The sequence below is a fragment of the Gymnoscopelus braueri genome, assembly GCF_963280865.1.
Source record: "Gymnoscopelus braueri genome assembly, chromosome: 13".
NCBI classification, from domain to species: domain Eukaryota; kingdom Metazoa; phylum Chordata; class Actinopteri; order Myctophiformes; family Myctophidae; genus Gymnoscopelus; species Gymnoscopelus braueri.
The window spans coordinates 46,403,740-46,475,828 of NC_137615.1; the positions used below are offsets into that span (position 1 = coordinate 46,403,740).

At 41.8% G+C, this 72,089-nt stretch overlaps 2 protein-coding genes across 3 annotated transcripts; both read right to left on the reverse strand.

Annotated features, from left to right (window-relative positions):
- Positions 1-2,437: 2,437 nt before the first annotated feature.
- Positions 2,438-36,513, reverse strand: LOC308098282 (calpain-15-like). 2 transcript variants are annotated; one of them, XM_080446579.1, is made up of 15 exons: positions 36,459-36,513; positions 33,842-34,049; positions 23,836-24,195; positions 22,975-23,390; positions 21,127-21,623; positions 19,960-20,168; positions 17,888-18,071; positions 16,611-16,834; positions 14,437-14,562; positions 12,825-12,977; positions 8,857-9,018; positions 7,864-8,087; positions 6,879-7,024; positions 6,036-6,214; positions 2,438-5,157 (listed from the first exon to the last, which is right to left on the reverse strand). In XM_080446579.1, exons 2-15 carry the CDS (start codon positions 34,006-34,008, stop codon positions 4,980-4,982), a joined length of 3,225 nt encoding a protein of 1,074 aa, XP_080302705.1. In that variant the 5' UTR covers positions 34,009-34,049; positions 36,459-36,513; the 3' UTR covers positions 2,438-4,979. The 2 variants fall into 2 exon arrangements, with proteins under 2 accessions (XP_080302705.1, XP_080302706.1); XM_080446580.1 differs by lacking the exon at positions 2,438-5,157 and having other exon boundaries at positions 6,123-6,214; positions 6,852-7,024.
- A 2,174-nt stretch (positions 36,514-38,687) lies between these two features.
- On the reverse strand, positions 38,688-53,845 carry amdhd2 (amidohydrolase domain containing 2). Its single transcript, XM_080446581.1, has 12 exons — positions 53,810-53,845; positions 52,227-52,404; positions 50,423-50,559; positions 48,927-49,066; positions 48,583-48,637; positions 47,266-47,478; positions 46,157-46,245; positions 43,849-43,993; positions 43,019-43,126; positions 42,432-42,500; positions 40,595-40,696; positions 38,688-39,575 (listed from the first exon to the last, which is right to left on the reverse strand). Exons 2-12 carry the CDS (start codon positions 52,307-52,309, stop codon positions 39,502-39,504), a joined length of 1,215 nt encoding a protein of 404 aa, XP_080302707.1. The 5' UTR covers positions 52,310-52,404; positions 53,810-53,845; the 3' UTR covers positions 38,688-39,501.
- Between the last annotated feature and the right edge of the window lie 18,244 nt (positions 53,846-72,089).

Genomic DNA, 72,089 nt, shown 5'->3' on the forward strand with positions numbered 1-72,089 from the left:
AATAGCCGATCTACACAACATGTCGCATCGCAACACATTGTGAGCTTGTCGATCAGCTATTTTCAGGGGAAAATAAATCTTTAAATATTGTGAAACATTTTAAATGATTTTGCAAATGTTTAACAACACAAACCTTCTCTTGTAAGATGGGGGTCCGTGGCCAAATACATCAATTCGAGGGTCCTTGACATGAAAATGCTCGAGAGCCACTTAATTAAACAAAGTACACGCCCTTCAGTATGGTGTATTATAAGTGTAGCCTACAGCAACAGACCATTCCGAATCAATCCAAATGTTTTATTTGACTTTTCAGAGGTTTCTTTTTTATAACAAAACATACTGTTGTGTATCCACGTGCATGATTGTTGACTGTGGCATGACTCATAGACAAGACAAAACATTCTTAAAATAGTGAACCAGTTAAACTGGGGCTTCTGCTGGTGAACAGACTGTGTGAAAGACCTCTTTTAAGAGGCAAGCTTTTTCAATATGACAACTATGCCCTAAACAGACTGATTGAAACATTAAACGTGGTGAAATATTATCCACTTAAGCCGTATGTACTTAGAATAGACAATATACAAGCTCACAGCATGTTGTGATGCACAGTGACCTTGTAGGTCTGCTATTTTAGCTATTTTCGAACATTTGATATTATTTTGAATTGTTTTTTAAAGTTTGCCTGTAATGCCATGCCTAAAACAGGGGACACGGCAGGTTGAAGTGGTTTGTTAACCACTTCAACTTGGTGTGTCCTAGCTAAACACAAGATCACTTAAGCTTAATTTAATATTTGTAGCAACTCAACGCATTGTTAACTTGAAGATTTTTCGCTTAACCCTAAGTTTTTTGTCCAGTTAACAGAGAGGAGTGTGTACTTTATAGTGGTTCTCAAAGTGGGGTCTGGGGACCCCCTGGAACCCCCCCAAGGACCTCTGGCTCAGCTAAATTGCTAGATAAATAGTTATGAACCAAATGGACCCTTACAGGTCTGTAACTTAGAGAGTGTACAAATGGAACCAAATGGACCGTTAGGGTCCATTTGGTTCCATTTGCAGCGTAATGCATAACAAACTGAGGGTCCTTGAAATTAAAAAGTTTGAGAACCACTAATTTATGGCTTAATTGGGACATAGGTCAATTACTTGCAGCTTGGCGTGATAACTTGAAACATACTGTACGTGATTTGGACTGAGGTATTTGTGACACGGGTGACATGACGCCAACCCTGTCAATTTGCTTTGTTAATACATTTTCTGGAATAGTGAACCACTCGAACCCAGCGTCCGTATTTTGGTGAAAATAGATCTTTAAGCTCACAACGCGTCTGTAAATCGGCTATTTTTGTGTAGAGAGATTTGTGTAGATATTTAGTGTAGAGTGAAAACAGGTGGGGGCCTAGTACAGAGCCCTGGGGGACTCCGGTCAACTACGTTCAGGATAAGTGGTGAAAACAATTTGAATCCTGTTAACAGCGCAGATTTTGGCAATCACTGCAGTGGTGAAGACACCGACAGTAAAATGGAAAGATTTATGGCAAATATGAATATGACAAAAAAGATGTAAACAAGAATAAATTATACAAAGAAAATCACAACTCATGATACAAACAGTGGTTGAGATTGTAAAACAAAACAGAGGAAGAGAGGGAATACACATTAACAAATTGTCTCTGTCGGGTGGAAACCTCATACTGTATGTCCAAAACTGTTACTTTTCAGGATTAACATTCAAAAGTATCAAAAGTAGCAGATCTACAAGCTCAAAACGCTTGCAGATCTGCTACTTTTTATGCTTTTGTGTGATGCTGTAATGTGATCAAGTACGGCATTAATTCACATAGGTTTCATTTACATGATTGCATAGTTTTGTCCTCTCCAAGAGTGTGGCTGTGTTCATTCAGACTGCAAGTCTGACTTGTTTCTCAAATACGAATGCGACAGTCTATTATGGGCGAGTGACACCGCTGTACCATGCAGTATAAATCAGGCTTCAGTGTCCCAGTGTCCAGACCGAGACAACTTTAGAAAGCTGTTTGAATCACATTGAATCTCATTTCTTTTTTTTTCTGTGTTTTTTGTGTTTTGACTTCTGAATAGGCCAAAAAAAAAGGGATTTGGGGCTGCCAGTCTGAACATACTGCCTATGGTAAAAGACAAAGTGGGGTCCGGGGACCCCCAGGGGTCCTTGAGGTGGTTCTAGGGGGTCCCGAGTCAAATGAGCAAATATAGAATCAAATCGTTTGACAATAGCCGATCTACAAGCTCACAATTTTCGACATTTTGTTAAGATCGCCTTGAAAATAACAGATCTACAAGCTCACAACACATCACATCGCAACGCATTGTGAGCTTGTAGATCTTTTATTTTCAAAACTATCTTTACAAAATGCCGAACATTTTGAATACTTTTGAAACATTTTAAAAGTACCGCTGGCACAAAATCCTTTCAGATGGGGGTCGGTGGCCAAATACATATTAATTTGGGGGCCCTTGTGTTTGAGAATGAGAACCACTGGTACCGTATCAGAAGCATGAACCTCTTTGCCCAGTTGTACAATCACACGACCATTCACTTCAAATAGAAACTCCACAGGAATGTAACAAACACTGATGTTTATAAAGTGCTATTTGCAGTGCACAATGGATTTCTGTAGTCAATAACAGCATTTATAACATTACTAAAATATTTTAGTTTGAAACCTCCTCTTCCAGGCAACGTCCATAATAAAAGAAACACTTCACTAAATGAGAAACATAAAGGTATAGTTAAACCTGTTCTGGTTGTGATGTGTGTTTTCCTGGCATGGTTTAGCTCCCCTAAGGCTGTATTCAGAGTTGAAAATGAACACACAACGGTTAACCGCTTAACCACTTGAACCCTATAGTTGCCCGAGGTCCCCCAGGGGTATGCGTTTGGTCCCCTCCCTTTGTCCCTCGACACCAAATCTCTTGTCGGGCTTTTTAAGACTATAAGGGGCAACTGTGTCAACTTAGCTGACTGTTTTTCACTTAAGGGGAACAGTTAAAATGTCAATTTTTGCTGTAAATGTGACCTGCCATTTGAATATACCTGAGACTCCCTCCCTCCTTGCACCAGAGATAAGCACCTGCACAGAGCTGGGACAGAATAGCAGCTTTTGTATTTTGGATAGAGGCAGTGGTATTTTTATAGGGGGGGACGGGGGGCATTTGCCACCCCTAACTGGTCTACCCAGCTCTGGTCTCATAGCCCTTGTTTTTGTTTTATTATTAACTTTTTAATTAGATGAATTAGCTAAATGATTGAATGAATGTAATTGTGTTTTTTCATCAGTTTGCGTTTTGCCATCATTATAAAAGTTTATGGTGCTCTGTCAGTCCTGAAATAAATAACTAAATCATATACTGCAGACATGCTCCTGGTGTTTGGAAGAACATGATGCATCGTGCATATTTGTTTACATACTGTACATCGTATAACTTGACCATATTGATTTGTCATTGGCATACAGTTCACAACTGGCATTACTGTAAATCAAAAAAATAAAAATAAAATAAATCTCCCTCTTATATCAAAATGTTGTAGAGGCTACAACCGCCTATGGATACAGGTGAGATCCAACTCTGAATCCAGCCCCCCAACCGAGGTAAATCCACACCAAACCAACCATTCCCGAGTGAGGGGGACCCCAGGGGGTCCCCAGCTAAATGTGTTAATATACCATCAAAATCCAATCAAAATATTTAGCCACTTTAAACCTATATACATCGGAAATGTGAAAATAGCCAATCTACAAGCTCACAACCGGACAATCTTTAAAAAAAAAACTAATTATTAATTGGGGGGCCTTGACATGAAAATGTTTGAGAACCACTGCTGTGATGAATAAGTTCTAATAAGGTTTTTTTAATACTTCAGTGCTGAGAACTATATACCCTGTAATCCTAATATGGCATTTTGTGTGAGTACTACAGACAGTCTAAACACAGCACATCTAAACTGACAACTGCTACTTAATGATCTGACCAGTGCTATAAAGTCCTATCATTTATAACATCTTTGGAAAAATGTAAAGTGAGTTAGTGATAAGGTCTGCTCTTTAAAGGGAAACGTTGCCGATCCTGAACGGAAATCCTGTTGTTTTGATGTGAGGAGATCCTCATTTAATAAAGGGGAAACAAACTATACCTATTACTGTATGTAATTTGTGTACGTCTCTGTGAAATGCGCTTGACGTCATTGGGCATACGACACGTCTCTTCCGCATTACGCAGAGAAATACACAGAAGACATAAGGTATTTTTGCCCACATATATATATAGCCTATATAGCCTCTGTCGGGTGGAAACCTCATATCTCCAAAACAGTTACTTTTCAGGATTCAAATTCCAAAATAGCAAAAGTAGCAGATCTACAAGCTCGAACGCGTCGTGACGCTTTTGTGTGATGCTTTAGTGTGATCAAGTAGGGCGTTCATTTACGAAAAAAAACAAAAGGTTAAGACTATGGAGATAAGAAGGTTTCTGCACGACAGCAGCGATATACTATGTATGACGTCAGTACCCGCTGTCAGAGTACTCGGAGGCCAGTCTATGATGTCAGTACTATGACGTCATATTGATGATAAGACCACCAACTTGGAGAGTTGGGAGATCTCCATATCAAAGCAAAATGTCCCTTTAATGTCCTGGTCAAGGGATGTGCAAAACATTCTCCACGTCCGTCAACACCCCAATCTGATGGTCCCTTCTTCAAAACATAACCCCCCCCCCCCTGGTCAAAGGCTGGTAGTGGTCATAGCATCTCAAAGTGGGAGTCTGAGGACCCCCAGGGGTCCTTGGGGGCGGGTTCGAGAGGGTCCCTAGCTTGACAGTTAGGCACCAAATGGACCCTTACTGGTCTATAACTCTGAGAGTTATGGGGGGGTTCCGTGGCCTAGAAATGCATACCAGACTTGGGGGTCCCGTGAAAAGAAAAGGTTTGAGAAGCGGTGGGTGTCATAGCGGGCGAGGCTGGTGGAGGCCCGCGGTCTCTGGGCTGAGGGCAGGACAGTGTGTGGCCTTGGTGGGGCTCCAGTTCCCCAGGGAGGCCTGCAGGGCCTTACGGTGGGCCAGCCGGTGGGTGATGGAGAAGCCGGCGTTGCCCTCCAGCTGGGACAGCACCACAAGCACCTGCCTGGAGGAACAACACAGACTGGGTTAGAAAGGTGACCGGTACAGTGAGCCCCTGGGAGCCTTTATTTTTTATTATTTTTTATTTATTTAGTATAGTATAGTATATACTGTATTATATTGTTGTTGTCAGGCAGAAACCCTTTATCTCCATATTAAACTTTTGAGTTTTTGGGTAAATCAACGTCCTATTTGATCTTACTACAGCATCACACAAAAGCATCAAAAGTTGCAGATCTGCAAGCTCGAAACGAGGTGCGAAACGAGGTGCGAAGCGACGTGTTTTGAGCTTGTGGATCTGCTACTTTTGCTGTTTTTGAATTTGAATCCTGAAAAGTAACATTTTGAGGTTTCCATTGAGGTTCCCACCCGACAGAGACAATATACAGTATATATATTTATTAAATGGGGGCCAAATACATAATCGTTGTTTAATGACATTTAAAGCCTAATATTTCAACAATTGCTAATGCTACAAAGCCTGTGGATAGTTATTTTGGGTATAAACAAACAAGAAGTTGAAGGAAAATGTAGGTCTGATGGTGATGTACCGTGCATGTTCAAATTGTGTATACTTTACATTATTTTTGACAATAAAATATAATAATATTCCTAAAATGGGAATTCCAGTTCGAAAGTGGATGACAGCAAGTTATGATTTTGTCGCCTGGAATCCAGACTGAGGCGCTACACTCAGCTCTTGGCGAGTCAGTCTGCATTCCAGGCTAATGGTTTTGAGCAACATCTATACTACCTATACAAACTTTACTACCTTAACTGATGCTTAGCATCCATGAACTCTTTCTAAATCCATGTGTCAGCTCAGGCTGAAGATTTTAATAAGCAGAAACATGGCAACAAATGCAAACGGTCGTACTGTACCTGTGAAGAGGAGGGATGCTGTCGATGGTCTTGAGGCTGCAGCGGGTGGACACCACGTTGAAGCTGTCACTGCAGTCACATGACACGTGCAGGTGGTGCCTGGGGTGGCGGTTCTCCACCATGACGATGAGCCCCGCCCAGCCGTGCGTCAGGTAATAGCAGGTCATCCCCTCCCGGCCCTGCAGAGGACAGCAGAGCAGCACGTATTTAGTTATCCATCAGAACGAGTGGTTCTCAAAAGTGGGGTCCTGGGGCCCCCAGTGGTCCTTGAGGGGGTTACAGGGTAACCACTTTAACTATAATTAAACTTTGTCTATTCGAAAATAGGCACGTTTGTTTTTTGTTCGTTTTTTACTTTCAGGCAGTACCACTTGTCACCCAGTAGTGGTCAAACCAGACCACAGGAAATGTCTCAATAGAAGAGCAGAGAGACAAAATACCACTATCCAAATTGTGTAAGTTAACATACTCTATCATACAGATTGGTAAAAAAAAAAAGGATTTCATTTGCTAAAAACAAAGTTACATGGTGTAGCTTTAAAGGAGTAGTTCACCCAAACAATTACTTATTTTCTATCAATTACACACCCCCTGAAGCATTGAATTCATGGAATTGGAGTTTTTGTCGCATTCCTAAGCCAATAAGTTGATGCCTTAGCGGAAAGATGCTTATGTATCTGGTAGGAGACGCAATGAGTTTCCTTTGAGTCTCCTACCGGAGACTCAACTACTCCTTTAACTATGCTAATACAGGCCAAGGATCTCAAACGAAGGACACGGCCAGTGACACTTTGGCTACAGGATGCATGCACTCACTCAGTGGCCCTGCAGTGTACTTCTCACCTCGTGTCTCTCCCCCTTGGTCTCGGTCAGCTGGATGATGGCATCAGCGATGGTGGTGGTGGAGGCTGTTATCTGCTCCTCCATCACCAGGCGAGAGCTGTAGACAGCCAGCGTGTAGCCTAGCGGCTCCACTTTGCACCCGCCTGCTGCACAAATACACATCACTGACTTTGAGCCCGTTTCAATTAGGTCAAAGAACCTTGTCCACTCTTACATGTGACAAATACAAATCTCTAATCTGTGTGTAGGTTCTTATTCGTTTCAGTCGTGTCACAGTGTGTGTTAGAGTGATTCTGACATTTACTTATGAGAACTCTTGCCGGTCTGTAAACACCATTCCACTTCACTGACAGAGCTGTGTGTACTCATTAACCACTTGAAACCTGGCGTCCCTATTTAATGTCATTATTCCCTCCCCCGAACCAATTGTGTTCGTATAGACGCCCGACACAGCCGGATGCACCGCAGTGAATTCGAACCCACAACCTCCGCAGTGGTGGGTTCGAATTTGGGTTTGTGGCTTTCAGAAGGCGTAGTTACTATGTAGCATTCTAAGATTGTGGAATAGTTGATTGGCTTGAGGGACCAGTGCACATATCGTCGCTTGAGGATGTAAACCTCATATGTCCAAAACTATTACTTTTCAGGATTCAAATTCAAAAACAGCAAAAGTAGCAGATCTACAAGCTCAAAAAGTCTCAACCTTGCAGGTCTGCTACTCGCGATGCTTTTGTGTGACGCTGTAGTATGATCAAGTAGGGCGTTAATTTACAAAAAAATACAAAATGTTAGAATATGGAGATGGAGGAGGTTTCTGCCCGACAGCAATGATATATTTCTGTGAATGGAAATGACGGACAAAAGACAGCTTCCATTTGCGGCTTTCAAAAGGCGTAGTTACAGACTCTATGCAGCGTTCTAAGATTGTGGAATAGTAGATTGGCTTGAGGGACCAGTGCACATGAAGTGACGGTGCTGTCCTTGCCTGCGCTGTCAGCCTGGATGTTGCTGTGCCAGTGGTTGAAGGCGCAGCAGAGCACGGCGTACTCCCCCGGCTCCAGCATGACATCGCAGCCCACAAACCTCCTGACCGAGCGCCTGCTGTGGGCCATGAGGCGGCCCAGCGTCACGCTGCCGCCCCGGTCATACCCCGCCCGGAACACCAGCACGCACAGGTCCAACAGGTGGGACTCTGCCGTGTCCCATCGCCTGAGGAGGTCACAGGGGGGAGGAGGAGGAGGAGGAGGAGGAGGAAGTGAACACGAGAAGGATGTTATGTTACATTGTTATCTTAAAGTATATAGTATATTACCGTATGTCACAGCGTGTTATTATGTGTTACATTATGTTATGTCATGTTACAGTACTTATGGTATGCTATGTTCTGTTCTGGTTAGGGCTGCCAAAGTGCTGCATTATCTGGCACTCATTTGTTTAATCGCAATTAATTGCAAAAGAAAAAAATATATTTAAGAGACAGAGAGAAATAGAGGGTGACACACAGTGTGTGATACCTGAAAGGTAATACATAGTAATACTTTTGCTGCTTGTATTTTCCATTCATATGACATATCAACATACAGTAATACAATGTTTTCAGTTCACCATTCAAGTTTGAGGTAATTTTTTTTTCGCGATTAACTACACAACATCTGTGTCAACATCATTTTGTTTTCCTATATTGTTTGACAGCATTAGTGTTATGTTATGTCTCGTTATATTACAGTATGCTATGTTATGTTATGTTATGGTATTATATGTTTCGTTGACAACTCTGACAATTAAAGGAGTGGCTGTTCCGTGGTCCTGCTTAGAGCTTAAGGCCATAGAGTGGTATGCCTTCAAAGTCATCTTGCTTGACTAGTGACCTATATACCAAAGCAGTAATGACAGAAAGTAAAGACTGTTCAGAATGCGGTCGCTTCATTTACATTCTGGTCCCACAGGTTAGACTGGAGCTGCTGGCCTCATTGTGTACCTGCTGCCTTCCTGGAACAGTGCCAGCTCCACCGTGGTCCTCTCCAGCACGGTGAGTGACACCACCGTCACAGGAACGTTGGCTCCTCTGGGAAACAGGCCCGGCACCCGAACCTCCTGCCAGTCACAATGGATCTTACAGATATCTACCGAGTCAAAGTACCTAGAAGAGTCAAAGAGGGAAAAAAACACATGTATGGACACCCTGCACATGCATGAGATATTATTTTCCTGTTTGTTTTTGCTTTATTCAGGAAGTCCCTTAAAGGACAACTTAGTTTTTTTGCAACCAAGGTTTATATTTTAGCTTGTAATTAAAGTAAATAAAAGATGAGTGTTATTTTGTTTTCATTTACTGCTTTCTATAGTTTTAGCAATTTTCGCGATATTTTTTACAGTGGGCGGGGGCATTCTGTCCGGTGGCTAAATATGCCTTTTTTACACAATAAAAAAGGTCCTGTGGTCTTTGATGGCCAGATGTGAGTTATTGGGGGCTAGAAGAGCTACTGTAAATAATAATAAAGAAAACACCGGGTTATTGTGTAAAAAAAAACATAATTTAGCCACCGGACAGAATGCCCCCGCCCACTGTAAAAAAGATCGCGAAAATTGCTAAAACTATAGAAAGCAGTAAATTTAAAAATGTTAACGATCATCTTTTATTTACTTTAATTACAATCTAAAACATAAACCTTGGTTGTAAAAAAACAAAGCTGTCCTTTAAGATCTGAAGCCGATTCTACAAATGTCATTTTTCTGAAAAAACATATGTTTCTATATCAGTGGTGCTCAAACTTTTTCATCTCAAGGACCCCCAAAATGATATGTATTTGGCCGCCGACCCCCATCTCAAAATATTCTTTTCCACGGACCCCCAGAAGCAAAGATTTGAGTTAAAACTGTTCGCTTTAAAACAATATATTTAAAAGATTTGCACATATTTTCACGATTTTTCAAAAATAGCAGATCTACAAGCTCGTAGCGCGGCACTCGGTGCCACGCTATGAGCTTGTATATCTGCTATTTTTGAATAGCCAAAGCGTAAAATAATGCTTTTTAGCTCAAATCCCAAAAAGTGACACAGATGCGTTCCAGGTCTTAATGGGTTAAGATCAGACATCTCTTTTACAAGAGAGACCTGGCCAAGGTAGCAGCAGCCATATAAAAGCACAGCACAAATCACAACACATTAAAATACAGCATAGTGTTTGAATATGGATGGTGGCAGTGTGAGAGTGGCCAACATTATGTGTTTGTCCTGACTGGCTACAGTAGTAAGAGTAAGAGCTTCTGAATCAGGGGCCGACACAAGTGAAGTGTCACTTCTGTGTTCTATTGCAGACCTAGATGTATCCCATTTCAGTTCGTTTCCAAGTTTTCAGCTAAACACTTTTCTAAAGTGGCAATGTCCAATCTGAATGGTACAGTATGTTAATACAATATAACGTATACAATTGCGATGCTTGCTATTTAGTCTCCCTGCTCTTCTATTGAGACATTTAGGTCGTGTCAAAGGTCATGTCTCACCTAGACACAGGATCTGACACGAATTTTGACCTAAGGTTCAAGATTCAATTCATCCCCTGAGCAAGCAGGCAGGCTCTATTAGCTCAAGAGTAAAAATGTCAGGACTTTAACTACTTCAACTCTATACTTCATTGAACAGTGTCCCCCAGGGTTCTAGACTATTCTTTTTTCCCTCTAAACCAAAACACGACACGTTGTGCGCTTGTAGATCAGCTATTTTTGCTGAATGTTTGCCCCAGAATAGGGACGCTATTAATACTAATATGGAACCCAGGTGCAGACACAGACATGGGGACAGGAATAGAGTGCAGAAGTGACAGTAATATTAGTATTAGTGTTGGTCTAAAAAAATTGTTGAAAACCTGTAAACCACAAGGATATTTTCACAGTCATCCCCAACTTTAGCTGAAAACCAAACATGGAGATAAAGGTAGACCAACATGCTTCTCAAGGAGTGAAGATGAGAAAATAACTAATTGTTTCATCATGCAGCACAACTTAAAAAATGTGCATTTAATGAAGTAGGCAGTTACGTATGTTTTGCATAGTTTGGGTAGTTTAGTGACCCCCTTTTATTTAGAAGGGAAACTTAGGCAACGCACATCGACTGGTGGGAGCTGGGCTAAAGAGGCTTCAGTTCAAAAAGGGTAGAGCCCCGCACACCAAAGTATGTACAAAAACGTCTTTATTTGGCTGACCAAATATTTGGCTTCTTTATTTTGTCAGCCAAATAAAGACGTTTTTGTACCTACTTTGGTGTGCGGGCTCTACCCTATTTGAACTGAAGCCTCTTTTATTTAGAGATAGATTGAAAAATAATAATAGTAATGTCGCAATCACACTGCAGTGTGTTTTCCCCGTCAAAATAAAACAAGAAGCAGCATAAACACTGCTACAATGAAAGGCAACCATAGATGAATGGGTAGAGGCCGTCTAGGAAACTGAAGTTCCCCGGTTCGTCTCCCTTCCCTGGTCTATGTGTTGAAGTGTCCCTGTGCCTGTGCAAGACACATAACCCTATCTGCTGGCTCTGTAGCATCTACTGCTCCTACTAGCTAGGGGGCTTAGCCAAATTGTCCAGGAAATGTGCCAAATATTCGTGGTGGTGGAACACAAAGTCCAGTGTGATTATCTTCTGTTTATTGTTTCATTTGGGTTCTCACTCCACGGCCACCCTTGAAAGGTTTTGTATGTGGAAAGGTGACCTCGTTTTCCTCCCTGCCGCGGCTGTGGTGCTATGGTGTACGGTTAAATTTAGCCAAGGGGTTGGTTGTGGGTGAATTACTTTTAGTCATGGCTCGATACTATTGGGTTTGAGGTGCTTTAATTAAAGGTAGTGTAAATGTAATTTTTTGGTTAACCCTTTAAGACCTGAAGCCGATTCTACAAACATCTTTAAAAATCTATTCTGAGTATTCTGAAAAACATATGTTTCCTTATCAGTGGTGCTAAAACTTTTTCATGTCAAGGACCCCCAAAATGATATGTATTTGGCCGTGGACCACCATCTCAAAATATGTTGTTCCAGGGACCCCCAAAAATGTTCGCTTTAAAATAATATATATATATTGAAAGATTTGCACACATTTTCATGATTTTTAAAAAATAGCTCATAGCGTGGCACTCGGTACCGCGCTATGAGCTTGTATATCTGCTATTTTTGAATAGCCAAAGTGTAAAATAATGCTTTTTAGCTCAAATAAAAAAAATTACACATATGCGTTCCAGGTCTTAATGGGTTTAAAGAGAGGACGGAGCTGGAGATCAGCCAGAGAATCGGAGCAGCAGGAGCGGTATTACAGTCGCTGTACCACACTTCGTTGTGACGAAAAGAGAGCTGAGCCAGAAGGCAAAGCTCTCGATATACCGAGTAATCTTCGTTCCTACTCTGCACCTATGGTCATGAAATGTGGGTCATGACCAAAAGAATGAGGTCGTGAATACAATCAGCTGAATTTAGTTTTCTCAGAGGGATGGCTGGCGTCTCCCTTAGAGATAAGGTGAGAAGTTCAGTTACCCGCGAGAGACTCGGAGTAGAGCCGCTGCTTCTTCACTTGGAAAGGAGCCACCTTAGGTAGTTCGGGCATCTAGTACGGATGCCTCCCGAGCGTCTCCCTATAGGGGAGGTCCTCGCTGCACGTCTCACTGGGAGGAGACCCCCTGGCAGACCAAGGACCAGATGGGGGGATTACATCTCCACACTGGCCTGGGAACGCCTCGGGATTCCCCAGGGGGAAGTGGCTAATGTTGCTCAGGAAAGGGAAGTCTGCAGCGCTCTGCTTAAACTGTTGTCCCCGCGACCCGACTCCGGATAAGTGGTTGAAGATTTATGGTTGGATGGAAGCTCTATATCGTCGCTGTTGGGCTCAAACCTCCTATGTCAGTTTTTCTAGTTTTTCTCTTTAATACATCAGTGCTATTGAACTAACTGACATACTGTACCTTATGAAGTCCCAGAAGTCCATCCAGAACAGGCCCTCCTCTCCACTCTGCGCACACAGCTCCCTCTTAAGGTGGAGAGGCCAGTGTGACCAGCTGTCTGACCAGGGCCCCGTCCAAGAGAACCGGCCCCACGGGTTCCTCAGCTGCACCAACCTGAAAGAAATGATAAGCCTGAGTAATTATTGAATTGTACTTTTATAGAAAATAAATAAATAAGTAAAATTTGTTTATACAGCGTCACAAAAATAGCAGATATACAAGCTCACAGTGCGTCACTTAGTGCCACATTTTTACACATGATCTTCTCTTCTGGGGGTCCCTGAACATTTTCAGATGGGTCTCCACGGCCAAATACATATCAGTTTGGGGGTCCTTGACATGAAATAGTTTGAGAACCACTGCTCTAGGTCAACACAGGTGCTGAGGATCAGGGTCATCAGGGAAACTAATCACGGTCACCGTGTCAGGCCCCCCCCCCCCCCCCATACACAGTGGTGCCTGGTGCTACGACCCGTTTCGGTACCCCCCCCCGGGACCGTTTTGTCAGCGGAGGGGGGGAATTGACACTTCACCGGCGCGTTTCACCGTTTTAGCACTCCTTCAGCAGCCGCTGCTTCTAAATTTCGGCGCTTTTCTTTTTTTTCTCTTAAATTTTTATCCCACAATTTTGTAACCCTATTTTTTACACCCAGTGCCAATTGTCTATGTAATCCTGGGCACTACCTTCCCTCTGCCAACCTAGGGAGGCCAGGGCCGAGCTCATGCCTCCTTCAATGCATGAGAGCCAACTGACCTTCTTGTCACCTGACAGGGGAGAGTTTCCCTGGTTGGACGTAGCGCGTGGAAGGAACACGTTATTCCAACCAGTTCCCTTCCCCTCCATCAGGCGCCCCGACTGGCCAGGGGGAGGCAGTATAGTGACCAGGATTACTGCATGTTTTTGTGAGGGTACCTACCCTAGGAGACACGGGGAGAACATGCAAACTCCACACAGAAAGGCCCTTTCGCCAACCCCAATTTCGGCGCTTTTCGGCGACAGTTGAGTGTTCTTTCACTTTCTCCCCGCCGTTTGGTGCTCACCCCAAGGTTGGTGCCCTGTGCTTCAGCACCTAAAGCTCTTCCGTTAATCCTGCGCTGCCCATACATCCATATCCCCAAGCAGTGGTGGGAAAAGTACTACATGTTTTACTCAAGTAAAAGTCCGGAATTCAATTTACTTGAGTAAAGTAAAGTTGTCAAGTTTTCAAATGTATAAAATGTATCAAAATCTTTTGAAAATAGCAGATCTGTAAGCTCACAATGTGTCGCGATGCAAGGCATTGTGAGATTGGCTATTTTCAAACGGCCGAATGTATTTAGGGCTGAAGTGGGTAATGTATGTTTTGTAACAATAATCAAAATCTACAAAGTAACTAGTAACAAAAGTAATTGTAGTGCAGTAAAAGTACAATATTTGCCTCTGAGATGTTGTGGAGTAAGTACTGAAAATGGGAAATACTCCAGTAAAGTAAAAATACCTCAAAATCTTACTTAAGTACAGTACTTGAGTAAATGTACTTGGTAACATTCCACCACTGCCCCCAAGACAGCGACAAAAGCAGTTCCCGCTCACCTGTGGCTGTCCATGTCTCTCACATCAAGAATAGAGTAGGCATGCCGCGGACGCAGGCCCAGTGACTCATACTCCCCATCATCGACCTTCATGTTCCCGCCTCCGCATGACGCCCCCATCAGGAAACTAGAGCAGCAAGAAAGGGCAACTACAAGGTTAGAGGAGTCTTTAGTGAGACACGCACTGTAATGACACAGATGGCTCTCAAACATTTACATGTCAAGGACCCCCCAAATGAAAATGTATTTGGCTGCGGACCCCCATATGAAAACAGTTTGTGCCAGAGACAAGATTTGTGTTGTTAAAATGTTTCCAAAAAAATATTCAAAAATGTTCCCTTTTCCTTTTAAAAGTAGCTGATGTATAGGGGTTAAAGTGGTTAAAGGACGACTTCACCCATTCTCAACATATCTTCATATAATTGGTCCTCACTAATGTATAATATGGTACCATTTATTTCTACTCGGTCTGTGTCTCATAGGAGGGCTGTGGACAGACTAAGTATTAAAGGTAGGGTAAGTGATTAACTTTGGTTAAACTAAGTGTTAAATAGCTCTATATTCTGATTGTACTCATTGCTATAGAGTGTTTGTTCAGTAAAAGGAGTCTCCTTGTCTCTCCAGCTCTTAACTAAACAGAAAATGCGTTTTCAATTATCTCTCCTGATTGGCTTAAATGTTGTCACCTACCTGAAAATGTACTATATTCTGTTTACTAAAGAGCTGGAGAGACCCCTGTGACCAAACAAACGCTCTGTAGCAATGATTACTATCAGAATATAGCACTTCCTTTTAACAAAAAAAAACAAGCAAAACAAATAAATCACTTACCCTACCTTTAAGGTAACTGATGTTGATGGTATATTACCTAATTTAGCTGGGGACCCCCTGGAACCCCCTCAAGGACCCCTGAGGGTCCCCAGACCCAACTTTGAGAACCACTAGGTGGTAATAATTCAAAGTCCCTCAGGCATTATGCAGGTATGAGAGAATGCTTCTCTCATACCAGTAGTGATGTAACCCAACTTTACATCAACATGTCATGATGCAAAGTGGAACCACAGTGCCGCACATCAAAGGAACACGTTGTATTATTCATGAAACGGGTTAAAAACATAAAAGAGGGTGCATTTTGTCACACAGTGTAAACCGCATGAACCCTAGCGTTCCTATTCTGGGCACACAGTGTTCTATGAGCTATTTTCGGTGAATAGATTTGGTGTAGAGGGAAAAACAGAAGTACAGACCCCCGTGGGACCCCAGTCGATGAATTATATATGGTCTAAGTGGTTAATTTAAAGCTCCATTCTGGAACTTATTTTTAATACAAAACTTTTACTATTATTGCAAAACATACAATAACCACTTCAGCCCTACTTCGGCTATTTGAAAATAGCCGATCTACAAGCTCACAATGAGCCGCGATGCGACACATTGTGAGCTTGTAGATCGGCTATTTTCAAAAGTTGTTACATTTTGAAAACACGAAATGGAAGATTTCTGCATAATTAGTACTTTTACTTTTGGTACTTTAAGTACATTTTGATGCCAACACTTTTGCACTTTTACTCAAGTAAATTCTGAATACCAGAGTATGTATGCATTGTGGTATTGATACTTTTACTTAAAGGGATATTTCACTTTCAAAAAGAGTTATACTCATTTTATCGTCTACTCAGGCTTTTGTGAGCCCCACAGACAGTTTTTAAGTTGCTTGATTCAGTATTTAGATATTTGATATTCATTTTATCAGACACGCCCCCTTCCTATTAATACAAACCCATTGTAACTTCAAACTCCATTTTAATGTTAGATTCATCAAAAACACCCGTCCTTGGTTCTGGTGACTCATCCTGCCCGCCTAATACGTGAGGGGGCTGTGTTTTTTCGATAAATTTTTTCATTTATTTTATTTAATTTCTTTATTGTATTTATTTATTTTCATTTTCACAAAAAAATACAAAAAATGTATGAAAAAAGCAATTAAAAAAACACGGTCTCCTCACGTATTAGAAGGACATTATCAGTCACCAGAACCAAGGACGTGTGTTTTAGATTAATCTAAAATGGAGTTTGAAGTTACAATGGGTTTGTATAGGAAGGGGGCATCCGATAAAAGTAATATAATACCACTGGTTGTAATGCGTTAGTCCCAGCACGGCTTTTAACACGCACCCTGCTTCTTTGGAGCTGAGCATCTTGGCCCAGATGAGGTCGGTGTCGATGGGCTCCTCGCGGGGGTTGGTGGCGCTGACCTGCAGGGCCAGGGACTCACACGGGGCCCCGGTCAGCGTGGCCAGGCCCTCGATAGCGCGGCCGGCCTGCAGGGCAAAGTAGGAGCCGTGCAGCTTGGCCAGAGCCTTCTCTATCAACGCCACCCACAGCTGTCTCCTCTGGGCCTACAGAGTACAGACACAACGTATTGAATCAATCTTTGAATATATATATATTTTTAAGAAAACATGTTTAACTCAAATCTTTGCTTCTAGCATGTTTGCTTAAAACAAGGGAACCAGGTGACCTGGTACTGCCAGACCCCTAGTAGTTGAAAGATCAGAGCACTACGTCACGCTAAGCTTGGCCAATCAAAAAGAGGACAGAAGACAGACCTCTTTTATGCCCATGTATGGACGAAAACGTTTGGAGAGGGGGACCGAACAGAAGACAGACCTCTTTTATGCCCATGTATGGACGAAAACGTTTGGAGAGGGGAACCGAACAGAAGACAGACCTATTTTATGCCCATGTATGGACGAAAACGTTTGGAGAGGGGGACCGACAAAGCCTCATGTAGGCCCGACCCCCTGGGTCTGGCAAAAATATATATATATATTCAAAGATTTGCACAAATTTTCACGATCTTTTTCAAAAATAGCAGATCTACAAGCTGGGGACCCCACTGGAACCCCCCCAAGGACCCCTGGGGGTCCCCGGACTCACTCATTTTAACCCCCTTTATCCATATTTTATATGTTGAATATTCCAAAATAGCAGATATAAATTTTTTATTTTTGTAAACACCAGTGGTGGAAAAAGTACTCAGATATTTTACTTAAGTAAAAGTATCAATACTGCAATGTAGAAGTACTCTGTTACAAGTAAAAGTGCGGAATAAAAAAAATTAGTAACCAGTTCCCTGAGTAATTGTATTCAATTCAAACTTTATTCCAGACACTCAGGGGGTCCATATTGCATACAGATAAGACATACAAATATAAGAAAGTAAAAAAAAATTAAATAGATAAAAACACATCATACAAACAAGAACATACTATACAAGAATATACTAAAAGTACAATATTTGCCTCTAAAATGTAGTGGAGTAGAAGTAAAAGTACTGAAAATTGGAAATACTCCAGTAAAGTAAAAATACCTCAAAACTGTACTTAAGTACAGTACTTGAGTAAATGTACATAGTTACTTTACACCACTGATAAACCCCAAATGGTCACCTGAGAGAAGAGCAGATGGCCGTTGTGGTCACAGGGCAGCATGTCGTCCACCAGCACCGTGGTCCAGGAGCCGTCCTTACACAGGCGCACCTGGTACGCCCCCTCTGGACACAGCTGGCGCGTCACCATCACCCTCTCCACCAGCTCAGGCCGCTCGGCCAGAACCGCCAACGCACTCAGGAACCTGCTCTCCATCCAACACATTCAAAATAATTATACTTCGTCTCTGTCGGGCAGAAACCTCATATGTCCAAAACTGTTACTTTTCAGGATTCAAATTCAAAAGGACCAAAAGTAGCAGATCTACAAGCTCACTTCGCAACACGTTTCGAGCTTGCGGATCTGCTACTTTTGATACTTTTGTGTGACGCTGTAGTCTGATCAAGAAGGGTTTTCTCTTGCAGTTTTCAAAGCAAAATGTTGTAGTCAGGTTAAAGGGGGTAGCTTGGATTCTGAAATCAGGGAAAAGGAAGTGCTGAAGACAAACAAGTATGCCAGTGTTTATTTTGACAGCAAAATGTTGTTTTTTGAATATAATTCCATTTAGTTTTAGTCATCTGAAATGTTATAGTTTTGGTCTAGTTTTAATCGACTACATCTACAGTTGATTTAGTCGACTAAAATGTATTTCGGCAGGCCTTGACGATTTATACTTAGCTGTATGCCGAAAATAGCCGAACTATAAATAGCCGAAGTAGACTGGCTATTTTCGGACACAAACCAAGCATAAAATAACTTGTCTTAGTTCTACTGGATCTCTTGTCCACTAGTCCCTCCCTTACATTTTCGTCTAGTGTTTTTTTGTTGACAAAATTGTCAGTATATTTAGTCATAGTTTTAGTCATCATAGTTTTTAATTAGTTTTCGTCAGTGAAAAAACTAGTTAATGACATCACGTCATAGTTTTAGTCGCCAAAATGACCACTGCTATAGGTGTTTCACTACGGGACACACAGTATGTTAGAAACGATTAACTAACAAACCTAATCTACCTGGAAATGAGACGACCGCATCCTGCTCTAGTCTATGGAGTGGAGCCTTGCCTTTTTCAAAGAAACACCGTCCAGCGAAGAGTTGCTGAGCTTGCAGGTTGTTTTTTCATTCACTTGACACATGCGGTTACACACAGTTCCATCTGGGACGGTGTACTACTGTTGGAGTGGGCAGCTTTTGCTCAAGGTCATTAAGCCTCACACTATTGAGCATTAATAATGCATGCATAGCATTCATTCACTTTGTCACACTTCTGAGGTATTGGGACTTAAAGGGATAGTTCACCCATAAAATTACTTTTTTTCTATCGATTAGTCAACCCATGGAGATTTGAATTCATGGATATTATTCATTTTTTTTGTCGCATTCCTAAGCCAATAATTTGATGACCAGCGGACCGGTAGGCAGCGGTTCCGGTAGCAGACACAAAGGAGACTCTTTGTGTCTCATACGGGAACCGCCACTGGTCATCAAATTATTGGCTTAGGAACGCGAAAAAAACTAAGAAATATCCATGAATTCAAGTCTCCATGGGGTGAGAAAAAAAAGTCATTTTGGGGGTGAACTATCCCTTTAACATGACCTTCTGGTGGTCTCAGACCTATTTGAAGGTAGCTTACTCTACCAGTCATACTCAACCGTTGTCATTTAAAACCCACAGGCCACACAGGCCCCCATTTGATATGAGTTTTATGACCGGGACCCCAAAGTACAGTGTAAAAAGTTGTGTATGTCCATTGAGCTGGACATACGGGTAACCCCACCCAGGACACCCACATTGAGAACAAGTGCCCTCAGCGGATTCAATCTTTAAGGTTAATCTTTAACTTCTAAAGTGTCAGCCAGCTCATCTACCAAACATTCCTAAAATAAATACTGTATTCTCCAATGAAAAGATATTAACGGCAAAGTTAACATAAAAATGTCTTGATGATCACAGTATAACACTGCATACTGTTCTGTATCGTACAGTATAGTTAATAGTTATAATCAGTGAATGCAACCAAACCAGATAGTTCCCATTTGTTATGATGAATTTTTGATTTGAAGTTATTTCTTGGGGGGGAATATGGGCTCACCAGCAATTACCCAGAAGTCCCTGCAAGATGTCAGACGGGCGGAGTGTGCGGAACACGGACCACCTCACGCCACGGTCTCTCAAGTTGCAGTTGTTTATCTCTTGGGGGCGGAGCCACTTTTTGACGCGCTGCTGTACTCCGTCATCGTCAGGGAAGCCCACTGACTTAGGGTCCGGAGGAAAGCTGTCATCCACGAATGTCACAGTGTTCTGGGGGAATCCATTTAAAAATAAATAAAGTGGATTTGTTATTTACGCAGGAGGACAGTCACAGCGCACACACACACACACACACACACACACACACACACACACACACACACACACACACACACACACACACACACACACACACACACACACACACACACACACACACACACACACACACACACACACACACACACACACACACACACACACACGAGAGATAGAAAGAAACAACATTGAAATTAAAGGCATATTAGTATGTAATTTTGCCCAGTACAACAAAACAATAAATACATATAGTAGATCAACTACACCAGTTCAACTGGCCCCTGTACAAAGCCTACCCCCCCCCCCCCAAACTGTTTACTGTATATATTTTTATTTCCGTTTTTACTATGTTTTTGCATAGTAGTGTTCATTTGTCTGTCATTAAATGTTTCGATGAATTGAGTACAAAGGACCCCAATGGAAACAAGCCATAGTGCTTTCTTGGGCCTTAACAGACCTTGTATTGAACTGTACTTCCCTGTGCTTGTCTTTGCAAACTGTTAATTCAATTCAATCAATCAATCAATGCACTAGGCCTACGGCAGTGGTTCTCAACCAGTGGTCCGGGGACCACCAGTGGTCTTTTGGGGGGGTACCAGAGGGTCCCCAGCTAAATTAGTTCAACATAATTTTAACCACTTATGTATACAAGCTCATAGCACTGCACCGAGGCTATGAGCTTGTAAATCTGCTATTTTAAAAAAATCATGAAAATGTGTGCATATCTTTGAATATATACATTTTTGAAAGCGAAAAGCATTTTTATCTCAAATCTTTGCTTCTGGGGGTCCCTGGCACAAAACATTTTCAGATGGGGGTTCCGCGGGCAAATGTATATCAATTTAGGGATCCTTGGCATGAAAAAGGTTGAAAACCACTCAGCCTACAGTCTCTCGTCTATAGTACCAACCTCGCGGCAGAAGCTGACGATGTTCTCCCACAGTTCCTTGGCCTCTCCCTCGTCGTTCTGCCGCCGCGCCTCCACCAGCATGCTCTCCTTCCTCCTGAGCCCCACGCCGGCGCCAGCCGGCCGCACGCGGTACCGCTGCGGCGTGTGGCAGGCCACGCAGTGCTTGGCCCTGGCGCCGTTGATGAGGGTGCACGCCGGGCACGCCCACTGCTGCTCCGCCCTCTGGCGATGGGCGGCCGTGGCCACCACGCCGGTACCGTGGGTACCGGCGCAGGGCGGGAACGACCTCGGCGCCTCTGATAGCGGCGTCGAAGGCGACATTTCTTCTTTGAGCACGCTGAGCCTCCTGCCGCCCGGCAGAACGTCCTGGGGGGTGTCGAGATCTGAGTCGGCGGCGGGTGGTGGCGATGGGGGCGGGTTGGAATTATGCGATTGGTTGAGACAAGCCGGCGGAGGCGGGACCTCTCTGCGGCTGCAAGGGACCGGGTTATTCTGTCCTATGAGAATCAGAATCAGAATCAACTTTAGGTGTAAAGAAGCAGTGGATATTCTTTGTGCAAGTTCAATCGTTCGTAGTTTTCAGGGGGAAAAAGGGGGACAGAGAGAGGGAGAGCAAGGAGAAACCATAGGGAAGAAACAGGTCAAAAGAAAAATCTAAGACTTGTAAATGCATATACATATGCAGTGGTGGAAAAAGTACTAAAAGTTTTTACTTAAGTAAAAGTATCAATTCTGCAATATAGAAATACTCTGTTACAAGTAAAAGTCTGGAATTCAAAATGTACTTGAGTTTTGGCACAGACGTTTTGGCATAAAAATGTACTTAAAGTACCAGAAGTAAAAGTAATCATTATGCAGAATGTCCCATTTCAGCTTTCAAATGTATAACAATCTTTTGAAAATAGCAGATCTACAAGCTCACAATCGCGACGCATTGTGAGCTTGTAGATCGGCTATTTTCAAATGGCCGATATGTATATAGGGCTGAAGTGGTTAATGTATGTTTTGTAATAATAATCTAAATCTACGAAGTAACTAGTAACTAAAGTTTTCAAATAATTGCAGTGGAGTAAAAGTATAACATTTGCCTCTGAGAGGTAGTGGAGTGGAAGTAAAAGTACACTCAAGTAAAGTACAATACCCAAAATTTTTACTTAAGTACAGTACTTAAGTAAATGTACTTAGTCACTTTACACCACTGTATATATGTAGCATAAAAACGTTGAGGTTAGACATCAGGTGCAAAAAGCTAGCCTGATTATCAACCTGAAGCTGCAGGGGGGGGAAGGGACAACTCAATGCATTTTTCCCATTGACATTTCCAAAAATATTTTTATCTATTAATTTAAGCCTCGAATCAAGCCATCATGACATGACATGAATCATGACCATAAAACGTTTGATTCTGTGATAAAAAAAATTTGAAAACGGCAAAACAAAGGGTATTTATTAAATATACTTAATATAGTATATCATATAATTAAATATAAAATAAAATAAATCACAGAAAAAAACGTTTTATGGTCATGATTCATGTCATGTCATGATGGCTTGATTCGAGGCTTAAATTAATAGATATAAATATTTTTGGAAATGTCAATGGGAAAAATGCATTGAGTTGTTCCTTCCGGCACCACGAAAAACCAGGAAGTGGGCGGGAACTGCGATGCTCTATATCGTTAGACCCACCCCCACCTCCGACTCTCATTGGACGGTAATTTTTGTATCGAAGAAAGTCCTAGGCTCACATTTCAACACCAGACCAAGAAGGGCAGTCCACTCAGAGAGTGGGCGGGGTCTATGGTCTGGAACCAGGCTAGCAAAAAGCAGCAGGTACTGTATATGTACCTGATATGGAGGGCATGCTAAGGGCCGACGGGGCGGGTTGGGCGGACGGGGGGTCCGTCGGTAAGGTCTCCCCTACGGCGGTGACGGACAGGGACAGCGCCCCCGCCGGAGAGTCCTTCTGGTGCATCATCGTCACTTGACCCTTGACCTCCGGCACGAGCAGGGCCTCGGCGGGGATCTGGGGGAGGGAGAGCTTGCGGGGGCCGCCGCACGCCGAGCAGGACATGGAGGTGGGCGTGTTCCGCAAGGTGCACCTGGGACAGTCCCACGCCAGGGTCTTGCTGTCGACGGCCCCGCCCTCCGATTTCCGTCTCTCCTGATGGCTCTGCGGCGCCCCTCCTGCCTCCTCCGCTGGCGGGAGGTGGGACTGCAGCTTCAGGGGGCTGGAGCAGCTGATGGAGCGCCGGGGACTAGGGCTGTCACCGTTTACAAAATGGAAGTTGACGATTAGTTGTCATACCGATAATTGCGATTAACGATTCTAATTGTGTTTCTGGCGTGAAACATTATGAATAAAAATGACATTTCTGTTTGCATGTTAGGCTTCATAATCAAAGATTGCACAGGGCAGATATGACAAACCACTTAAATATAAAAAGAAATTACCTATTTAATAATTTTATACTTTAAAAAAAAGTGAAAATAGCGGAAATAGCTGATCTACAAGCTTACAACGTGTCACTTCTTGACGCGTTGTAAACTCGATCTGCTATTTCTTCTTTTTTTCATATTTGAAAATGGTTGAAAAGTTTTCTACATGGAAACGATTATGCAAAGAACAATCGCGATTATCTCAAATAATCGCGATTATCTCAAATAATCGCGATTATGGCGATTGCGTAATAATTGTCACAGGCCTACCGGGCACGCGGCTGGTCGCCCTGTGGCGGGGTCTCCCCCCATCTGGGAGGCGTGCCGGCCTCCCCGGCCCCACCGGCCCCGGCGAAGCCGCAGACGGAGCAGGCCAGGCTGCCAGGGGAGTTGGCCAGCGTGCAGCGCGGGCACGGCCAGCGGCGCCGCCCCTCGTCCTCCTCCCTGCCGCCGACGCCGCCGCTGGCGCTGCGGGGGCGGAGCCACGTCCACCGGGCCTCGGCGGGGGGCGGCCTCTGCCGCGGCGTCTCGCAGATGGAGCAGCGGGGGGCGCCGGCGGCGTTCAGGAACGTGCAGCAGACACACGCCCACTGGGTGGCGCTCCGCATCGGCACGGACCCCGAGGAGAAGCTGTGGAGAGAGAGAGAGAGAGAGAGAGAGAGAGAGAGAGAGAGAGAGAGAGAGAGAGAGATTTTATTTAGTTTAATTTCATTCTTTTGTATTTCTTTTTCCAACTTCTACAACTAAAAATACACAAATAAATAAAATAACAAATAAATAATATCACAGCTACAATTCATGTGTAACACAAGAAAGAAAAGGTGGAGGTTGAGAAGCCTTAGCTTATTATACATACGCTTTTTACATTCATAATGTCCCTTTAGCTTTAAAGCACAGCTCAAGACCTATTTATTGACTCTTGCTTTTAGTTCATTTTTAAATCTCTGTGTTGTTATTCACGTCCTCACTGTTTTGCCTGATTCACCGCCTGTTTTGCTTTTATTTTAATGTTGTTTTATGCTTTTGCTTTGCTTTTTTGATTTATTGTTAAATTAGTTGTACTTTTTCTGTAATTGTATTCTTGCTCTGTAAAGCACTTTGAGCTGCATTTCACGTCATGAAAGGTGCTACACAAATAAAGTTTATTTTTATTATTATTATTTATGTTTACACAGTCAAAGAAAACACACACACACACACACACACACACACGAGCACGCACGCACAGACAGACAGACAGACAGACAGACAGACAGACAGACAGACAGACAGACAGACAGACAGACAGACAAAGGAGAGAGAGGTGACGACATCTCACATTCATGGTTTCAACCGGTGAGAACATTGCTGAAAGACGCTATTGTCATATGATGAAAATAAACTATTTTAAACTTTGTTTTAACATTTCTGAAATCTCACTTTTGATGACATTCGCAAAATAGGGAGGCCAGGTAAAAAAAAAAGAAAGGAAGCCAGGGAAATATAAGTGAAAATGAAAAGTGGGACACATCAGCATGTCACAGACTAGTGCTTATTACCGTAGCCGGTGGCAGCTCAAAGACCTTAACCCTTTAAGACCTGAGGCTGAGGCCCATTCTACAAAATGCCTTCTAAATCAGTAGTTTTCAAACTTTTTCGTGCCAAGGACCCCCAGAAGGATATGTATTTGGCCACGGACCCGCCAGAAGAGAAGATTTGTGTTAAAATATTTCAAAATTAATCTTTCAAGATTAAAAATAAATAAAAAATAAATAGCAGATGTACAAGCTCGCAGCGCGGCATGAAGTGACACGCTGTGAGCTTGTATATCTGCTATTGTATATCTGTATTTTTATATCTTGTATATCTGCTATTTTTTTCAAACACTTTCAAGATTTTTCAAAAACAAATTCCAAAATAGCAGATGTGCAAGCTCGCAGCGCGGCACGAAGTGACGCCCTGCGAGCTTGTACATCTGCTATTTTAGAAATATCCAACTATAAAATGACACGGATGCTTTACCCGGTTTTAATGGATTAATGAAACTGCTGAATGTGCCGAGGCTGCACAAAGCTGCATAGCATAAAGTGCGCTTTTGACTGGCCGGCCTCACAGACGCCGAAACGCTGCCCCACACAACAATGGATTATTTACCTCTTTCATGCACTATGCTGGATGTTACCTTCACACTAAATATAGCCTGTAGGCTACTGTATGTAGTGTATTGTTATCTGAGGGGGGGGGGCACTTTATAAATCAGTAAGTAACACAGTAATCCACATCAGATTGCTTTCCTGCATTGTGCATATAAGAACTACGTATATAATGTGTCCAGACCAAATGACCTGAGTGTGTGTGTGCGTGCGTGTGTATGTACATGTGCATGCGTGCATATGCGTGTGTGTGTGTGTGTGTGTGTGTGTGTGTGCGTGTGCGCGCGTGTGTGTACCACCAGGTATTACTATACTCATGGAGGTCAGATGACCTCACAAGGTCAAATTCTCAAGTTCTACTCATTTTCCTGGACGAGAAATGTTGTCATGACGAACAAAGATTTTTAGAGCCAGGTTTACAATTAGGAAAAGAGTTTAGGTAGGCGTCGGGGTTAGGTAACGGTTGTGGTTGCCGTTAGCGTTAGGGGTAAAGGTTTTTATTAGGTACAGGTAAAAATGGCATTTATTGCAGAAAACGCTGTCGTCACAAGTATTACTGTGTGTGTGTGTGTGTGTGTGTGTGTGTGTGTGTGTGTGTGTGTGTGTGTGTGTGTGTGTGTGTGTGTGTGTGTGTGTGTGCACACGCGTGAGTGTGTGTGTGTGTGTGTGTGTGTGTGTGTGTGTGTGTGTGTGTGCGTGCGTGCGTGCGTGCGTGCGTGCGTGCGTGCGTGCGTGCGTGCGTGCGTGCGTGCGTGCGTGCGTGCGTGCGTGCGTGCGTGCGTGCGTGCGTGCGTGCGTGCGTGCGTGCGTGCGTGCGTGCGTGCGTGCGCGTGTGTGTCGTGTGTGTCGGTGAGTTGCAGTTGGCAACTCAGACAGTCTCTAGCTGGGCTGGAAGGGCTGGCATGAAGCCGTACTCATCAGCACCTTCTTAGCTAGTTTACTGCAGTCGGTGCAAACCTTCCCAACCTGGCCAGGTGTTCCTTTGATGCAGGGCTGAGCTATTTTCTTTCCAGAGCTATCTTGGAACAACCTGCCTGTATGCTGCCGCTTGCATTGCCACACTTGAGGTATGGCACTTTTTGACTGTTGCTATGGAGACATTTTATGTTCAGGCTTTCTTCCAAGAACCAGTCAAGAAATCAATACCATTTTAATTAACGAAGCATGCTTGCAAAGTGCGTCTGTCACATCAATGACATCATTCACTCATTTCAAATGAGTGAATCACTTAAGCCCTACTTTGTATGCTACTACGTCGTACGACAAATAGTGGAATGAGCAGATCTACAATCTCATGTGAGCTTGTAGATCTGTTGACACATTTTTGTTACCAAAAGGAGTGTTACCATAATTCAGTTCTGAGTATAGACATGGACCAATGAGGTTCCATTTTACAGTTTGCTTCAATAAATTGATGAAAGGCATTGCTGCTTGCACTTGCAAAGTGTTGCGAGGTGTCTGTGTGTGTGTGTGTGTGTGCGCGTGCGCGCGTGCGTGCGTGCGTGCGTGCGTGCGTGCGTGCGTGCGTGCGTGCGTGCGTGCGTGCGTGTGTGTGTGTGTGTGTGTGTGTGGGGGGGGGGTGTGTGTGGGTGTGTGTGTGGGTGGGGGGAGTGTGCATACAAGCATGTGCTTCATCCTGTAGTTAACCGAGGGCACTACAGTATTTGTGTCTGTGTGTTGTCTGTTGTGTTGGTCACTGTGTGTGTATTTGTCTATGTCTCTCTGAGGAATTGTAAAAATGCTGTAAAAAAAAAAAAAAAACAAGCACAGAGCTTGTAACTCCTTTTGATTGGTCACTGGAGAGAAACCGGAAAGGTGAGACAGAGAGTAGGGCAGTGAAATGATGCAGCAAATGGTCTGGCCGGCCCAGGAATCAAACCGGGGACTCGCCGTCAGACATTAGAGAGCCTATGTGGTATGTGCCCTAACCACTCGGTTATCAGGTCGCCCAGGAGCTTGTAACTCTAAACTAAAGGTAGAGGTCATGACGTCACCACCCACGTACACAGACCTGCATGTGTAGCTAATAGAAGCACTTCCGTATAAGAGGGCACATCACGGGCCTCTCCTAACAATTGTAGTCTGGAGGAACGGAAATATTCAAGAAATGTTAAACGTTAACATATTACATAGTTGTTGGAGTGCCTTGGCCTACTGGCAGTGTGCGCAAAAGGTTTGGTCTTTGAGATTAGCGCCGAATACAGGCAGACAGGCAGACAGACGGAAAAGACAGACAGGCACACAGGGGTGAAAACATAATCTCTCGGCCCACCTTCGGCTGGCAGAGACGCAGTAATGATTAGAGAACTGAGTCCTCTCTGACAATCTCCCCTTTTTGCTGACACAGGACGGATTGCTTGTACCAGACTATAAAGAATACACTTAAAGGCAGTGAGGCAATGATCAGGGATTCCCCAGTGGTTTTAGGTTTCCTGTCAGTGAGTAACCTGACTCCTGCATGGCACCAGAGCAGTTACAGTTGCAGAAAAGGGCAGAGGCAGCGGAAAAGACCCAGAGTATATTACAGGATGCAGGATAGAGTTTATCAGAGAGAGACGCTGTTGTGCGTTAGACACTAGTGATATCGGAACCAGCGCAAGTAATTAAATTTCAATACCGGCGTTGAACCAAACAACGATAATGATCTTACATTTTGGTATGTGTAAAGAGCCGCTCACAGTACACCAAGAACGTTAAGTATAATAATAACTATAAATATGCCATTTAATAAATCACTGTAACTCAAGTGCATGGCAGCTAGTCCACACCACATCAACGTCAGTGGTGAACAATATTGCTGGGATCACTTTCAGAGTGATTTGATGAACGATAGAAAGACTGACAGACAAATTTACAGGGCGTCTTGTTCAACACGTTTACCGAACGTTATGGTTCAATCAGTGAGGATGCTCACATCATTGTTGTTATAGTTATCTATATAGTTATCGTTCTTGGTGTAGATGGGTGCTGGATGCTTTTGTGTGACGCTGTTGTATAATCAAGTAGGGTCTTCATTTACGAAAAAACACAAAAAGGTTATGGAAATCCTCATATGTGCAGCTAATGTCGAAAACGATTGATCTCCTCCATTCAGACTCAGACGCCACATTACCGCCTCAATGCACCTGTAGAGAATGCTCTCTCTATCTCTCTCTCTCTCTGTCTCTCTCTCTCTCTGAATGAGCTATGAAAGGCAGCAGATGTTTGTCAAAACACAGCTGGCCCTGCTTCTTCTTCAAACAGGAGTCAAACTGAGAGATGCCTACACTGTGAAAATCCTGTGCTAATTGCCGTCCCTATTTTTGGCATGTCATTATAGGCAGAAGTTCTCAAAACTAGCCTCGGCCTATATTATGCTATCATTTATACTCCACCGTACACCGGTGTCATGCTGCAACGGAGTCACGATGCGACTCACTGTGAGCTTGCACATCGGCTATTTTCGCCGTGCAACACCCTTGTACGGCAGAGTATAGATTGGACTTCGTGTTTAACCCATTAAAACCGGGAAAGCATCTGTGTCAGACTCATTTTAGATTTTAGCTATATATAAAGCAACATACGTTTTTCAGAAAACACTTAGTAAAATGTGAAATAGTGAAAATGTGTGCAAATCTTTGAATACATATTTTTAAAGCAAACATTTGTAACTCAAATCTTTGCTTCTGAGGATTCTACACATGTTTTCTAAATCCTTTTTTGATCAGTGGTTCTTAAACTTTTTCATGTCAACTTTTTTGTTCCAGGGACCCCCAGAAGCAAAGATTTGAGTTACAAATGTTCGCTTTAAGAACATATATAATATATATTCAAAGATTTTCACAATTTTTCAAAAACAGCAGATCTATAAGCTCAGAGTGCCGCGCTCGGTGCCACGTGCCGCGCTATGAGCTTGTAGATCTGCTATTTTTGAATAGCCAAAGTATAAAATAATGGTTAAAGTGGTTAAAATCTAAAATGGCAGATGCTTTCCCGGTCTTAATGGGTTAAACTGACTGGGTGTGCGGAAGTCCTTTTTCAACCAGAATTTGAATCCTAAAAAGTAACAGTTTTGGACATAATGGAGTTTCCACCCGACAGAGACGATATTATGCTGAGGTGGCACGTTCGAGGACATAGATGAATGGGACAAATATATTGCTGGGGGACACTCTGGGAGACGGGGATGTCCCTACTAGGAACACATGTTGTGCCAGAAATAGATTGCTATACACGGAAATGAATTACAAAATCTTTAATCCATTCCTGCTACTTTGCAATGATTGTAATCACACAGACAGAAACTCAGACACTTTTGGGGCGCTCTCCTATCAGGGTTATTATTTTAGTTAACTGAACCTAAGACTAAATCTAAAACTAACAGAAGAAACATTATGTGAAAATGTATAGAACATTTTTGTGATCAACTTGATTTTTTTTTTACATTTTAGATTTTTTAGGGAATATTTTGGATTTTCTTTGGAAAATGTTAGAATGTTGTTGGGAAATGTTTGAAAATGTTTTTGAACATTTTTGAACATCTTTGCCTATAATAGCAATATAGGGACGTCAGGTTGAAAGTGGTTGATCTATGTATCATGTACATGTATACACAGCATATGCAGACATAGAGAGTACTGCACATGTGCTCTTCCTTGTTTATCAAGAGGTCCAAGTGTACAAGATGTCACTACAGAAGTACAACTACAGTACTCTCAACTCACAGCTTGTTAGAACATCATGTCCTCATCTATTCCTATATTCATATCCTATATTGATCACTTCTGTATCAATTATTACTCACATATCTTCCAGTCACAGTGATATGGCTTGTGCAAAGAGGTATTATATTCTTTCTGTGTGTTTAGCAATCTTCAGATCATGTCATGTGATACTGTCTTGGTGTCATCTCGTTCTCAGATGCTTGCTTATAGCAGTGGTTCTCAAAGTGGGGTCTGAGGACCCCCAGGGGTCCTTGGGAGCAAATAACTTTATATAGCATCAAAATCAGTTTAATCACTGTAACCCTATATACAGCTATTGTAGGTATAAGCTATTTTCAAAACATCTTCCTTGACACGAAAATGTTTGAGAACCACTGGCTTAGAGAGAACAAAAGCTAGATTTATATTTAGTTGTGCACCGAGGTCGCCCACCAAAGATCGCAGATCTACAACTCACAACGCATTGCAGCACAAACGCAATGCACTTCACTTTCAAATACAACAGTGGTAGCAAAATGCACCAAAGTAGCAAAAATATAGTGACCTAACCTCCCACCTAACCTCCCACACATACACAGTGGTGGAAAAAGTACTCAAATTTAGTAAAAGTATCAATACTGCAATGTAGAAATACTCTGTTACAAGTAAAAGTCCTGAATTAAAAATGTACTTGAGTAAAAGTACAAAGGCATTGGTATCAAAATGTACCAAAAGTAGAAAGTACTCAAGTTTTCAAATGTATAAAAATCTTTTGAAAATAGCAGATCTACAATTAAGCTCACAATGTGTCACATTGCGACGCATTGTGAGCTTGTAGATCGTCTATTTGGCCGAAATGTATATAGGGTTGAAGTGGTTAATGTATCTACAAAGTAACTAGTAACTAAAGTTTTCAAATAATTGTAGTGGAGTAAAAGTATAATATTTGCCTCTGAATAGTGGAGTAGAAGTAAAAGTACTCCAGTAAAGTAAAAATACCTCAAAGTTGTAGTTAAGTGCAGTACTTGAGTAAATGTACTTTGTTACTTTATACCACTGCACATACAGTACGCATTTAAAAACCCCACTCATCCACATAACCCCCCCCCCCCCGCGCGCCCACACGCATGTTGCAACTAACACATGCCTACATAGTGTCTGCTAACTGCACACACGCACACCCACACGCACACAGTAGTACCATAGAATTGATTGTGATATTCCTCCCAATGTGGCTTGTCACACACACATGCACACACATGCATGCACACATGCACACACTCAGGCGCACACAGGAGTGCAGCGGTGGCAGCGGTTAGAGAGGCGTGTTAGTGACTGAAAAGTTCCCGGTTCGATCCCCTCCCCCCAACACCGCGGAAGTGCCCTTGAGCAAGGCATTGAACCCCAAACTGCTCCAGTGGAGCTGGTCAATGGTCAACAGAGTACAAGACTGTGGTTGCACTGGGCAGTTCCAAGGTGTTAATGTGTGCGTGCGTGCGTGCGTGCGTGCGTGCGTGCGTGCGTGCGTGCGTGCGTGCGTGCGTGCGTGCGTGAGTGAGTGCAGGGCGTTGCTGGAAAAAGTGCACTCGTGCTCTCAGTATACCATTACCTGTCCTGGGTAAATAAAGGTTAGGAAAAACAACAACACGCAGACACATACACACAAGCACACACTCTAAACATCAAAGGCCTGGGAGAACAGAAAGGTCTTAAGCGTTTAAAGGTAGGGTACGTGATATTTTTTGGTTAAAACAAAAGTTTTTTTGTTGAAGGGTTAAAGCACTATATTCTGATAGTACTCATGACTATAGAGTGTTTGTTCAGGAGTCTCCCTGTCTCTCCAGCTCTTTAATAAACAGTAAATACATTTTCATGTAGGTGACAAAATCTCAGCCAATCAGGAGAGAGTACCCTTTTATAGTGTTCCAGTTCCAATTGTGTCTGCTCATTTCTAGGTGCCATCACTTCTAATTCCACTTGTTTAATCTGTTCCCTGACTGAGTTCTCTATCCTGATTGGATAAAAGTGCTATGCTGACCTGAAAATGCATTTTCTGTTGAATATAGAGCTTGAGAGACATGGAGACTCATGTTACTGAACAAACACTCTATAGCAATGAGTACTATCAGAATGTAGAGCTATTTAACACTTGTTTTTACCAAAGAAAATCACTTACCCTACCTTTAATTTTAAACGAGGACACAGTTAACACAGATGTCAGGTCATTATGTCATTTGTTCCAAAGAGTACAGTAGGTTCACAGAGACCAAAAGCACCCTCACCAGACCTAGATTTGACTTTAGGTTATGCTAGGAGGCCTCTATAGGCCTCATGTGATGGAGCTAGACCGGTGATTCCTAGCCTTTTATTTAATTCAAGGACCCCCAGTTTGTTTGGCTTCAGTGTCCCTTCCCGCACAGGAGAACCGTGTTCAAATCCCAGGAGCTACATTGGTGCCGCAACCAGAGGTGGAAAACGTAGTGCATTTATTTTACTTAGGTAAAAGTATCAATACCACAGTGTAGAAGTACTCTGTTACAAGTAAAAGACCTGTGTTCAAAATGTTACCTGAGTAAAAGTACAAAAGTATTGGCATCAAACTATACTTAAAGTACCAAAAGGAAAAGTACTCAAATGTTTGAAAATAGCAGATCTACAAGCTCACAACGCGTCGTGATGCGACGCGTTGTGAGCTTGTAGATCGTCTATTTTCAAATAGCCTATGTATAAAATAGGGCTGAAGTGGTTAATGTGTGTTTTATAATATAATAATTTATATCTGCAAAGTAACTTTTTTTTTCAAATAATTGTAGTGGAGTAAAAGAATGGAGAATAATATTTGCCTCTGAGATGTAGTGGAGTAAAAGTATTGAAAATGGGAAATACTCCCAGTAAAGTAAAAATCACACCCAGTGTGAAGTGGGCGGTGTGGTCACAGTGGTCATCACAGTGATGGAAGAAGTGATGGAAGAAGTGATGGAAGAAACCATAACTTTAAAAAAACAAAATTATGTTTTTTTTAAAGTTATGGTCCTATTTATAGGGCTATGCACATGTGTCATGTTTCCCTAGCCAATCACAGTCCTGAATAGACTGTGATTGGCCAATCACGGTGCAGGGTTAGGGGGGTACATTTGTGGCCAATCACAGCGCAGGATTTGGTGTGCAAATATCCAAACCTCACATATAGGGGCGGTTTCACCGCCCAAAAATTCCTCAAAAGTGTACTTAAGTGCAGTACTTGAGTAAATGTACTTGGATACACCACTTTACGTCAAAGAGGGGTGAGTGAAGCAGAGTGACTCAGAGCCTCTGCCTGAAGACCAAAAAGGCCTAATATCTCCCCTGGCCAAGGGGGATTCCCTCTTAGGCTAGTGGTTAATATGTTCGGCTTTAGCATCCCTCTCTGTGGGTTCAAATTGTGGGCCGTTACACGAGCACACATGCATGCTTTAACTGTACCTTCGCTCTCTGTGTCTGACGGGGGGTCGGGCCAGCTGTCGGGGTATGAAGGTGCTCTGGCTGCTCCTCAGACAGCCCATGACGGGCGAGGGCGGGTGCGAGGGGCCGCGGGGCGCCGCCGGTTCGAACTCCGCCTCATCCACCAGGGAGGAAGTGGAGCTTCCCATGGTGCCGATGGCACGGCGTGATCGAGCGGGGCCTGAAAAGGCTGCGAAAGAGAGAGGGAGAGTTACATTGAGGTGAGGTAGTACTGACACCGGTACAGGGATCGGATTCTGAAACATATATCCGTACACGGTAAAATCATCAGTGTTCATTTTACCAAATGTTTTACCATTTATTTTTTTAAAGGTAGGGTAAGTGATTTACTTTGGTTAAAATATGAGTTAAATAGCTCTATATTCTGATAGTACTCATTGCTATAGAGTGTTTGTTCAGTATAAGGAGTCTCCCATATGTCTCTCCAGCGCTTTAATAAACAGAAAATGCATTTTCAGTGCTCTCTCCTGATTGGCTTAAATGTTGTCACCTTCCTGAAAATGTACTATATTCTGTTTACTAAAGAGCTGGAGAAACCCCTGTGACTGAACAAACGCTCTTTAGTAATGATTACTATCAGAATATATAGTAGTACCTTTTTAACAAAAACAAAAACAGTACCAAAAAATATCACTTACCCTACCTTTAAATTTGACTGTGTAGTGAAATTACATTCCAAGAGCCATGTCAGAAATCAAATGCTAATGTATGATTCTCCATACTTTCACCACATCTCTCAATTAGTAATTAAGTAAGTAAGTAAGTAAGTAAGTAAGTAGCCTTGGGAACTGACTCATGATGTGGCCCAAAGGTCAGGTGCCTATCTCCTGTTTCTGTAGCATGAGGCGGCTTGATGTACAAGTTCATCCCCTGGACATGACGATAGTATGTCACAGGGACCTGACCCATCCATTGATGCTGAGTGCCAAGCAGGGAGGCAATGGGTTTTATATTTTTTATAGTCTTTGGTACGACTTGGACCGGGGATTGAACCCCGACCTCCCAATCTCAGGGCACAACACTCTAAAACCACAAGACCACTGAGCCGGTCTCTCAATTAAGGAAATTAATCCATATCACAATCAATGTGTCCGGTGACCCCAAACTAATGTTATTCCGTAAAATGCTTCTGATGTGTAATCTGCATTGGAGGATCAATTATACCGTAACATTTTTTATCTTGGTAAACATCCTCAGTGAAAAAGATAAAGCGGTTTATGGAAATGTGAGAGGCACATATTTGCACGTGACATTGCCACCAAGGTTGCCGTTTCAATGATCAAGTGCTGCATCTGTATTGGTGGGAGGGGAGGGGGCTCTCACTGCAGTTTTGACCTTGAGTAAGGAAAGGACCCAAATTCACTCTATTAATGCAAGGTAGCCTACACACACCAGCTTTGAGATGTCACTCCCACTGTAAAAACCATGTGTTCCTTTAACTCGGAGAGAGGGTACAAAAGGAACCAAATGGACCCCTTCGTACACTCTCGGTCAGTTAAAGTGACACTGAGGATTTGGCTGTGCAATAAGCCCCAGATCAGACCGCTCACAACACAAACCTAATGTGAATTATAGCCTATCACTTCAACAATTATGCATCACTTGCTTTAGTGAGTGTTTAAGCAAGTTTAATACAGAATAATATGTATAAAATAGGCTGGATATTTCCATGTGGCAGCGTGTCTTTAGTGTACCATCATCATCCGCCTGTAACTAACCGACATCAATGCAGATGCAGCCGGCGGTGCTGATGATACAATAAGTTTCAAATACACACTTCAGTAAAGTACAGTAAAGCCTGCATGTGTGATTACATTACACCAGTGTTGTAAAGTAACTGAGTACATTTACTCAAGTACTACTTAAGTACAATGTTGAGGTATTTTTTACTTTACTGGAGTATTTCCAATTTCCAGTACCTTTACCTCTACTCCACTACATCTCAAAGGAAACATATTGTACTTTTACTCCACTACAATTATTTGAAAACTTGAGTTACTTTGTAGATTTTGATTATTATTACAAAAGACACAAACCAACACTTCAGCCATATATTCGGCCATTTGAAAATAGCAGATCTACAAGCTCACAATTGAAAATAGCAGATCTACAAGCTCACAATGCATCACAGCAGATCTACTATTTTCAAAAGATTTTGTATACAATTTGAACCTGTGAAAAGGCAAGGGACATTCTGCACAATGAGTACTTTTACTTTTAGTACTTCAAGTACATTTTGATGCCAATACTTTTGTACTTTTACTCAAGTAACATTTTGAACACAGGCCTTTTACTAGGTATTTCATATTATGGTATTGCTACTTTTACTTAAGTAAAATCTCTGAGTACTTCTTCCACCCCTGCCTTCATGTGCGATTACATTACACCGATGGTCGCTCACATGGCTGCACTACAGTCAAGGACTATATAAAACAGTGTCTCAGATGGTTCACTTACCCCCCGATCGCGGCTATAATAATACCCTTTCAACGAGGAAGTATAATGTCTCGGCAGTCCATATAATATGTAGGCTATAGATCATAGAGTTACATATAAAAACGTGCTATAGATGCATTACTTGAAGCGCCTGATGTGCACCGTCACCGCTGGTCCATTCTTCTGCTGCTGCTGCCCTTAGAATAAAGCCTTAGAATTTAGGACGGTTTTAATATTTCACCGGATGGAAAAATGTTTTAGTTGCTCCACTGCGCCCCCTACAGATAGGGTAGATGGGATTTTCTATTGACAAGATCTGTAGGGGGCGCAGTGGAGCAACTAAAAATGGCCAAAAAGTGTATTTTAGACGTGAGGTGGGGGGCTCAGAGTGTTCCCACTAAGGAAATTAGGCTTTCAATATCTTAAATCCGTCTTCGTTTTGATGAGTAGCGAAAGTGTATTGTTTATTTTTTACTAAAGACGAGAGGCTGTGGCCGCTGCGCTATCGCGGGTGTGCGGGCAGCGGCTCGAAAGTACCATAGCGTTAAGGAGAACCCCTTCTAACGCTATGGACCAGAGCTATGCCGTCTCATAAGGACCAATACGAACGGGTGCCGGGGGGGGGGTAAATAAATGTTAGTTTATTTCGCATCGGAACGGGCCAACCTGAAACGACCTCTATTCTTCATGCCAAAGCAGAGACAGACAGGCTAGTGTCACTATGACGCCGGGATCGGATTCCCTCTTTGCGGTCGGTCGCTGCTGCTGGTCAAACGTGTTGGTGGAGATTGGTTTGGTGTGTGTGTGTGTGTGTGTGTGTGTGTGTGTGTGTGTGTGTGTGTGTGTGTGTGTGTGTGTGTGTGTGTGTGTGTGTGTGTGTGGGAGCCGGAGGGGGACGTTTACACCATATTTGTTAAACCTGTGATGATGTCTTGAGGGGTTTACTTTACACAAAACCCCATTGGAACATCACACAGGTTTTAAAAAATAGACTGGGCGCACCAGTCACTTGCAGTGGTTGGCTACTACTGGGAAGTGTGCATTTACTCAAGTAGAGTACATTTTTAGGTACAGCCTACTGTGTCAAAGTATAGGCTACTTGACTTCAGCATTACAATTTCTGCTACTTTACAATTTTAGACTGAGGAATATTTTTATTCCACTACATTTGTTTGACATATTTAGCATACTTGATTCAGATTATACAAATATAAATACATAAATAATGGTAGGCCTATATAAATAAGACTTTATTGGGGGGAATACCCAGTAGTACCTGTAGTTACTCTGTGTGTGTGTGTGTGTGTGTGTGTGTGTGTGTGTGTGTGTGTGTATATATGTATATGTATATATATATATATATATATATATATATATATATATATATATAGCTTTGTCATGCGAACACAATTGGCCTGTGTTCAAGGGAGGGAAGCCAGGCGAGGAGGGTGATATTGGTCATTGCATGTACAGTACATACTCCTACAGGCTGGGGGCGGCACCTGTCAGCAGGGAGTGTTGGATGGGAGGAGTGGCACGAAGGCTCTACGTCCTCCTGGTGGGGGCTCCTCGAATCCTCACTGGCAGGTGAGTCAGTAGGATATAACAGCAGTGACAACACAGAAATGTGTGTGGGGAGGAATCAATTGGCATACCGACTAAATTGGGGAGAAAAAGGGAGTAAGAAAAAATTGGCTACTCTAAATTAAAGACGCTCGCCCCTGGTCAAATCCGGCGACCCGAATCCTAACCCTCCGTCGCCACCATAAACGTAACCTCAGTAAAACTATGCCTGAACCTAACATTATTCCTAAACCTAACCTCAGTAAAACTATGCCTAAATCTAACCTTATTCCTAAACGTAACCTCAGTAAAACTATGCCTACCTAAATCTAACCTTATTCCTAAATGTAACCTAAACTATGCCTAAATCTAACCTTATTCCTAAACGTAAACTCAGTAAAACTATGCCTAAACCTAACCTTATTCCTAAACGTAAACTCAGTAAAACTATGCCTAAACCTAACCTTATTCCTAAACGTAAACTCAGTAAAACTATGCCTAAACCTAACCTTATTCCTAAACGTAACCTCAGTAAAACTATGCCTAAACCTAACCTTATTCCTAAACGTAACGTAAGTAAAACTATGCCTAACCCTAGAATTATTCCTAACCGTAACCTCATAAAACAAAATTTCATTTATTTCACGGTCCGCGAAATAAATGGGGGGAGAGTGTGTTTTGGGGCGAGCGTTCCGGTTACCTAAAGGCCTACTGTCCCTCCCACAAAATGGTAAATGGACTGTATTTATATAGCACGTTTCCACTATTAATACAGACAACAAAGATAATTAATAGTGGATTAAACTAATGAGATAATAAACCGTTTATTGGTTGATTTAAAATAATTTACATATGTGAATATTAATTAAAAGTAAAAAAACATAACTTTCACAATCTCCGTCATACATTTAATTCATGCAATAAAAAAATACACATTAAAAGACCCATTGCATCCATATTCTGGGACAGAAATTTGGCACAAGTAGCAGATCTACAAGCACACAACGCAACGCATTGTGGGTTTATAGATTTTTGGTGAAATTATTCAGTGAGCGAAAACAAAAGGGGACTAGTTAGTATAGAGCCCTTGGGAATCTGGTCAACCAAGTATAGGGTTTAAGTGGTTGAAGCAAGCTTTGAATCTAATAATAGTCTGAAAATTACAGACACTTAATAGTTAGAGTTGATTACAGCTGAGAGGAGAAAAACAAAAGCGTATAAATCAACATATCTTCTCTGTCGGGTGGAAACCTCATAATGTCCAAAAGATTCAAATTCTAAAGTAGCAAAAGCAGCAGATCTACAAGCTCAAAACGCGTCGCTTCACGCCGCGTTTACTACGCTTCACTACGCTGTAGTATGATCAAGTAGGGCGTTAATTTACGAAAAAACACAAAAAGTTTAAATATGGAGATAAGAGGTTTCTGCCCGACAACAACGATAGTCATTTATTCCTCCTGTAGGAGAAGATGCACTCGGGGTGTCACAGACAGACAGGGCTCCACTCCCCTGTCTCCTTGTGAGTGTTTTGCTGGGGGACAGAGGCAGCGGCGGCATCCCCTGAGAGCGCTGGGAAGAGTGCGCTTTATCACAGTGTCGACAACAACCACCAAAACCCAAGGTCATTTTCTCCAGACTTCCTCCCCGGAAATGTAGGTCGACTTGATGTTGAGGTCTTCATCGACCAAAACGAGGTCTGTGAAGAAGGGTAGATGTTTTGTTTGTATACTCACCGCAAAACTCTGACTGTCAACTTAAATCAGGAATGAACACAGAAAACCGAACATACTGCTGGTAAAAGAGTCACACAGTAAAATCCTCAGTGTTAACTTATCCATTTGTTACTAGGTCTGTCACAATATATTACATAATTGCATTATCGTTAGAAACGTTTCCATTCATCTGTATTAAAACTGGATGAAATGAACAGAAATGTAATATTTCCATCATTATTATGTTTCCCACTCTCTGTAAACCACTTGATGTCCCTATTTAGTAGCCTGGCATTGCCAGACTGATCACGTGGATTCACTCACACGTTCCTCCACGGTATCAGTCTGGACTTCGGCCCATAGGCAGAGAGTATGACAAATCAGAAAATGACCGGGCCAATCAGTGACTGCGTTTCAACTGCTGTCCGTACAACAGCGAAAAGCAGCCCCTGCTTCCCCCCGGGGAAAAACATTAAAGAAAATGTCCAAACTTTATTGTTATTGTTAGCAATTTTTCAAAATCTTTGAAACATTTTTAAGTACATGGCCTGTTTTGGCCATTAGTAAATTATTAATTTTGATTATTGGTACCGCTCACTTAGTTCACACAGTTATTTATAGTACATCTGCCTTTTTTGCTTACACGGCCTACAAGGCAAACAGAAATGCAATTTTTATTTATACATTCCGATGTTCAATGCCAAAAGGACAATTACATCATTATTCACAAGTATTTGTGTGACAATTAATCGGCAAATAAAATTATAATCCTTTGACGAGTGTCTATACAAACACCCGTGTTCGGGGGAGGGAAGCTGAGAGTATACAAACGGAACCAAAAATGTAGGGGTCCATTTTGATATAAACACTGAGGATTTTTACAGTGTAGGTTGGGGTCCCAGAGATGAAGAATGATATCTAATGGGGGTCTGTAGCCTAATGCACATCAAACTGGGGTTCCCTGAAATGAAAAAGGTTGAGAATCCCTGTAGTGAATGATCACCTGCGTCTGTGCCGTAATCGAGGGTTCCCTTCCGGTCGCTGATGCCCAGTAGCTGAGCAGGGTGAAGCGAGGCTGCTTCCAGAGCATACTGTATACTGCAGCCTGTCAGTGCGAGCACACACACACACACACACACACACACACACACACACACACACACACACACACACACACACACACACACACACACACACACACACACACACACACACACACACACACACACACACACACACACACACACACACACACACACACATCTTGTGTACTGGTATATAACATTTTCGCACGCACATGTACGCAGTACACACGATATAAGATATAAAAAACATCTGTTGACGCTATATACAAACTATTAGTTCTGTGTCATTCCCGACGGAAAGAGGTAATTGCAACGATGCCCGAACTACAATAAAGAAAAGATGGTGATGCGTCTCTGGTCCAATCCACGTTAAAGTGATTTCCACCGGGGTTCAGCTCAAAACCCTGGCCCTTGCCGCTGGGACACACAGAGGGACAGTGGAGGGGGCGCTGATTTTGGTACACATGATGATAACCTATTCCATCCAGCCATGGCTTGCCAACTCGTACACCACACTTGCCGGCGTGCATGACTCATGCACTCAGTCAGGTGATTTAAAAAGTCATGCATTTTGTTGCAAAACCTTGTACATACACAGGACATTGAGTTAACCAAAATGAGCGCAGCGGAGCCCACCTGCAGTGGAACTTGTGTACACGCATCAAAGTAGGGAGACAGACCACCTCCGACCACTGCAGATATACCAGTTATATTGTAATAACATACTCTACCTGTCTACCATACAGATTGGTTAAAATAAGATTGTATTCTGATGGTAGCTTAAGTGATTCCGTTGGGGATTTTTCACGTATTTGTTTTAGACAGAAGACGAAGTGTTGAGAGACAAGAAAGGGTGAGACAAGACATGCCACGAACCACAGTTGAATGATTCTCAACGAGCATGTGGTCAGTGCACTAGATTTGAAGTCTATTGCAGTCATTAAGTCTAAAAAAAAAATTTCCTGCCTATTTATTTGAAATTCATTCAAATAAGTCTTGAATTGTAGCTTAACAACCAATATGCTATAATGCCATTATCTTTGTCTACCCTTTTGTGTCTCTCTTCACTGATAGATGAAGATAAGATAATGCCTGATTTATACTTGGTTGTGCGCCAGTGTTGCACCATGCTGGGCAAGACCTGCTACTCAGAGTATCTAAGCGGAAGTACCACACAAGGAAGTTACATTGATGTTTTGCAGATCTGTTTTATGTTTTACATTCGCCGGGCATGAAACCAGTGTTGTGATTGGTTGAAAAGGACAGCTTTCAGGGGAAGTACATTCAACGGAAGTCCCGCCCTATTAACACAGTCACACTTTCTGCCTTAATAGGTTGTTGCCAGGCTTTTCTCCTCGTGAGATGAGAAAAGGCTGGGAGGGAGGTTAGTGTCGCACACCGAAAATAGCCAATCTACATCTGCAAGCTCACAAAGTGTCGCAATGGGACGCTATTCTTGGCTAGCTATTTGCAGTGCGTGACACAGTGTGAAGCCAAGGATAAATCTGGTATAATACACTCATTATGGAACCAAAAGTATTCATTCGTATGGATTTCTCTGAGAACATTTTGTGATTGATTGATTGATTGAATACTTTATTAGTCAGACATTTAGGCTAAAAGGATGACACAAAAAAAGTCCAGGGGACTCGTTTCCATTGTGGTCCTATGTATTCAATTCAACAACATGGCATAAAAATTACACAATAATACATATCATGGAACAAATACAAAACACTATATTGTAGGACTCACCTGAAGCTTGTTTGAAGTGTCTTACACACATATCCATGGTGGCTATACTTCCGCTGAGCGTCGTGGTACCTAAAATGGGACACCATGTTCAGCATCCAGATAAAGTACTGCTCAGTATAACTATAAACCCACTGAATGAAACAATACAGTCTCCTGTATCCATTTCATTTGGTAACCGAGCTGGTGAGATTACAGTCAGTGGTGCCTGTACAACAATCGTTTTAGGATAATAAAATTTAAAAAAACGTATAATTTCTCCTTAAACTAGTAACTTCTGTAAGAGCTGTCAGAAAACACACATCTTTGACAGGCTTTTTCCTCAGCTTCTTGATTTTGAGGTTTAACAACATTCAAATAAGTATATTATTCTTCAACTATGTTCATATTTCAATGTTTTCAATGTCATGACATCATCTGAAAGCTTAAAATCTACACTTTAATATTCTATCAATTATGCTAATTGCTAATAGTTATCTTTAGGCTAACCGTAATGGCGCTTCAGATACCCAGCCACCAACCAACACAGTGACAAATGTCCAATGGTGAAAGAAAACTAATTAAACACTCGATGGTGACAGTTTTGGGACCTGCTACGTAGGCGTGGAGCCCCTGTATCTCCAGGACCTGCTGTCCCAGTGTGTGACGTCCAGGTGGAAGACCCATGGCTGTGATGGCATCTGTCACCAACACCAGACCTGAAGCACAAAACCCCAAAACTCACATTTATTCATGTACTAACAGTAAAATCCTTAGTTATCCATTTGTCCCTTGTTTCCCTGAGTCAAGCTGAGAAAAAAGCTCACAAAACGCGTCGCGTGGCGATGCGTTGTGAGCTTGTACATCGGCTATTTTAACACCAGAGCAACACCAGCACTTTAGTTGTTCTTTTTTTCTTGGACAATCGTTATGTACTCATTATTTTTCTCCCAATAAAGTTGTTACGCCAATTCCTGATTCCCTGTGTATTTCAGTCCCTTGTCCCTGCTAGTCCTACAGTTGGCCCTGAGCACAGACAACCACATATCTCCTCCAGTATGCGTGACATAAAGGCTTCTTCTTATCACCTGCACTCAGTAAAGTCCTTTACTAAGTTTATTTGCCCGGCCGAGCAATACGACGGATGCGTTTCAGCACCCGGCCTTCATCATCAGTGTACGCTGTTGAAGGCTGAAACGTGTCCGTCGTGTTGCTCGGCTAAATAATTTTGGTTACGTTTTGTACACTCTCAGGAGTTAGAAATGAATAAATCCAACAGTTACCGGTAGTGTGATTTTACATTCCGATATAAAGCCACGCATCAGTTTTCAAGCAGCGCTCCACGTAGCTATACGTTTACTAGGGTAACATCGAGGCCACATCTGTTTCAGTTCATTCCAAAGGTGGGAGTTCAGAATAGAGTAAAAAAATATATACTGACCACTAGGGTGCGCTCTGTGGGCGATGCGCAGCGCGGCGGGGTTGGTGTGGATTCCGTCTGCGATCATGCCGTAGTACACCGTCCTGCCAGCAGGGATCTGGTCGCTGGTCAGCAGACCCACTATACCTGGGTCACGATGATGGAACTGCATGACGACACCATGACAGACAAAAACCAATAACGTATCATAAGAAGTCCACCGCTACCTCCCCCTGTTGAAAAAATCAAACCTTGACATCTCCAATTTTAACAATTTCAGACCAATTTCGAAATTACCCTTTCTCTCCAAAGCACTAGAGAAAGTGGTTTATTCTCAACTTTTAACTTTTTTAAACGACAACTCACTTTTTGAAATGTTTCAGTCTGGTTTTAGAACACACCACAGTACAGAGACTGCACTTCTGAAGGTTTTAAGTGACATCAGGATGAACACAGATGCTGGCTCCTGTACTGTGTTGATGTTACTTGACCTTTCCGCTGCCTTCGACACGATAGACCACAATATTCTACTGGACAGACTAGAAAACTGGGTGGGTCTGACTGGGTCTGCACTGGACTGGTTTAGGTCCTACCTGAGCGACAGAACCTTCACGGTCTCAGTTGGCGATGCGTCCTCTAGCCATGCAGATGTCACTTGTGGCGTCCCCCAAGGGTCAATCCTTGGTCCGTTATTATTTTGTATTTATCTTCTTCCTTTAGGCCTAGTCATTCGCAATTTTAATGTCTCCTTCCATTTTTATGCTGACGACACACAAATTTATTTTTCCTTAGACCCATCAGACCCTGCCACAGTTTCTCCGGTTTCTCTTGTCTCCCCTTTGATTGCCTGTCTTTCTGCCATAAAATCCTGGATGTCAAATAACTATCTTATGCTAAACAATGACAAAACAGAAATTATTGTGTTTGGACCAAAAACCCGTAGAGACATGGTAACCCAGCTATTACACACACAGGGGTTACAGTGCACCCATGAAGCAAGGAACCTGGGAGTCCTATTTGACTCAGACCTAAACTTCACAAAGCATTTTTCCAACATTGCAAAAACAGCCATTTTCCAAATTAGGAATATTTCAAAAATCAGATCTTTCATCTCATTTAGCGACGCACAAACCATTATTCATGCCTTTGTCACTAACCACTTGGACTACTGTAATTCACTTTTTTCTGGACTCCCCAAAAAATCAATCAATCGCCTTCAACTAATTCAGAACACAGCAGCTAGAGTTCTTACAAGAACCAGGAGGTATGACCACATCACCCCTGTTCTTGCTTCACTGCACTGGCTACCAGTGGCGTTTAGAATTGATTTTAAAATTTCATTGTTTGTTTTTAAAGCACTGAACGGACTTGCTCCTATTTATATTTTTGACCTCCTGTCTCCCCACAAACCCACCTGCAATCTTAGATCAGCACACAAACTTTTACTTGTCCCCCCCCAGACAAACCTTGTGACAGAAGGTGACAGGGCGTTCGCTGCTAGGGCTCCATTTCTGTGGAACCAACTCCCCCTGCAAATTAGACAGGCCACTTCGGTGTCCACTTTTAAAAACCTTTTAAAAACTCATTACTTTAGAATGGCCTTTAGCTAGAAGGAATAGTCAGCTATTTCTCTGCTTTCACTCTTATTTTTGGTCTTATTATTTTTGTATGGTTCCTTTGTTTTTACATTTTACATTATTGAATTGCCTTTATATTCCCTGTGTATGTATTGTATTTGTATTGTTAAGCACTTTGTAAACCTGTTTTTGAAAAGTGCTATATAAATAAAGTTTATTATTATTATTACCTCAAAACAAATCTGACATCCAGCTACTATAGCAGCGATTCTCAAATGTTTCATTTCAAGCACCCCCCCCCAAATTCAAAAGTAGCAGATCGACAAGCTCAAAATGTGTCGCTTCTCACAACTTTTCGGGCTTACGGATCCTCAACTTTTTTGTTGCCTTTATTGATAGTACCAGTGGGAATTGACAGGAAACAGGGAGAGAGAGACAGGTCGGGATTCGAACCTGCGACACACTGTCAGACTGCATAAGAGCCTATGTGGTATGCACCTGGACCGCTAGGCAAGCGGGCGCCGGCGGCTCTGCTACTTTCGATGCTTTTGTGCGACGCTGTAGTGTGATCAAGTAGGCCGTTTAGTTACGAAAAAACACAAAAAGTTAGAATATGGACATAAGAGGTTTCTGCCGGACAACAGCGATATGCATCAGGCCACGGACCCCGATATAATCGGTCGGGCTCTACTCTACATTAATTCGATTTTATTTCAGACACACAGCACACAGGAGGACTAGATGGGACTCACGGCATTCATGGCGTTGAAGAGATGTGTGATGGAGGAGGCTCCATTCTTAACAGCATCCTCAGCTTGGGACAGGTTGGCCACCGAGTGTCCTACACAGTGGTGGGAAAAGTACTCAAAAGTTTTACTTAAGTAAAAGTATCGATACTGCAATGTAGAAGTACTCTGTTACAAGCAAAAGTCTGGAATTAAAAATGTACTTGATTAAAAGTACAAAAGTATTGGTATCAAAATGTAGAAAGAAAATAATCGATAGTTGCAGCCCTAGATTAAAGCTTAAGCTTTTACATATAAACCTACATATAAACACATAATTATGGGCTGACATCCATGGAGGTGCTAGTATCTTATGTAGATTGATTGATTGAATACTTTATTTAGAAGTTTGCAGAAAAAAGCACATGAAAGTACAGTTCAAATACAACTAAAATAGGATATATATTTTTTTTAAAGCCTATGGCTTGTTTCAATTGGGGTCCTTCTGTACTCAATTCATAGTGACATCAAATGACAGACAGATATACACTACTATGCAGAACATCAACAGTTTAAAAATAAAAACAAGAAAAACATGAAATATGTACAGTAAAAAGTTCGAGGGTGGGGGGGAGCTAGGTTATGACTTTTACAGGGGCCAGTTTGGAATTGCAGCCACATGAAGGTACTCTTTCCACATTTTTGTTGCATAGCAGGAGAACGAATTCAACCCCTTGTTTGTGCCAAATCTGGGCTGGACGTGATCAGTGGAGCTGCCTCTGGTGTTGTGATTGTGGACTTCATTTACGTTTTTGAAGTATTTTGACAGGTACATGGGTGGTGTATCTTGTAGACCAGGCCCATTGCAAGTTGCTGTACTCTCTCCTCTACCCTGAGCCATCCGACCCTAGCAAAATGAGCAGGGGTTAGATGAGTTGTATGTTTAAGGCCGAGGAGTAGCCTTACCAGTTTGTTTTGGGATGTCTGGAGCCGTGTTTTTAAGGCCTTAGTTGTGGTACCATGAGGAGCATGCATAGTCGAAGTAACCTTGGATGAGGGCCCCTGTAAGAAAATCCTCAAAGTATTCTTACAGACTATAGAGGAAATCCTGTACAAGAAAACGTGAAAAGGCTCACCTAGGGACACAGTGATGCCTCTCTGGCTCAGCTCCCTCACCACCACGGCGCTGCCCTGCAGCTCGGGGGCCAGTGTCACCATGGCGACGTTGTCCAGGCTGCCGTAGGTCTCCAGCAGGTCACTGACGCCTCCGGACCGGAAGGAACGCAGGTACTTCTCTGGGTGGGCTCCTTTCTTCTCCAAGCTGATGAACGGACCCTCCAGATGGAAGCCTACAGGAGAAGCAGAGGGAGATGGAGAAAAGGGTTTGAGATGCGTTTTTCTTTTTTGGTTATAAAATAATTTTGTGTGAAATAAATCGTGAAAAATCGTATCGTGAACATAGTGTCGTGATTCGAATCGTGTCGTGAGTTGAGTGATTCGCTACATGCCTACAAATTATGATTTATTTTTTGTAATATTGTTCCTGCTGTTCTACATACTACCAGCCAGGTGAAGAAATCACAGATTGAGGCTTTAATTGTTGCTTTTATATGAAATTTTACCACTTCAAATGCACTAATCTTAAAACAATAACCAATAACCAAAAGCCTGAGAGCTTGTAGATCGGCTATTTTCGCTGCGCAACATCCTGGCTTCTATGGAATCCAAACGACTGAAATCAGTCGTGGACACGAATCCATGTGTGTCAAGAGATTTCCTGCTGATGGTCAATTTATCCCCTAGGGCTGGGGGTTTCCAAACCTTTCCATGCCAAGACTCCCCAAATACAGGGCTGGCACGTGCCAATGTTACACACGCAAGGTGGGTGTGCATGCATGCACACGCAAGGTGGGTGTGCATGCATGCACACACACACACACACACACACACCGCGTCTATTTTGTGCCCCAATTAATTCTGATGACCGTTTCAACACAGTGGTTTTGTTGTCTTATTTCCTGACTCCTGTCTGTTGGGTAGCTAGGTTAAGGTAGAGAGCACAATAATAAATCACATAGCAATTCGTAGCTTTGATCGCTTGTAGATCAGGGTTTCTATCATGTCTCTCACACTTTCTTGTCTCTCTACACTTAAATTAATTAACCACCCTATATAGTTGGCTGGCCGGAGTCCCCCAGGGGTCTATAGGCCCCCCTTCCCTTTTCCCTGTTCAGCAGGGAGTGGAACTGGGATGATTGGTAGTTAGGAACCGAGTCGACGACCTTTACAGGTCTGTAACTCAGAGAGTGTACAAATGGAACCAAATGGACACATAAGGGCATTTGTAATTTTTGATGGGGGATCTGTGGCCTAATGCATACCAAACTGGTGGTCCTTGAAATTAAAACGTTTGAGAACCACTGTTCTATATAGCTGTAAAAGTAGCATCTTACCCAGAATCCCAGCTCCTTCCGTTCCTCCATTTTGAACTTTGACCTGAGGTATGACCTGGGATCAAATTAAATAAAACCAAAATCAACTATTTGAAATATTTTCAGAAGTAGGGAAAGTAGCCGATCTACCAGCTCACAACACATCGCACAGTGACACGTTGCGAGCTTGTACAGTAGATCAGCCATTTTCAATAAACGTCAGACGACAAAGTACATACGTACAGTAGGGCTTAAGTGGTTAAATTGAAGAGCTGGCATCATAGATTATACATGTGGAAGAGAGTTGACAACTAATAAGGGCCTTACTAAAAGACTTTCTGTCTAGTAGTGTCATGAAGGTGTACCTTGTGGTAGACGGCAGGAGGAGAGGTGACCAGCGTGGGACAGAAGGATGTGACACCGTGCTCCAGGATCTTCTTGGCCACAAAGGCCACCCCATCGCTCACGTCATCGGTAGCCTGAGAGAAGTCAATGCCATACCCTCCTAGGATGACAAAATACTTGTGTTAATGTTTCCCGTAAGTCAACAGTTTAAAAGAGTAAACACTACAGAATCAGAGGATTTAAAACTCTTCCCATGGTCTAGGACACGCTAATAGATACCATATTGTTGCTGTCAGGCAGAAACCTTGCACTCCATATTTCAACTTGTAATGTTTTTTTCCGCAAATGAATGCCCTACTTCATCATACAAGAGTGTCACACAAAAGTAGTGAAAATAGCAGATCCACAAGCTCACAATGAGTCACAATGAGCTTGTAGAGCAGCTATTTTCACTCTTTTAAGATATGTTAAATATAATAACAAAAAGGCCTTACCAGTCTGCAATCCATAACTTTTTTGTCTGAATAAAACATGATTTTGACCCATCTGTTATGTTAAAACAATAACTAACATCTGTGGTTGCAGTTGGTCTACCTGCTCTTCTATTGAGAAATGTATATCCCATGGTCAGGTAGGACACCTACTGGTTGACAAGAGGTATTGCATCATAGTCAAAACCTAGCCTTTAAGCCTCTGCTCAAATAAGCTGTCCCCTGGGTGACCTGAGTTTAAATCTCAGGTAGATCATGAAAGATATGTTATTACAGTTGTAAGGGACTTTCCTGCCTTGAATTCTAGGTTCCCCATTTTGTAATGACCTATCCCCGAGCACCTCTTCTAACTCCATTCTAGGGGACGTCTTTGTTTTTAACTTGCACTTACAGTATGGTACGTTATAATGGACGAGGATAGGATAGGATACTTTATTGGCAGTTTCAAAAACAGTGTCATTCATTAATAAAACGCCAACGTGGACTACACACAAAAAGCCGTAGCTTGTTTCCATTGTGGTGACATATGACATATGACAACATACAAACACACTGCACAAACAACCATGAAACAAAGATTTGATCCTTATAAATACGGCAATACACATAGGACACGAAGGTGCCCTGAGAGAAGAATCCAAAGCAGAGGGGGCTATCCGGGGTAGGGGTCTAACTAAGACCAGTTAGTGTTAAGATGGAGCCATGATTTGAGGTCATTTTAAAATCTTGCAAGAGAATGAACGGATTTTAGGGCTTTTAGGGCTGTGTTATTTTAAATCTTAAAATAACACAGATGCGTTCCCGGTCTTAATGGGTTAAACAGTAAACAGGAACTAGACTTTCCACTGGTACGTGAAGTATGAACTTATTAGTAAACAGAAACTAGGCTTTCCACAGGTACTGTGGAAGTACCGTGGAAAGTCTGGTGACAGAGCATTAACTCAACCAACAGAAGCAGGATTCAACCAACAAATGCAACCAAATGGACCCTTAACCTTACGGGTTTCATTGTGCGGGTCCGTTACCGTTGATCTGGAGGTCCAGGAAGCCCGGGGCGATGATGCAGCCTCCGCAGTCGACGCGCTGGTCAGCAGAAGCCTGTTCATCAAAGAACAACTTTGCTGGGTCCAGAATCCTTCCCTCACGGACCCACAGGTCCTCTCTGCAGCCACACACACACGCACACACAGACACAGACACAGACACAGACACAGACACAGACACAGACACAGACACAGACACAGACACAGACACAGACATTAGGGCAGGGGTGTCAAACGCATTTCAGAGTGAGGGCCACATTGGGCGAAAGGTGACTTGATGAGGGCCAGTTGCGGGCACACATGCGTGCTTGCGCGTGTTCACTTACACAGCTGTCACTGGCATTGATTTCCAACCTGTATGTCTCAGTCATTGCCATAACTACAGTATATCTCTCTTTACAAATTGTGTTTATTATTAAGAATAATATAACTACAAGACATTTGGTATGAGAGGTGAAGTAAACAATGCAATTTTTGTTTGTTTAAAAAATAGATTTTACTGTGTGGCCTTTTCTAACCGGCTCCCCCTGGGTTGGTGTCGAAGTGTCCTTGAGCAAGGCACTGAACCGCTAACTGCCCCCGATGAGCAGGTTGGTGCCTTGCATGGCACATTGTAAAGCGCTGTGGATGGATAAATGTAAATTTACCATTTACCGTTTTCGGAACTTTGCTGACCTTTTGATATCCCTCATTGTGCTATAAGTCATCATCAATGTACGATACATTATTAATATCACTATCCCTTCCCTACCATAGGCAATTAATACTTCTGTTTGTTATTAATTTGAATATTGGCCGCTCTGCACCTATTGCAGGGCACACCTGTCCGTCCTCCTATCAGGAGTCCCCTCTTTTGTGAGCCCTGTAAGGCCCTCTGAGACTATATTAGTGATTAATGCTGTACAAATAAATAGATGGACCATGACTAATGAGTGCAGAGCAGTACTGTGCACTAGTGTCAACCGGCTCTTAAGGTTTGGGCGCTGGGCTTATTTCACGTCCGAAGTCCCAACGGAACTCTTTTGCTTTCACTTGCATTATGAATTCACCTATAAATATGTGACAGACTTACTGTAAAGGCCGTCCAGCCCCAAGAATGATAAGGACTAAAGACAGGGGGGGAGTATCGTTTTGAACTCTTTTGCTTTCACTTGTATTATGAATTCACCTATTAATATGTGACAGACTTACTGTAAGGGCCATCCAGCCCCAAGAATGATAACTACACAAATAACTATAACGTTCTGTAAAATGTCTTGTACATTGAGATGGATTTTGACTGGCTGTCAGTGTATCTATTGTTCATGAAATCGCCCTGAAAGTAATTCCAGTGATATTGTTCACTGTTGTTGTCCTTACAGTTGTGGTGTGGACTCACAACATATTTATAGCTGTCTTCTTATAGTAATCTTCATTTTTCATATACCATTCGTCATACTTCATTTATCAGTGCAACCCTGACAAGAGCCGATTTGTCTACTGAAACGTCAGTGATTTATATATAGCCTATCAACCACTTGAGCCAAATTATTTTATTTGAAAATAGCCAATCTACCAGCTCAAAAACATTTGGAACATTTTCACCCATAATGGCTTGCCCAAATTAGAGACACCAGGTTGAAAGTGGTAATATATATATATATATATATATATATATATATATATATATATATATATATATATATATATATATATATTTGAATCAGAGCTATTTCACTGTACAGTGCCTCAGTCCCTATCTGTGTGCGTGTGTACATGCGTGCGTGCGTGTCTGTGCGTGCGGTACCTCTGGAGCTTGTGGTCTCTCAGTATCTGGCAGTTGACAAACTGGGTGATCGGAGCGTCAGACACGGATTTATTGGATGGCATCTTTCTGTGGGCTGGGACCAATAGTTCACCTTTTCCCTCAGAGTGGAGGTGGATCCACTCAGTGGTGTGGTGGAATTAATGCTCTGGTCCGCTTGCTTCAGATGATACAAATCAGATGAAATAATCAATTTAGGCATTTAGCAGACGCCGTTCTCCAGAGCGACTTACAATGATTAGATCGAAGTAAACAGAGTAAACAAGAACTCTAGTCAATAAACAAGGTAGTCACATAAATAGAGTGCAAATAGTACAATGTAGTGTCTCAAAGAAACAATGAACCTGGGCCGGCATCGGTCTAAAACAACATGCTATCTAATAGCATTCTGTACAATTGATTAGTGGGAAGATGGCAGTGGTGGAAGTACTACAATCTTGTACTTGAGTAAAAGTATCAATACCACAATGTAGAAATAATCCTTTACAAGTCTGGTATTCAGAATTTACTTTAGTAAAAGTACAAAAGTATTGGCATCAGAATATACTTAAAGTACCAAAAGTAAAAGTACTCATTTTGAAAACTTGAAATGGGACATTCTGCATAATCAGTCATTATGCAGAATGTCCCATTTCAAGTTTTCAAAATGTATAAAATTCATTTGAAAAAAGCTGATCTACTAGTCTATTTTCAAATAGCCAAAATATATATAGAGCTTAAGTGGTTAGTGCATGTTTAGTAGTCAAATCTAAATCTACAAAGTAACTAGAAACAAAAGTAGAAGTAGTAGAAGTAAAAGTATTGAAAATTGGAAATACTCCACTAAAGTAAAAACATACCTCAAAATTGTAATTAGTTAGTAAATAGTAGAAATGAGTTGCTTTCCACCACTGGAAGATGGGAGAAAGAGCTTCTGATGTCAGCAGGCAGCCTTGTTATCAAAGTATATGCACACAGTATCCACTATAACACTGTTATATATTGACCTATGAATGCCATAAAATATGAGGTGTAATGAATTGAACAAGCACAGATAAGCCCCATATAGGAAGATGATAATCTTATCACAGTAAGGTGCAGTTCTTGACTTTGACCCCATATCTAAATAATATTCAATCTCATGGAGTCGGAGACTATGGGCGCGTTCGAAAATACAGCACTGAGCGCACTGGCCAATACAAACTAATAGGCGAGTGTGCTCCGGTGCGTAATTTCCGAACGCACCCTATGAGTAAAACTAATTAATTTGTGACTTTGCGTTATTACTTTTAACCACTGGCCAACCCTGGCATCTCTTATTTTGGGGACACCCCCCCCATTTTTATTTTCTAAAATAGCAGATCTACAAGCTCACAAGGCAATGTGATGAGCTTGTAGATCGGCTATTTTCGCACGACTATGTATAGGCTAGAAGTTAAATAGAGTCCATCTACACATTCTAAGGTCCTTATAAGGGTGCAGCACAGGTCATAACTTATAAGGATAAAGTTGCAGATGCACATGCCAATATTATATTTGATGATCTAAGTCGCTATTATCAGGTAGACAGACAGTAGCCTACTTACCCCATAAGACCAGTTCCTCCTTAATCAAAAGGAACGGATGGTGTCACGTGACACAGAACGGAGCTAGTCAGCTGGTCAAACCAAAACACGAGGAAGGAAGTGTCGAGTGTTATCGATATAAAGACAACATCCAGTTCTGACTTCAAAATAAAAGTTTGGCTTGGTTAAAGCAGTGGTTTTCAACCTTTTTCGCGTCAAGGACCCCCAAATTGACACATATTAGCCCACGGACCCCCATTTGAAAAGATATGCCAGGGACTCAAACCATTTTGATTTCTTGGGGGTCCCAAATCTACACTGTATCATTGTCATTAGTGTTCATTTAACTCTGAGAGTGTGCAAAGGGAACCAAATGGACCCGTTAGGGTCCATTTGTCTCAGAGTTACAGACACATAAGGGTCAATTTGGTCTCTAACTATTAATTTGGCTGGGGACCCCCTGGAACCCACTCAAGGACCACTGGTGGTCCCCAGACCACTTTTGTACTTTAAGTATATTTTGATACCAATACAATACTTTTGTACTTTTACCTGTACATTTTTAATTCCGGACTTTTACGGTTGAGAATCACTTATCTAGCCTAGCCCAGTGGCCTAGCCCAGTGGCCTACCCCCCAAAATAGTCATATTTGAACTGGGGACCCCCCAGATAAATATTGTGAAAATAGCAGATCTACAAGCTCGCAACACCTTGCGTTGCGTCTCCATATCATGGTCAGTATCATGATACCATGATACTGACCACGATGATACCATGATACCATGATACTGACATGATACTGACATGACACTGACCATGATGATACCATGATACTGCCATGATACTGATGATACTGACATGGTACCGACCATGATACCGACCATGATACTAACATGATACTGACAATGATACTGACCATGATACTGACCATGATACTATGATACTGACAATGATACTGACCATGATACTGACCATAATACTGACCATGATACCGACCATGCTACTAACATGATACTGACAATGATACTGACCATGATACTGACCATGATACTAACATGATACTGACAATGATACTGACCATGATACTGACCATAATACTGACCATGATACCGACCATGATACTGACAATGATACTGACCATAATACTGACCATGATACCGACCATGATACTGACAATGATACTGACCATAATACTGACCATGATACCGACCATGATACTAACATGATACTGACCATAATACTGACCATGATACCGACCATGATATTGACAATGATACTAACATGATACTGACCATGACACTGAAATGATACTGACCATGATCGATGATACCATGATACTGACCATGACACTGAAATGATACTGACCATGATACTGACCATGATATTGACATGACACTGACCATGATACTGACCATGATACTGACATGACACTGACCATGATACTGACCTACTGACCATGATACTGACCATGACACTGAAATGATACTGACCATGATGATACCATGGTACTGACCATGATACTGACATGATACTGACCATGATACTGACATGACACTGACCATGGTACTGACATGGTACTGACCACGACACTGACAACGACACTGACATGATACTAATCATGAATCATGATACCGACCATGATACCGACCATGATACCGACCTTGATACTGACCATGATACTGACTGACCATGATACTGATACTGACCATACTGACCATTCCAGTCAAATCTGGTGTTTCAAATTAAATAGGTATATAGGTAAGGGACCTGGATACAAATTCTAAACAACCATGCCTGCAACATCTGCGTGTGTACAGTAGGTGGCGGCAATAGGCAACAAAGCCTATCATACAGGGGGAAAGTTTATGTTCAACTTCTTTAGAGATGGTCTGTGTCTATCTGTGTCCAGACTTGCCCCCTGCTGTTAATTGTTTGTGAGACTTCTCTAACGAACTTGAATGAACATTTGGATTGGCCTCGGGGATCATGAGTTCACTGCTTGAATGGCTGTGTTGAATCATCAGACGCTGTAAGCAGTCGTAGAGAGGTCAGGTTTCTGCCCGACAGCGACGATTTATTGAATGGTTTGGGTGCATTACATGTTCCAGGTTGAATTCATTCTACTGTTATGCCACCAAAATGTGGGATGCCCTCAACAGCCATCAAAAAGTGCGCCCCCCACGGTGGGGGGCGCACTTTTTGATGGCAACATTGGGGGTGGGGGCCCCACCCCCAATGTTTTCTACACATATACTTGTATTTCTTGTAAGGTATTGTATGTCTTCAAATGTCTTGATGAATTGAATCACATAGGACCACAATGGAAACAAGCCCTCAGGCTCAGGGCTTTTTGTGTTATCCTTTTAGCACCATTGTATAGTCGTTACCGCTGTACTTTTTGCAAACTGTTAATAAAGTGTTCAATCAATCAAATGTGTCTCTCTTATCAGAAATCAGATGGTGAGGATGAGGGTGAACAGCTGATTGAGAAGGTGGAGGGGGCTGTGGAGACCCCAGAGACTGGCCGGGCAAGAAGTTGTCACCCGCCGTGGTCTGGAGGTCCACAGTGACGAGAAAGTGGTCGGACACACTATGTTAAATACCACTTACACCACCTTTAAGTTATTAACTGTGCTCAGAACCAAAGCGCCTTTGGTGACACTTGATATCGTCTCTGTCCGGTGGAAACCTCCAAAACTGTCACTTTTCAGGATTCAAATTCAAAAGTATAAAAAGTAGCATATCTACAAGCTCAAAACACGTCGCTTCGCCATAGACTGTATAAAAGAGATGGACAAAGCCAGACCTCTGGTTTCTACAGACCGAAAAAGAAGCCGATTGTTCAGGAATTTGAAATCCGCCATCTTTAATATATGCCAAAGAGCACATCGGGAACAGGAACCGGAAAACAATCCCCAAAGAATGCTATTGGTTGGGTAGCTTGTCAGTCAAGAGCGGGGGCAGGGAATGAATACTATTGGTTGTGTAGCTTGTCAATCAAATCATCCCGCCCCTCCTAGAGCATAGCCTACTTTATCGTACATTTTAAAATAAATGGGACCATAATTTAGCAAAACGCATATCATGATGATTGAAAGGAGACTTTAAACTAGCGACTGGAAGCATATAGTATTTATGACTATGTTTATTAAGGTAAGAAAATTAAGTCTACAGTTCGTCAAAAACCCATCCGCTTACATTGAGAGAATATTCTTTCTGACAACTGCAGGGGTAAAACAGCTAAACTACAGGCCATTCATATGAACTGTCTCTTCCGTTCAATGTACAAATCTCAAGCTGGCCCCTTGCGCTTCGCGCCGCGTTTTGAGCTTGTGGAGCTGCTACTTTTGATGCTTTTGTGTGACGCTGTATCAATTAGGGCGTTCATTTACGAAAAAACACAAAAAGTTAAAATATGGAGATAGGAGGTTTCTGCCAGACTGCAACGATATTAAGTTAGATGAACTCAGATGTATGAGTATCCTGTTTAACAATGAAGTCACAGTTTCACTGTAGCATTGCAGTCTATTGGCAGGTCTCAATAGACCAGTGGTTCTCAAAGTGGGACCCCCAGGGGTCCTTGAGGGGCTTCCAGAGAGTCCCCAGCTAAATGATTAATAGTTAGGAACCAAATGGACCAATTCTGAGAGTGTACAAATGGAACCAAATGGACCTTGGCCTAAAGGCCCATTTGTACACTCAGAATTATGGAGGTCCATGCCCCTAATGCATGCCAAGCTGGGGGTCCTTGATATTATTGATTTAGAATCACTGCAATAGACTTTGTATTGGAAACACTGGCTACTGATTTGTCGTTCAGTACAGTTGCATAGTACATGTGAACACTAATTCATACTTGCTTCGTAGCTTGACAAATTTAAAAAGACGATATGAAAATTACTAAAAAACAAATAAGTAGGAGAATCAGTCTTATCCAACTGTGCTGCTCTCTGCTGAAGTTACCTGCTCTCTCCTCCCTCTAGATCTCCAATTCCTTCCTGTGTGTAAAGAGGAGATTACCCCTGAACAGCAGGAGAGGAGTCCCAGTCTGGTCCAGGTGAAACTAGAGCCTCCACAGATTAAAGAGGAATAGGAGGAGGTACTTCTATGACCAGAGGAGGCTGCAGGGTCATCGTTGACATTGCTAGCTCTAGCTGTGAAAAGTGAAGATGATGATGAAAACAGAGATACAGAGCCTCTAACCAGCACCTCAACTGAACAAATGAAAACACAAGCTGATGTTGAGGACTGTGGAGCATCACAACCAAATAGTGATGACCAGCTCCTCTCTTCACACTGTTCTGAATCTGACATCACTGAAGATAGTGATGACTGGGAGACCAGGGATGATCAGTCCGCTTTAAACACACTGAAATCACACAAGACACAACATGTGGAAGGACAAAGATTGTCTTTGAGGAACAAGCTGTCCCAGAACCTGAAATCATTAAAACAAAGGCCATTGATGTATATTTGTGGTCGAAAGAGTGGCTGAATTAGTCTCCTGGTGAAAGGTTCAAGAAGGGAAGTCCAGTCCAAGGATTTCAGTTAGGTTTCTTTTTATTCCACCCAACAGGCAAGCTGCCAGGTTAGGTCAGATTAGCAGAGCGCAGTCATCACATTCAAACAACGCATATATACTCAGTCTACCTTCTGCTCACAAGGGGAGGGGTCAGGTAGCTAAGCCCAGCCCCTAATCCCCGTGGGCCTATCACACATCGAATACATGAATATTGAGGAGTCGTGGCCGAACCCCCACAAAACATCCTGTTAAACACATTAGCATTGTCCTTACAGTGTGCCAACTTGTCTTATTTCCAATTGTCAAACTTTACTATTACACAAAGGCTGGTTTAGTCATTCTTGTTCAACATCTCTTAAGCTTTAGAATAAGACCACACACATTATACTTTCATGATTGCAAACAGCAGTTTAAGAATACAATGAGTCAAATAGAACCCAGCCGTCCCTCTAAAACTGACCACTTCCCTTAACTGATGTTTCTCTTTGTTAACAACACAGGTCATAGTTATCAAGACTTTAATCATTTCAACTACTCATTTAAAAGGCTTTTAGTATTGTGTACCTAGTCTTACTCAACTTTACAGAGTTAACGCCAAACTCAAAGTTCTTCTGTAGCCATTCTGTCCTCTGTCAATATGCATTCACTGTCTACGGCCAACACCCAGGAAGGAACAAAGGGATTATAATTAGTTCAAGACAGGGATAGCATCACCGGACTCCAGGGGAGCAAGCCTCAAACAGTATGCCTACAATAGAACAAACACTTCTCTTGTAGCGGTAAACACAAGTTTCTTTTGTCAATCAAATCAAGAGGTGTTGTCTCTGTACTTTCACGGACCCCCACTTATGTATTCCATTTTCTCACCACACCTAGGCTTAACTCTTGGGGTACTGTGGGAAGGCAAATGGATGATCGCATCCCAACGAATGGGGGAGGACACCAGTGGTTTTCAATTTCAAACACTGCTAACTGCAGAACTCAGAATCACCTAATACTGTGACACAATATTAAATCAAATCTTATATGGAATGTCGTACTTATGTTTGAAACGATACTTCACCATCCATGAGTAGTCAAAAAGGAAGAAAAAGCTGGCAAGTGTGGCAAGGTCTTGTGTTGCAAAAGTGTTCTGAAAAAACACATGAGGATTCATACAAGAGAAAAGCCCGCTTGCTTGTACAGTTTGTAGCGAAAGCTTTAGCCAAACTGAACATCTGAAAAGGCACATGAGGCTCATACAGGGGAAAAACCCTTTGCGTGTACAGTCTGTAGCAAAAGCTTTATCTATGCTCAAAGTCTGAAAGCACACATGCGATTTCATACAGGAGAAGAGCCCTTTGCTTGTACAATTTGTAGCAGAAGTTTTAACCAAACTCGATGTCTGAAAACACACATGAGGACTCATACATCATTTTCAACAAGGCTCAAATCCTCTATACTAAATTATATCAGTATAGCCTAATGCCTTAACTTGAAAAAATAAACAGCTGATCTACAAGTGTCACAGCGCCTCTAGTCTGGCCTACCAGGACCTGTGTGTTTCTGAATTCTGTAAATAGAGTTCTAATATGGTCTTCCACAGGGCCTGCAATGGGGTGCCAATCAGTTGCATTGGGAGCACCAGTGTTCCCACCCAGGGTGCCGTATAAAAGGCTGGGTGTTGGCCACCCTGCAGTCTCTCTCTCACCCCAGATGACAGCATTAGATGTTCTTTGGTTAATCTTTAGTTTGCACCATTCAACACCCCACACTTACTACGTGTACCGCACAACCACACATTTGCTGACACTATACTGATTTCACTGATTAACACACCCCCTTTAATAATTACTTCTAAACAAATTCTCAAATACAACACTAGACAGGCTACAAATCTCAATTTCCCCCTAAATACAGAGGCAGGCCGTACTACACTTTGGGACATGTGCTCATCTGGTATACAACTTTCTTCATTTAATTTATATAAGAACAAATTGAAGGATGTTCTGATTGACCAGGTCACATAATGTCACATTCATTATCACACATTCCCTGATAACTTGTTTGTTTGGATTATCTTTGTCTATTATGTTGTTGTTTACAAATCACGTTATATTGTTTCTAATGTCGTTATAAATAGGTAGAGGCCTCGTATAAGCCCTTTGGGCTTCTTGCCTCCTCCTGGCACTTTTCTTTTTATATTGTGTACTGTTTTTTTATTGTTTTTACATTTTGTTCTAAATCAAATCAAATCAAATCATATGATTATTTGTGGCAAAGTTAATTTATGTTGTAATCAAATCATACTTGGTAAATAAACCTTTTTTTTATACACTTTTAAACCTCCTTTTTGTTATATCCAACGAGCCTGGTCGTAACACAAGCTTGTAGACATCGGCTGTTTTCATATGACCATACATTTGGCATTGGTGAATAGTGAGTGAGCATGAGGAAAACTATATTAATTATGTCTAAATCAATGTGATTTCTAGATAACAAATATATGCCAAAAGAAAATGTCTAGCAATATATTTGACAAAATCCCGGACTATAAATAGTCCAGAGAACAGAAGGAACACCTGCAGTGAAGTGTTTCTCTCAAGCAGAGGATACATTACAGTGAGGACACATATAACCATGTTTTCAATCAATAAATCAACCAATCAATCAATCCAGCTTTATTTATGTACAGTTCATACAAGTGTAGTTCCAGAAGACAAAAGACATTAAAAATACATAAAGAAAATTAAGCAAGAGAAACAAGAAAAAGCAGCACAGACAATATGTCTCTTAAAATGTCTTTAAAAAAATGTCCACTGATTCAGAGACCCGCAGATGTAACTTACAAAAGTACATCATGAAGAAACAATTTAAACCATATTGATAGTGAAAATAGCCAATCTACAAGCTCACGTGTGCTAGTATAGTATAGTATAATATAGTATAGTATAGTATAGTATAACTTGGTAGGTTTGTTTCACTCGTATACTACTTCAACTTTATTTTTTGTCACAGGTTACATTACATTACATTACATTACAGTCATTTAGCAGACGCTTTTATCCAAAGCGACAAAGGTTACATGTGGGTGATTTTTTTTCTTTTTTTAACAAGCAAGCTCCCATCATTTGCAGTTTTCAAGGAAGGGAAGAAGACAGGACGGACGGACAGAAAGAAAGAACAAGGAAAATAGGTCAGATATTCAAAATATTGCTGATATGAGCAGAGTAAAATATATGACCACCCATTCTTGAGAATTGGGACAAAACCTTTAATTATTTGCATTTTTTAAAAATATTCTTCAATTATGTCCGGAAAATATATTTTAAAAGATCAAAGTGTTGACTATTAAACTTAATCTGACAGAGTTTGACGAGTTGAAAATGTGTTTTCAAAGTTGCTTAGATTTCTATTAATGCTAATAGAAATATTTCTTATTTAGTTTGGATTTAGAAGGACTGACGGAGTTGACATGTTATGGTTAGGACACACCAGATAGTAGTATTATTTAGTGCATTTATCAAAACATAGAAAGCTTACCAGAGCTTTCATAGCTTTCCCCCCTTTTTTCAAAACCAGATCAGAGACAGGGGACCTTAGGATATAGCTAAACCTGTTTAGGCCTGATTAAATGATGTTTTTGTACAGTAGCAATCTGACGGAGTTGACAACGATCTTGGACACAACTTTAAAGGGCAAAAACGTTTACAAAAAAACATATTTTTAAACTTAGATGATACTAATAGTACATTCTTACACGTATGTTATCAATACACATGGTAAGTTTTTTTTAAATGCTTTTAACAAAAAAATAAAAAGAATGTTGTGAATCCTTGTCTGAGACGAGGGTGTTTTTTTTTTGCAAAGTGCAAGTTTAGACCAGACACATTGTATAAATCGTAAGTAATTCATACATATAAATCCTTTAAGAATATATTTTCACCCAAAACATTTTTGTTGCCAGACCCAGGGGGTCAGGCCTACATGAGGCTTTGTCGGTCCCTCTTTTGTCCATATATGGACAAAAACGGTTCAACTTTTTTGTCCATATATGGTGCTTACATGTCCCTCTTTTTGATTGGCCAAGCTTAGCGTGACGTATGCTTTTCACCTATATGTACTAGGAATCTATTCTGGGTCTGGCAGAACCAGGTCTCCTGGTCTTGTTTTAAATTAGTGTGTTAATAAGTAATAATTGTCTCCGCCAGAGGTGGAGAGTATGTTTTCGTTCTTGTCCTTCCGTGTGTCCCCCCGTCTCAGCCAAGCTAACATTGGTCAAGCTTCGCGTGACACGTGACAATATTGTTGTCACCAATGCTCTGATTGGCTAGCGAGACGCATGATGACATAGAAACCTATAAATAGGTGTGTCACTTCAAAAAAAATCATTTATATTTTTTGAAGTGAGCTTCCATCATCCAAGCTAACATTGGTCAAGTGACACGTGACAATATGTAATATAAATAGGTATGACAGGATTAATCAGGAACAGTACCGGCGGAGACCTGTGCTCCGAGGAGCACATTTTCTAGTTTTAACTGTTTTGGTCGGACATGATTTGTCCCAATTCTCAAGAATGGGTGCAGATACAGCAATGGATTGAGGTAGTTAAAATAGCAGCATATATATAGGCTAGTAAGTAACATATTTATACATGAGGTGCAGCAATAGAATAACAACCGGTACAGCCAACATATAGCTTTATGTGTACATATAGTCTAACATGCAGGTGAGACAGATGTAGCAGTATAAAGTATATTGTCTCTGTCGGGTGGAAACCTCATGTCCAAAACTGTTAGATAGGAGGTTTCTGCCCGACAGCGATGACGTCCGGCATGTCAGTATAAACAGGTCAGGTGTCAGATCGAGGACAGCAGCAGTGCCGAATATTCCCTCATCATGACATGCCCAGAATAAGGACGCTATAGGGTCCTTGTGGTTAAACCCTATAGGCAATATTTTGTTGACTGGGGTTCCCCACGGGTCTGAACTTGGTCCCCTCCATTTTTCTCTCTACACCAAATCTCTTCACTGAAAAATCTGTGAATGTTAGCCTATTTTCACCTAATGTTCGCCTATTATGACATGCCCAGGGACGCTAGGGTTGTCTCTATGGAAATGTAAGTTCCGTTCCGTGGCACCAAAGGTAAGGAAACTTTCACAGGCTTCCTGGCAAGGTATTCAAGCCAGTGTTCCATTTTGCTGGGAGGAATTGGCACAAACACCTTTAGTGAAGGGCTATAATGAGAAAGTGTAACATTAAAATACATGTACTGTATAACCGTGTAAACACTGTGTGTGCACAGGCACACACGCACACATAGAGCAATTGTCACCGCAGGGAAATACAATATTTCCACCCACCAAGTAAAGAGGAAGGGACGGAGCAATGAAAGGAAAATGGAACTTATGAGAATATTAATGTGTCCAGTCAGCATTTGTGTCAGCGCAATGTGCCACCACACAGGTGCAGCAGTGCAAATGGGAAGCAGCACAATAGACTTTCATTGAAAAGTCAGCTCCAGTCAACTCATGATCCCAGTCCTCCGATGGCGCACACACACACACACACACACACACACACACACACACACACACACACACACACACACACACACACACACACACACACACACACACACACACACACACACCTCGCGCCAAAGAACTGTGTCCAGGAAAACCAAAGTGGGCACTGACTTGCCTCTAGCATGGAGCAGTTGCACATCTGTTGGAAATACAATTTGGCATGTCAAAATCATAAAAGACAAAGTTTCCTGAGGTCAGCTGTTGAGTAATAGCAGCAGAATAAAGTCCTGTGTTAATTTAACCATTTGACACTCGTGAGTAGATTAATAATAGTGTGTCTGTAGGCTTCATTTTGCCACAAAGTACGCCCGATATTGTGAAATAACACGTATTACATTTCTTACAGAGACACACACAGAATACATTTTTTACAGACATAATAGACAAACATTCAGAGAAAATAAGCAAACATTAGGTGAACATAACAGATATACAAGCTCACAACTGTTGTTATGAGCTTGTAGATTGGCTATTTTCACTATTTGGTGTAGAGGGAAAAGGGGAGTGGGCCAAGTATAGCCCCGGGGATGGCCCTGCATGGTCATCAAAAATATATAGGGTTTAAATGGTTGATACAAAACTTATCCATTGAGCTCCACAAATTCTCTATAGTTATTTAACGCTGCTCTCAAGCTTATGACACCCACACAAAGAGGGATGTTTAACCAGAGAGAATAAATGGGCACTTCAGGAGAGTCTACCCAAATAATTATTTAGCAAAAATAATAAACACGTGCAGACCAGTCGAGTATATTTTATTTGGGTAGTCTCTCGTGCCCAGGTATTATTCTTTCTGATGCAAGTTGTCCCTGTTAAGCACCGACGAGCCCTTCTACCTTCAACTGGCTGAAGCGCGCTGGACATCACAAGCATTGATATCTCAAAATCGAATTGGTCTATTGCTATGAAACTTATACTGAGAGCATTCATGCTCCCTTCCTATATTTGAATGACCCCATGACCTATGCTCTAGCTCCACCCCCAGACTGAAATCCAAACTTTTTTTCACATGCAATATCTCAAAACGCAAAATGGCAGAAAATGTAATCCAGGAAAAATACATTTTACTGTACGAGCTCCGGTTCAAGAGTTATTGGTCAAAACCTTAAGTGGGCTGTTGTAGTACCACCATATGGCCGATGTGAAAGATTTGGGGTGGAGGTTCTACCTTGGCCTACTGTAAGTGTGCGTGCAAGGTTTCACAGCAATCAGGAGCTGCCTGCATTCATGATTTGTAGCATTTAGTGCAAAACGAGCCCCTCCTGGGGCTACGACCGGGGCTTAGGGACAGGTCGATTTTTGAAGAAGGGTACCCCTGGAGAAAATGTATGTGCCCTGATCTAAAATGCCATGACCCTCCCTTTGACTAAAAAAAATCAATGACCCTCCCCAAGTGATTAAAAAACAAAGATTAACCCTCCCCGCCTATAGGAGTGTCACGATATATTGTCCCACGATATAGCCTATCGTGGTATTAAAATGTGACGATAGGTATTGTCAAGATGTCATACTGTATCGTAATCTTTTTTTAATTATTTTTCTTTTCTTTCTTTTTTTTGCCGGTGAAAGTTATAGGAGTTCTTACTGTATGGTGTATGATACGAAATGTAAAGCTTATCATAATCACAGTAATTCCATCATATTCAAGATATTTTGGAGAGAAATGAAACAGACTCCAGTCACTCAGTTTAAAGCACTGCAGAGGGGATGTGTTGTGTGTCAGCTGATGCTCGTTGACGCTCGTTAATGTGACATGCATCAAAGCAGTTATGCCTCTGCACTCTCAAATAGGCCTACATCTAATCTAAGATTGTTTACATGGTATTATACTGTATCTGGTATTATAGATTTTTTTTAGCTGTTGGAAATAACTAGGCTGCACTTGGTTCGTTAAGTCCAGATGACAAAAATATGAGGTTTGTGGAATTTATAGTTATGCAGTGTTATATTATATTATATTTGTTATATTAGTGTCTATCTGTCCACTGAAACAATGGGTATATAGTTAGTGAGAACTTCACTTCTCCCTTAAGCTTGCACAAATGTATTTATTTGTGTGTACAAAGCACTTTGTAATTGTTTTTTAAAGTGCTTTATAATTGTTATTTTAAACTAAAGATGATGGCCAATGTTGAACATGAGAAAAGAACATTAATAGTGTATCATATCGATATCATATGCCCAACATCATGTATGTATCGTGAAATTAGTGTTATCTTGACACCCCTAACCCTCCCCATCAAATACAACAACATGACATTTAAAACTGATAGTATGTCAGATGTTTTGCTTTCCACATTGATTAGAACATTACTGTAGTCAGTCTTGCTAAATGCACTGTGTAGTGTCTGTAGTGGTAGCAGAATGGACAGTGTTCTAAACTTACATGTGGGAAACCCATTGAATCCCATAATTATTAACTACAGTGACTACACTGTTGCCTACATCATGGGTTTTCAACTGGTGGTCCGTGGAGGTATTGCATGTGGTCCTTGACCATGCATTTAGTAATGTAGGAAAGTGATTTCCTACATTTGAGATTTGTATTATATTTTATTTTATCGATGGTGGATACTGTTGATGTGCATGACAACAGAAAGGAAATTCAACTCAAGGATGACAGTTTTACACACACACACAGCGCAAAGTATATAAGGGAGGTTTTAGTACATCAAGGTAAATACAGGCTTTTATTTGATGTATGATGACGCATCAATGTTGTCAGTTACTTGGAAGTCGGATGTCAAGAACTTCCACAGAAATGGGAGTTAGAATTTCAAGGGAAACTGTACCGGTTTACCTGGTTGAGTCATCATTAGTAGGAAATGTGCCCATATCAATCGCATGTGCTTGGTTGTACTTGTGCAATTCTAAAATGGCCCCTGTCTAAGTCCAAGGTGTTACTGGATTTGAATCCTTTGTATCATTTGAAATAGAGAGGGGTCATTGACCACTGTTCTGCTCTACTAAAAAGGTATATAAAAAAAAGGACTCTTATCAATTCAAAATTGCATGACCCTCCCTTGGATTCAAAGTAAAATTAGCTGACCCTCCCTTGTACTAAAATTAGAAAGGCATGACCCTCCCCTATTTTCCTCCAGGGACCCCCTTCTGTAAATTTCGACTGGTCCCTTAGACCTTGTTTCCATCCTGCAGCCTGTGGAGGGAAAAAAAGATCACATGGGTTACATTGGGTTAAAAATCTACAGCCTGCTGAGTCTATTGGAAAACTAGATTGACAAATGTAACTAATGTTGTGTGATTTCTGGCAGTCAGAAAGAAAAAAATAAAAATAAAATAGAAACATCCTTGCTATTCTGAAGGGAAAGGAAAACACAAACAGTGGTTAATGAGCTGTAATTAGTCTGCTAATTATAGTAGCTGAGAAGAAAAAAGCAGCATGACCCAGAGGAGTAATATTGCAGTATATATATATCTGTCATGCATGGAATGAACTCCCCATTGCAATTAGAACTGCAGACTCACTCCCAATCTTGTGCCGTAATCTGAAGACTCACCTCTTCAGACTCCACCTCAGCCTGTAGCACTTGCCCTAGCCTTGACGAGCTTGCAGGATTATGCAAAGGCTAAAGTGTAACTTAGACAGCATGTTATGTAGACAGATGGCAGGTCATTGTTGACCTGGCATCCTATAGTGTGTATAGTTTCAATGTAGGCTGATGATAGGATCTTGGTTTACGTATGTATTAGTTAATATTAATGTATTGGTTTACTTATGCATTACTTTATTATTAGATTACTATTTCTATGCATTTGATGTATTATTGATGTATTATGATGTATCATCTTGTGTCCTTGCTTACTGTAAATCGCTCTGTATTAAGAGCGTCTGCTAAATGCCTAAACTGTAAACTGTAAACTGTAAAAAATAAACTTGTGTTATTCCTTCAAAATGTCTCCCATGCATATAGATTTTGTCTCTGTGTCCTGAAAATGTAAGGCCAAAGCTCGCCAAAAACTGCAAAAAGAATGCAAGTTGGCCTACAAAGCTGTATTTACCACTTACTTCCTATAAGCTGCACTTTGTTAGAAAAAGAGGTTGGGCATCAACAATGGGTTTTCTCAGTGGAGTGCTGGACTCAAAATCCAGTAGCCTTTATGCCTACATGTGGAAAAGAATAAAAAAAATTCCCCAAAAGTAGCGCATCCCAAATTTCTAATCAAAAGACAAAGAAGCCTATACTCTCATTTCCACTTTCCAGCCTTCATTAGAGCAGAACCCTTTACACAGTGCTGTAGTCTAATTTTTTTCAGAGCCGCATACCATAATTATTCCCTCGCACATGCACGGCACCCCTACTCACACATGCGCGCGCATATACGCGCGTGTGGTCACCGAATGAAATAACCTCTTGAATATGTATATACACACAATAGGCCTACATGCATCCACCACACATAAGTGAGAGCATGCAGTAAGACTGGGTACAATTACAATTACAATATGCTTTGTACTGATTTTCTACTATTTCTAATGTTAATCACCCTGTAACTCAATCACTGGAGCTGCTTATTTTAGCCATAATGTGTTGGCCCCCTAGAGCAAGGGTTCCCAAACTTTTTGACTCGGTTCCACAGATAAATATTGTGAAAATAGCCAAACTACAAGCTCACGAGCATTGATTTTGTAAATCGGCTATTTTCACCACTTCTTATGTTAAAAAAATCTAACTGTCAGGGGTTGCATTGTGGTGCCAGTTTTCTTAGGCTTGCAGGAGGGTGTGTTCTCAGCCGGTAGAGTGCCTATTTCATCTGTATCACTATCCTCATCACTTTCGCTCTCCAACATCGCCATGCTGGACATTTCTTGCTTGGTAAAGCCTGCCTGCCGAGACTCTTTTGGGTCTTGAGCTAAAAGATTTGGGAACCACTGTTCTACACAGTGGTCAGCGCCTGTGCAATACTGGTGTGCGCCCTTCCTGCTTGTTTATTTAATACTTCACATATTTGAAGATATACAAGCTCACAGTAAGCTTGTAGATCTGCTAATTTTGAAACATTAAAAAAAAACTCAAAATCTGGAATTATTTTGATGGAGGGTTTGAATCCAATATTAAAACTGCCTGGTGGGAGTCACAAACCTAACATCCGGATTTGATTGAAGTAGTGCTCTGATCAGCACCCATAGATTTTCAGGCTGGTAACCAAAATCAGTGGGGCTCATCTCCAGGCAGCTTAGCAAATTCCACGCCATATTTTATGTATTTGTGTTTTTTTCATACATTAACGCCCTTCTTGAAAATACTACAGCGTCACACAAAAGTATCAAAATTAGCAGATCCACGAGGTTGTCGATCTGCTACTTTTGCTATTTTTGAATTTTAACCCTGAAAAATAACAGTTTTGGACATGTATAAGGTTTCCATCCAACAGAGACGATTTAAGGCGTATACAGAGCTGTTGAGTGGAGAGAGTGTTACGACTCCCGAGTCCCGACCATAACATTCAATATTCAATCATTATTGTCAAAACCAACTTACAGTTGATTTGCAATTTGTTTACAGGTATAGATGTGCTCAGAGATTTCAACAAGAAGAATGCAGAAGTAATGCTTGACCATCGGGTGACCGGTAGTTCCAAACATTGAATTCTCTTAATGGGTATATCGATGAATCACGGATAATACATGGCATCGTGGTGAGATCAACGAGTGCCCTAACTCTCTCTATAAACAGCCCTGAGCATAAACATGCATCCGGCTGTAGGTCAGTGTCATTGGCAACCTCAAAATACACACTTTAGTTTTGGGCCTATTGTGTCCCACCATATGAAGCAGGCAGGCAGGAAGTATGGCATACAGCACTGTTTCCCAAACAGTGGGTCGGCCCTCGGGACCCATGTTTGGGTCGCGGACCAATTTTTAGAAAGAAATCACAACTTTTAATCAATTAAAAACAATTCCAACATTTTTCAAAAGTAGCTCATAAATAAAATCAAAACATTTAATAATTTCCATGAATAAAATGTAAACAAATATTTAAGAAGTAGTGAAAATAGCAGATCTACACGCGCAAAGTGATGCGTTGTGAGCTTGTAGATTGCTGCTTTCACTAGTTTGGGTTCCGGGCAAACATCTCATTTCTCTTTTGTGTTGAGCTAAAAAGTTTGGGAACCACTGGCATACAGCTAACCTCACTCCGTCAAATGGAAGAAGCTTGCGACACACATTTTGTTTCAATGCAAATGAGATTTCCGGAGGGAGGGGGGGTTTACCAGGCTAGCATACAGCAGCCATAGTCTATAAAGCTGCAGTCCCTCAGATTTATGTCCCACGGCAAGTGTCTACTTCTGCCCCTTTTGGGCAGGGGAGATATTACCCTTTGAGCTTCATGCGATTCCTCTTGTCAACCAGATGATGTACATTTATCCATGGAAGAGTAGAAAGACCACCTCCAACTACCACAGTTGTGTTAGCTACATTGTAATAACATATTTTACCATACAGATTGGTTAAAATAAAATATATATATGTATCATGTGGTTATATATCGTGACCATTACCATACCATGTACCATTGTTATGTTTGTATTTTTATTGTTTTTATGTTTGGGGACTACGGATGGAAACTAGCAGCTAAATCCGGCATGTTTAATGTGCATTGTCCTTTCCTAATAAACAAATAAAGTATGAGCACTCAAAAGAAACCTCCAGGGATCAGCCCAACACTGTTTACATTTTTTTTTACTGCTTCCTCGTAAACGTGGATCTGTGCCACAAGCTGTTGGTGAAACAACTGTTGTGAGTTTGAAGATTGGCTATTTGTGGCGTGCGACTCTGACTGTCATACAATGAAGCTCCTTCATTCCACCCCAACTTATACATACATGCTACTGAAACATATATTTCACTTGCCAGATTGACAAAAGTTCAGGAGGAACCCTTTGTCATACAGATATTCCTGAGAAACTCCTGCCAATACGGCACACGCAGACAGCTCAACCACTTCAACTTGGTTGGCAGGAGTCCCTCAGGGGTCTATACAAGAGATTTTTCTATTTGCTACTTTTACCTAAATTAGAAAAAAACGAAATCTGAGTGCTTCTTCCACTACTGTTGGGTCATCTGTTCACCCTGGCTTCATTTTAAAGAAGTTTTTGCTTGGGCTCTCGCCCAAGCAAACACTTCTTTAAAATGAAGGCTTGAGCAAGGAGACTTTCTAGCACCTACAGTATATGAGGGCCTAACTGTCAATTAAGTATTAAGTATTTCTACGCTCGGTGCGAGGAGTGGAGGGCCATTACCTCACATGTTTGTGAAGACCTAAGGCACCCTTATATAGTCACTGACCTCAACGTTTGTTGGCCTTGGCAACCAACCGCCTACGGCGCTGTACTGTACGTGCATATCCACATGCACACGCGAGGAGTGGGACCGTGGTCATTTACTATTCCAAGGCGCTGACGCAATCTTCTACCTTTATTAAAACCAGTGGTTCTGTTCATTTCACTCTGAGAGTGTACAAATGGAACCAAATGGACCCGTACGGGTCCATTTGGTTCCATTTGGACACTCTCAGAGTTACAGACAGACCCATGCATTTGGACCCCTGATGATGGTCCCGGGAAACCATATTGAGAACTCTGCAGGGCATTTGAACGGAGAACTGGGAGATACATATGAGCCAGAAACTGGGACTTTGTAGGCCAGTTGAGAGGACTTCCACACAACTCACCTTGCCGCCAAAGGCCCATACTCTAACCCACTATATTCATCATCAACGACAACGACAACCACAGCAAGACATAACAAAATAATTGTCACTTCTCGTGCTTTGTTTATGTTTTTTTATTTTATAAAGTAATGGCCTATTTTATACATAGTCGTATGACCGATCTCGAAGCTTGTAGATCGGCTACTGTAGCATTTCTTTTGAAAGATTCTGAAGTTTTTGAAAATCTTCGCATTCATGCCCAAAATAGAGACACAAAGTTGAAAGTGGTTACGTTTGTCTGTGGGTTTTATAAATATGTTACCAATGGAAAGTATTAACAAGAATAATGTGACTATAAATAACCCATTGGAACACTGGTTATTTTTTCCATTAACTGAAAAGTAACGACAACAATCATTCGTTTGTGTTGCCATCACTCCTAGGCTGTCATGTTGGGGAAGGGATACATTGAACTCAAACAAAGTTAAACAAGAGCTTCACATGTAATGTTAGGTCAGAATAGTTCATCAGAAA

Bases quoted from the DNA above. Each gene is read 5' to 3' on its own strand.
- LOC308098282 (XM_080446579.1), bottom strand. From the start codon at position 34,008: ATGGGAAGCTCCACTTCCTCCCTGGTGGATGAGGCGGAGTTCGAACCG. The intron at 24,196-33,841 runs GTACAGTTAAAG...CTCTCTCCACAG, and splicing joins GTCAGACACAGAGAGCGAAG to CTTCTCCTCGGGGTCCGTGC. The intron at 6,215-6,878 runs GTGAGAAGTACA...TGTCCTCTGCAG, and splicing joins CCAAGGGGGAGAGACACGAG to GGCCGGGAGGGGATGACCTG.
- amdhd2 (XM_080446581.1), bottom strand. From the start codon at position 52,309: ATGCCATCCAATAAATCCGTGTCTGACGCTCCGATCACCCAGTTTGTC. The intron at 48,638-48,926 runs GTACACCTTCAT...ATTTGATCCCAG, and splicing joins CTCCTGCCGTCTACCACAAG to GTCATACCTCAGGTCAAAGT. The intron at 40,697-42,431 runs GTGAGTCCTACA...TCGCACTGACAG, and splicing joins ACACTTCAAACAAGCTTCAG to GCTGCAGTATACAGTATGCT.